At 32.9% G+C, this 72089-nt stretch overlaps 2 protein-coding genes and 1 non-coding gene across 4 annotated transcripts; 2 read left to right on the top strand and 1 right to left on the bottom strand.

The window, feature by feature from the left end:
• The first annotated feature begins 32537 nt into the window (after nt 1–32537).
• LOC112278889 (uncharacterized) lies at nt 32538–38293 on the top strand. 2 transcript variants are annotated; one of them, XM_024512759.3, is made up of 13 exons: nt 32538–32890; nt 33555–33710; nt 33981–34232; nt 34357–34476; nt 34620–34700; nt 34821–34928; nt 35209–35301; nt 35493–35546; nt 35669–35875; nt 36211–36339; nt 36699–36764; nt 37133–37438; nt 37699–38293. In XM_024512759.3, the coding sequence occupies exons 1-13, from the start codon at nt 32828–32830 to the stop codon at nt 38188–38190; spliced, it is 2127 nt and encodes a 708-aa protein (XP_024368527.1). In that variant the 5' UTR covers nt 32538–32827; the 3' UTR covers nt 38191–38293. The 2 variants fall into 2 exon arrangements, with proteins under 2 accessions (XP_024368527.1, XP_090104505.1); XM_090248379.1 differs by having other exon boundaries at nt 32541–32890; nt 37651–38293.
• A 4339-nt stretch (nt 38294–42632) lies between these two features.
• TRNAM-CAU (transfer RNA methionine (anticodon CAU)) lies at nt 42633–42704 on the bottom strand. Its single transcript has one exon. It is a non-coding gene; the product is annotated as a tRNA-Met (tRNA).
• Nucleotides 42705–51705: 9001 nt separating this feature from the next.
• Nucleotides 51706–53344, top strand: LOC112274485 (ethylene-responsive transcription factor ERF035). The gene has a single exon (XM_024504046.3). It carries the CDS (start codon nt 52486–52488, stop codon nt 53050–53052), a length of 567 nt encoding a protein of 188 aa, XP_024359814.1. The 5' UTR covers nt 51706–52485; the 3' UTR covers nt 53053–53344.
• Nucleotides 53345–72089: the final 18745 nt, after the last annotated feature.

Below are 72089 nucleotides of genomic sequence, written 5' to 3'. Positions count from 1 at the left end.
CTTTCCTGCTCGAGAACGCGCCGGGCTTCTGGCTATAGAAGGTAGTATGGAGATTCGCCGATAGTCAAGTAGTCTATCAGTTTTTGACTGCTCGAATATAAACGACTGCAACAATATACCGTAAATCTATACGGATGCTCTTCGACTCCTTGTCGAAGTCTTTTTTTGCCCCAGCCGATAGGTCTCTAGACGTTACAGAGAACCCCGAACAACCCAAACTGTTATTCTTCAATACCGCTTTGTACTTACGATCTTGTATCCACTGACTATCTTGTTAGATTAATCCAATAAATTTCATTCACTCCGCATACTCAATCCTATAAACACCCTTTTAATCCTTCAATCACAGACGTAACTCGATTTCACAAAACAGTCAAGAGTACTCAAACCCACTTCATTAAAAATCCCGATTCACCATTACAACACTGACTTCAGCAACGATTGCCTCAGTCTTCTCAAAACTCTATGAAGAAGAAAAATCCAATTCTTCGTCTTTTCTTCTCCGACCCGAAGCATGAAGCTCCTCTCCAGTCCCCTTGATCCTCAAAACCTCTAATGAAAACGAACTAGTAACCTTGCAAAAAGCTTGAAGCTAGCTCCCCGATTCCCCAGAGAAACCCCCCCCCCCTCTAAAACTATTCTGTCTCCTAACCTTATCCTCTGAATTTCTTCAATCTTCCATCATAGATCCGGAATTGGCTCCCGCGGTCAGAGCTTAGATTTGAAATTGGCTTACGTCATCAAGGCCTTCTCCTCCGTTTTTATCTTTAAGAGATCCATTTACCGCAAACAACGTTCCCTGAAACGGCACAGAGAACAAGACAGCCCGAAATAGAATCGAAACCCCGTAATCGGGACCACATTGAGTCGCCCGACCAATTCATGTCCCATATTGGGTAAGATATCCGTAATAACCTGGATTTTCCCGTAACTAGACTGCATTGGGTTGCCCCACCAATACAGGTCTCATATTGGGTAAGAAGACTCAGATTGGATTCTCGAAATTGGATCCAATTGGCTCTTCGAACCGGTCGTGTGAATTGGTCCTTCTCTTCCTGCTGACTCCCGTTATTGGAATCGAACGGAGCATTTCAGTATGCCCCGGCTGACTGTAACGGGGTGACTGAACTTGACCACTCAGTATTTGCGCTGGAGTTGGTCGATGCTCCCAATATTCGAGGTAACTGAATATTAATAAAATTCCCTTTTTTTTTTTTTTTTATTTTCACTGTATACTCGTGTTACAACACGACAACGCAGCTATTGTACCAATTGATGCTGACTTCCTCGACCAGGTACGGGCCACAACCATTGAAGATTCTCTAGCCCTTGATATCAAGCAACATGCTAGTGATGATAAATTCAAGATGGAAGGAGATCTAGTATATTTCGAAGAGCGGTTGTATATCTCAAAAGGGCCAACACGACTCCGAGTTCTTCAATCTCGTCATGACTTTCCAGCTGCGGGACATTTTGGATTCAATAAGACCTTAGAACTTATTTCCCGTGATTTCTGGTGGCTTCAAATGTGGAAGGATTTGAATGATTTTGTTGTATCTTGTGACATTTGTTCAAGATCCAAAAACCCTCGACATCGGCCTTATGGACTTCTACAGCCATTGGCTATTCCGCGCCGACCATGGTCTTCGGTTTCCATGGACTTTATTATGGATCTACCACCATCGAATTCATTTGACAGCATTTTTGTTGTCGTAGACCGGCTTACAAAGATGGCGCATTTTGTCCCTTGCAAGAAGACATCGTTAAGCAAAGACACAACAAGATTCTTTCTTGATAATGTGTATTGATATCATGGTCTACCAGATGATATCATATTGGATCAAGGAATCCTGTTTGTGTCAAAGTTTTGGAAATCTCTTTTTGAAATATTGAAGGTGGATATCAAGCTTTCTTTGGCATTTCATCCTCAAACGGACGGCCAAACAGAACAAGTGAATCAAGTTTTAGAGCAATATTTACGTTGCACCATCAACTATCAACAAGATGATTGGGTCGCATATCTACCGCTAGCCGAGTTCGCATATAACAACACCCTTTATGCGTCAACTCAACAAACGCCATTCTTTTCCAATTATGGATACCATCCGAAGCTTGACTTATAGAGTTCGTCAACGATTAACAATTCGACAGCTGAAGGATTGGTGAAAGAGCTTTCGCAGCTTCAAACTACATTGAAGCTTCAATTGCAAACTTCCCAAGAATCTTACAAGGCGTCCGCGGACAAATTTCGGAATCAGGCACCTAAATTCACGATTGGAGACAAAGTTTGGCTGCTTCGACAAAATATTAAGACCAAGCGGCCATGTGACAAATTGGACTATCGGAGATTGGGACCATTTGGTATCCAGAAGCAGATCAATCCTGTAGCGTATCGCCTGGAGTTACCAGCTACTATGAAGGTACATCCTGTCTTTCATGTTTCTTTGTTGGAGCCTTATCGAGAATCGTCTTTTCCTGGAAGAGTACAATGTCCACCACGAAGAATACGAGTTGGAAAAGGTCCTGGATTCACGGCAAAGACGGGGTAAATTAAAATACTTTGTGCATTGGAGCGGTTACGATATTAATGAACGAATATGGGAGCCGGCCAAAAATCTCGCGAATGCGCCGCAAAAGGTACAGGAGTTTCATCGGCGATATCCTGAGAAACCCAAGCCGATTCGACGATAGCTTCTTATTGAAGCTTGCTCATCCAGAAAACAGAAAAGAGGAGAGAGCACCACCAAAATCCATAGTTGATGTAATCATTCTCTCCAAGATAGCATAGAACTTTGTTAGTAGCCCAAGTTTGTTCTTATTGTTTTAGCCTTTGAATATGGATAGCCAAGATACTACACTTGTCATGTCATCTCAAGCAACTAGCTCACAAAGACGACCGCGAGATGAAGAACTGCTTGCACCACGACGACGTCGAAGGATTCCGAGCAACAGATCGCTGGTGATTGTATTTGAGGTCGAGCCTGCCTACAATGGTCAGCCAGAAGGAGTGTTTGCAGGACAATTTCACAATGAAGACACGGAGGTTCATGCTTGGTCAGAAGTTGAAGGCGTGGGCCACTACCGGTGGCTTGAAGGACCATTGAATCACTTACCTCGTGAACAACAATTGGAGTTCATAGCAGAGGTTATGTGACAGATATTCATTTTCTTGCGTTGGTATTGACTGACGATAACATTGCTTCTCGGAGACCTCGAAGCTAAAGGAGGAGGTGATGTTAGGGACATAGTCCTTAGACCTTTCTAGAGACAAGTTTCTAGAACCTTCTAGAAAGAAGTCTCTAGAAACTTCCAGAAGATTCCTTGAATATTCTCTTAGAATATTCTTTAAAGATTCCCTAAAGATTCTTTGAAGATTCCCTAAAGATTTCCTTAGAAGGCTCTAGAAGATTCTTAGAATATTCTAGTAGATTCTAGGAAGTTACTTGAGAAGCTTCCTAGCTCTTGGGTAGTTGCTCGAGAAGCTTCATAGTTCTTGGGAAGCTTCTTGATGCGCTTCCTTAGAACCATAGGCCAGTAGTATATATAGGAGTCGAGGCTGAAGAGTTCTTCAGTCTCGACAACACATCTCTTGAAGCTCTAGCTCAATTCTCTTGGCGTTGCTCTTGTACTCATCTGATAATCTAGTTCTTGTCATTTCTTCTTGAACTTCTTGTTTAGATTTCTTGTTTGTATTTTTGGTCCGTGACAGATATAAAGGATAACGTATCAATTTACATTGATTTTGGCTTTAAAAATTAAGTTTTTGAAGACTTGAGAGTTGGCGTCATTATTTGATTTGTTTTGCTCCAACCATATCATTATTCTTGATGTCTTTTATATAATCGATTGTCACATGCAATGGCTTGAGCAATATATTGTTCCAAAGATTTTGACTTTGGCATTGTTAATAAGAAATCTTTGATATTATTCTTCAACTCATATCTAAATTGATTAATAGGGGCTTTGTAATTCCAGTCTATGTCACAAGTAAGGTTTTGGAATTCAGTAGCATATATGGTAGCTGACCGTTGTCGTGTTGTAACATGACTATATGGTGAAAATATAAATGAAAAAGATATTATTAATATTTAGTCATCTTAGATGTTAGAAACAGTGTCCAATTCCAGTGCCAATATTCAGGGTCAGTTAATGTCACCCCACCGGTGTCATCGAACCAAGTACCCTACATATCAACGGGTCAAGTAAGATCATTTTTGAATCCTACATAGAACAAGCCTAGTAGGTACATACTAATGGAGACACCTAATATGCATGATGGAGGTGCAAGAATACCACTTTGTCGTTTCCGTTGCAGACAGGTTGATCATTATACTAGTGAATGTTCCAATGCCAAATCTAGTGATGGTTATGCGTTGTCGTATGGAGTGATTTGCTATCTGGGAATACATTGGGTATCTAGCTGTAGAGTGTGTAGCTTAAACCTTTATATGAATCTTGTGTTAGCCTCCCAAAACTCCTTTATTTTGCATAAAACTCAAAATATAACAAAATCCCTTCAAAACATATTTTTTCTACAAAGGATTTTTTTGTCCTGAATTTTAGAAAATCATAACTCTTGATCCAACCATTCAATTTTTTTTAAATTTATAGGATAGGTAGAATTCACCCTTAAATTTTACCACAAAAAAAGCAACCGCAAATTCAGTTCCGATCTTTTGGCATCTAAGAAACCCTAGCAGATGCTCTAAACCCTAATTTACAAGTACCCAAATACTATTTTCTTAATATCTCAAGAACCCAATATTCAAATGACATAAAACTTATTCAAAAAGTTTACTTACATAAAATTACACATTCTCTGAAATTTTGAGCCAAAACCTTGTCAAATTGCTTAAGATATAACTCAAGAGACAACCACTAGTAAATCAGATTACTTACTACCCTTAGATTGCATGCACTAAATTCAAAATCCAATAACTCCTTCATTTTAACTTGGAATCATATAAGCAGTATCTAAAAAGTGTAGCTGCAAAAGTGTTCTCTCTAGTCGCAATCACCGATCCTCAATTGCTATCTATACGCGTGCGCTATGCCAAAAAGAGTGATTGTAGCTCCCAAATCAACACCTTAACTTTGAGCGCTTATATCTCCCTCATATAAACTTCAAACCATACAAAACTTGTACCAAAATCATAGCCAAAAACCTAAACCTTCTTACCCTAGTCTTCAAAGCTTGAATGGCCTCGAGAAACTAACCCTAATCCCTAATATGGCCTCAGGCAGCTTCCTTAAAGCCCATTGGTCATGATTTTTGACCAATAGGAATAGAGATTTTCATTATTCATCTCCATTCATCTATATTGGTGCCCTAATTACTCCTTTTGCTATCAAAATCCTTCTTCAATCCTTTTTTTTATAAGTTTTACATAATTTATGCTCTAAACACTAAATAAAAGAACCAAAAGAAGTTTTCAAAGGTCAATAATATTTAACAAAGGTGATTCTAAATATTTAGAAGTTACTATCAACTAAAACCAATCTTAAAAGCCACTATGAAAAGAAAATTAAAGTTATACAAATTCTATAGTAATCTTTTTAAAAAACCTCTTCCCAAGGTAATAATCAAATTATATTCTACAACCAACTAAAATCTACTAACATGGCTCTCACCATGTTACTTAATAAATTATATATTAACTATATAATTACATTATTTTCATATGGTAGCCGAACCACAACACGACATCCATCCTTTCTAAACTTGTGTATCCTTCGATATGCACCAAGAAGAACCAAAATTGTGGTCGGCGTTATATCACCTTTCAAATATTGTTTTGTTTTATTTATTTTTTTTGATCGATATCTTCTACTTCTTCATTTGTAAAGAAATATATGTCTTCTCTAATTCCTTCACAAATTTCTTGTGGCCTTAATCAATGCCGCATATCAATTTTGTTATTGTATTTCTAACTTATTTCTTCCAAAATCTTCTGAACATATGTCTATATATATATTTGCTATTTAAGTATCTTTATCAAGCACATTTATTCTTTTTAGATCTTTTTCAGTTTTTTTCATACTTCTTTGTTCTCATTTTTATAAGCCATTAAGTTGTGTATGTACAACATATCCATTCCTATATAATTTTGTAACACCTATATGAAAGATATTATTCTCTCCATACGAGAATACTTTCTTTGATGTACCACTATATTCCAGCTGTATAGTGGTACCTTATAAAAATCTTTAAATTTATCACTAATTTTTGGTAATAAATTACTTCATAAATAATCTCAATTGTGCTCATGGTTTGCAGGTCCTATTAGAAATTGCATTGCCCTTTTTTCATCTTGACTTCTAATATAGGCACGTGCTGATTCATCATCCAAAACTTTGGTCTCCATCCTTACAGCTGTAATATATGATTGACCAAAAATCACTGGGTATGAAGTTGTGTCTTGAACAAAATTTTTTTGTTTTGTAGTGACATCTCCAACTTTTACCTTCACATTAGGGCAAGCACTATAAAGATCTCTTTGTGCATTATTTACTGTCTGAATCACCCATCCATGGTTAATATCAATGGGCCACCTTCCACATTTATAGACTTCTTTTGACATAATATTAATTTCAGATCCATAATTAATGAGAGTAATTACTGGTTCTACCAAATCTTCCATTTTTACTAAAGTCTCTATGGTGGCTCTTGCTCAATGTCTCTTGGTATAGTGTCTAGGGCCCTTATCATCATCCTTGTATTCATCCAAATCAAATTGTTCCTTTTTATTGATACAACATTCTGCCAATTCATGTTCCTCTTCTTCAGGCAAGATTGTATCCAAAGCATTAGATACAACAGATTCTCTTGTCAACTGCCTCTTTTGCTTAATAGTGTCTATGATGACTTCATGAAACTCTCTCTTTGCAATGCCTAAAATTTCTCCTAGAGTAAACTCAATTTTGGTATTCAATACTCTTTTTTCTAATACTTCTTTCAAATCTGTGGCTGCCTCAATATTTGATTGAAGCTTATAAGTAACATGTTTATTCTTTTCTTTGTCTTTATCAACTTCCATCTTTTCTTCCCATTTCTCTTTTGGCAGTGGTGCTTTTCCATGGTGCGATGTTGATGGCCTAGCCTTTGATGGTCTATTAGCCTGTAGTATAGGGATTTCTTTATTTTGTGTTGTTTCTGCATGCCTTTGAAATCTCCTCTTGTTGATTGGATCTTCAAAATTTTCTTCTATTTTATTTCTTCCCCTTTTCACCTCTATTAGAGCTTTATGTTGGAACTTTGCCAAATAAATATGTACAGATATAGTATCTACAGGATCATCCAATCTTGTGACATTTCTAATTATTTTGGCTATATTAAATAATTCCCACCTTGTTGTTTTTCTTTTATTCATGCTGATAATAGCATGATTCTACAGATTCTTTGTATTTACATGCTTGTCAAAAATATCCTCCTTTTCCCTTATAGCCTCAATGCTATAAGTAATAGCTTCTCTTGATGCCATAGCTTGTTGAGATAAATGCTCTTCCAAAACCTTCTTCATCCCTCCTTTTCCAAAATTAGTTTTGAGAAACTCACCTGTATCTTGCAGTGCAATTTTTCCATCTTTCCATAAAATTACTCCTTATCAAAGCATATTAGCAAAATCTCCACATTCCCTTCGAGGATGCTCTATACTATCATACCAAATACATCTTTATATATATCCTGGCTTTGATACAAATTTGCTCTCAGGTAATCCTTCTTTCTCCTCTAGCTTTGCCAACTTGATTTGTAAGTCTTTCATTCTCTTTACCAGCTCATCAATCACATCTTCATGTAGTGTAACTATAGACATAAGAATTGGAATAGTGCTTACAAATATATTAAGTTTTGGCATTTGACTATGATATATTGTAGATGGTAGAGGTCTAGTTTCTTGCCTTACTACCACTTTCTCTCTCCAATACTCTCTTTTAGTAAGTATGTTCACAACTTCAGAAACTTTCTTCCAATCAGTAATAAGTCCATTGTCCATTGTATTATCTTCCAATAATAATTCCAACTCTCTTTGTAAATCATTGCCAGGTAATTGAAGAAATAACTCTACCTTATCATTTTCAAGTATAAGCTTTTCCACTCGAGACAATTGAAAAAAGTGTCTTTCAAATTCTCGAAATAACTCTGTTGCAACCAACCCCTTGTTAGATTTATTGATCTATTCCATAAACGATTTTCTTGTCATCCTTTTTGTATCTTCCAAAGAATATTCTTCTTTTAGTTGAAGGATAAAATCCTTCCATTTCTCTCTATGAGTTTTAATAATTCTCTTTATATGCTCACGAAGCTCTGCTACAATTTCAAGCTTAAATGTTAGGATCATATCTTTCTTTGGCACTTTATTGAGTTTCATCTTCTGAAAATAATATTTAAGATATTTAGAAATATTTCTACTATCAAATTGATCCAATAAACCAACAACACATTGCAAGGCTTTAATAGCCATTACCTCATTGCGTTCCACTGCTTGTTGTTGTTGCATAAAATGTAGAAATGCTTGAAATATTTGAATTGTAGCACGATCAAGTTGCAACAGAGACTCCCTTGTGTAATTCCTCCTACCACTTTCTTGCCCTTCTTTCATAATAGAAAGCCAAAGTATTTCTTCAAAACTCTCTATCCCAAAAATTTTCACGTCGGGTTCATTAGATTGGTCATATGACGTGATTTACTATCTGGAAATATAATGGGTATCTAGTTGTAGAGAGTGTAGCTTAAACCTTTATATTAATCTTGTCTTAGCTTCCAAAGCTCTTTTACTTTTCATAAAACTTAAAATATAACAAAATCCCTTCAAAACATATTTTTCCTCCAAAGAGTTTTCTTGTTCCAAACTTTAGAAATTCATATCTCTTGATCTAACTATTGAGTGTGATTCAAACTAATAAGATAGGTAGAATTCACCCTTAACTTTTATCAAAAAAAAAAATGACTTACAAATTCACTTCTGATCTTTTGGCATCGAAAAAATCCTAGCAGATGATCTAAATCCTAATTTACAAGCATCTGAATACTATTTTCTTAATATCTCAAGGATCTAATATTTAAATGTCATAAAACTTATGCACAAAGTTTATTAACATGAAATTCTACATTGCTTGAAATTTTGAGCCAAAACCTTATCAAATTGCTCAAGATATAACTCAAGACACAACCACTAATAAATCGAGTTACTTACTATCCTTAGATTGCATGTGCTGACTTCAAAATCTAATAACTCATTTAATTTTACTTAAAATCCAGTAAGCAGTATCTGAAAAGTATAGCTGCAAAAGTGTTCTCTTCACTTGCAATTGCCAATCTTCAATTGCTATCCATACATGTACCAGTGGAGACACCCAATATGCATGATGGAGGTGCAAGAAGACTATTTCAGAGTTTCCGTTGTTGACATGTTGCTTATTATATCTATGAATGTTCCAATCTCAAAGCTAGTGATGATTATGTACTAGTGTAAAGGAATTGCAAGCAGTCCAGGCATACTTATTAGCAATGTAATGCTCTGTCCAATTTCAATAAATGGGATCAGCAGATCCAAAGCTAAGGAAAAATTGAGGAGATAAATGAAGGTCCTCAAGATTCTCTGATAAATTGGGTAGAATGAGTCCAAGCCGTTCTTACCAAGAGTCAACAATAGGAGAAAGGACCAATTCAATATTCGAGTGAATCTGATGTGAAGGGCCAATTTGACCCAATTATGGGGACATCCAATCGAGGTCCTAGTATGGGCCTCTTACCCAGTATGAGACCTGACTTGGTTGAGCAATCGAATGAGGTCTTGAATACGGAGGCTTCAGTTTCATTTGAAGCTGTTCCATTCTCTATGCCAGTTTGGAAGAAACATCCTTTTCATGGAAAGTTCTTCTTAAAAATAAGAATTCCAGGGAAGCGCCGTCAGCTGTTTCAATTTGGAGTCTAGGGTAGGAGAAAAGGGGACCACATAGAATTAAAAGGGAGGAGAGGATAAAGAAAGGGGTATTCGAAGATCAAGATTTTTGGAGGTCGAAGAGGTCGCTTCAAGCTCCTTTGAAAGGTGTAGAATTGGGTTCATAGGATTTAGGAAGATTTTTGGCAATCGTTGCTCAAAGTCAGTGCTTGTATTGGTGAATTGGATTTGTTTTGCAATAAAGTAATAGCTGGTAGTCTTGATTGTTTTGTGAAATTGAAAAAACTTCTGCGATTGAAATTTAGAGGTATCTAGAGAGTTGAGTATGCCGAGTGCATGCAAAAAGTTGTGTTAATCTGACGGAACAGATAGAGGATATTTGACCATTAGCGTAAAGAGGTATCGGAGGTTAGCAGATTGAGATTGTTTAGGATTTTTATAATATCTAGAGATCTATTGGCTGGAACAAGGTGATTTTTGGCGTGGTAAGTCAAGGACTTCTAGGCAGTGATCAAGATACATCAATGTGGATTAACGGTATTTTCCTGCAATCTGTAAGTTAGATTGGATTGAAACTTCGTGAGCATTTAGAAGGCTTGCAAAGATACTAATTATAGAAATTTACAACAATGGGACGATTAGATTGAGAATTATAGCTTGCTGAAGCTTGTTGTTTAGAATTAGGGTTATAAATAAAATAAAATTAAAATAAAATAAAATAAAATAATCAAATAATATAAAGTAATAAAATAAAATAAAATAGAATAAAATATAAAATAAAAATAACAAATAATAAAAGATTTTGTGTTTATAATATCTTGAAGTTATTAAAAATAGTATTTTTGAGCACTTTGTATTGAGATTAAGCTTTTACATTGAAATCCGAAATAGTTTGTATTTAGATGGTTGAAACCCACTAGCCTACTTGAATAGTTTCAAAACATTATTTTAACTTATACAGCCACATGCTCAGTCCATTCTCAAGCAAGATAGCACGTAATATGACTTAAGTAGTGAACCCGACATGAAAGCTTAAGGTAGAAGATATTGGATTTCTATTATTTTTATTTTATTTTATGAAAAACGAGAATAAAAATTTTGAAGGATCTTTGGGAGGAGCTTCAAGTGGAGCTTGTGGTGGAGTTTCTTCTAAAGGATAAGGTATGTACATGGATCCATCTATTGCTAGTATGTTTCAAGTCTTATTCTTATCTATGCAGCAATAGCAAGGCAATGATCGCAAAGTAGCTTTAGCAATCAAAGCTTTGCAAGCAGTAGTCAATAAAATTGACTTGTTTGATGGAAGGGATAATTCAAAGTATTTAAGATGTTATGTTCGGGAAATGGAATTAAATTGGATTTTTGAGAAGAAGATGGTTGAATTATTTGGACTAGCCACGATATCGGAGATAAAAAAAGCATATTATCTCAATTATAGAGCATTATGGAAATTCATGAGAGAATTTTTCACATGCATTAAAAGATAAATATTTCTTGGAAGACATTGATCGTATTACTAAGAAACTATTTCTAGAATGGATTGAGTGGCCTAATAAGAATTTACAAGCAATAGAGCTACTAAGGGAATTTGAGAGGCATTATTTACAATTATCGAAGGTAGAAAAATTGACATTAGAGCCAAACAAGGTTGAATTATTTTTTCAAGCTACTCATGGAGAACTACAAGGAAAATTGGAGTTGCTTCTTGAAGACAAAGAAAAAGATGAAGGATTGACAACAAAGTGGAAAAATGTTGAAAATGCGGTGGGTTTGCTTGCAAAAAGAGAAATGAAGAAGGATAAGAGTAATATTCCAAAAGCAGTACAAGCACCTAAAATTCCATTGCATACAATATGATCGGCAATGCCTACTGTTCAACCTTCAATATCTTTATCGAAGAAAGGAGAGATGGAGATTGAAGAAATTATACGTGGAATGTGAGATCTTCAAATCAAATTGGCAAGACTTGAACAAAATACTTCTACAAACAATTTGAAGAATGTTTCAAAACAAGGATATGTACAAAGTTGTATCTGGTGTGATGACGTTTCACATATTAGAAAGGATTGTAATGAATTTAATAATATGGTGCAACAAGGAGTTATTTACTAGAAAGTTGGAAAGTTAGCATTAAAGGATATAGAGGATCTCTTTCAAACCAATTTTGGAAAAGGAGTTATGAGAGCATTGATTCAAGATTATTTAAAAGAACATGGAATAGCAACATGAGAGAGTGCAAGTTAGGCACTAGAGTAGATGATGACTTTGGTAGAGGTATTGAAACATGTATCAAGGACATGAACTGCAAAGAAAGATAATCTCGATACACTCATGTGTCACTCGAAAATACTTAGAAATCACTCAAAGGATGATAATATATTGAACTAGAATGGCTATTGCAAAAGACTAGAAAACATGAAGACTCTTGAAACGAAAGTGGAAACAAGAAAAGGAGTTGACAAGAATAAAGCCTTCTTCACTCTTGTCTCTATATATACTATCTAACTAGGAGCTACATGGTGACGTTTTATAGGACCTTCAATATGCCTTGACTTTGTATGACACATGCCTTGACTTACAAGGTAAGTTTTTCAATGTGTGGGCCATATTGTTAGCTTGGTCTTCAAGCTAACAACATGTGTGGCACATGGCCAACTTTTTGACCACGTTTCTAATCCAAAATATTAATTAAAGATACCGATGAAGTCAAAGCAACGTCTATGAAGCTTCTAAGAAACTTCTATTTCAAATACTATAGAATTAACTTAAATTTATCTATTTTTATTTACTTCTACCTATTTATATATGTAATTACTGGCTTACAAGAGTATGTCCACGATATTACCCTTCCTTCTAGGGACGAATTCTACGAGGAATGGTCATCATATGTTGAGGAAATTTATGATGCGACAAATTGTAATCGCTACATATTTTGATCTTTGTTTTCTTGGAAGATGATTGATAGGACCTCTCAATCATCGATAGTATCCCATACATAGGCGGGAAGACCACCCAGTTATTTGTTCATTGTTGAAGCCTTCATAACTTCCTTCGAATAAAATATTTGGAACACCATCAGGAGTTGTTTCTACCTCTAGTAAAATCACCAAATATTGGGAGTCTTTTTTTAAGTCATGATACCAAACGCATTGGATCTCGCCATTTATTCAAGGAAGAACATGTCATTCTTGAAATCTTCATCTTCATTGCATCGTCTTAAAGGTTGTCACAATCATAATGTCTCATCTGGCAGGTCAACAATTGAAGGCTCTTGAGTGAAATCAGTTGGTTGTTGGTTCTCCATCTCTCGAGCATCACAGCTATAAAGAAGCTACAGACAAGGATTGAAAGTAAAATGTTATCTTGCCTAGATGTTGTTTCTTTTATAAAGAATGTTTTCATCTTGATTTTGATGGATGTCATCGATGAAAAGCCTCCACCGCTTTTGCTTCATTTGAAAGATTCTTTACTGGCTCCCATGTGCATTCACTAATATCATATCCACATCACTGGATAAGATATTCTAATTTATTTCGGCACTGCCTTGAATCTAAGACTTCTTCTACTTCAAACTCTTGATTATTATCCACTTCTATAGGAAGAGGTGGAATTTGTCATCTTTTTGGTATGTCCACTGTCTTGTATGGTTTAAGAAGAGACACATGGAATACTGGATGGATTTTCATTGACTCCAGTAGATGTAAACGATATGCAACTGGATTGATTTGAGCAAAAATAGAAAATGGTGCAAGCCTTTGATAGTCCAACTTGTCACAAGGACGAGTGGTCTTGATATTATGACAAAGTAGCCATACGTTATCACCCAAGTAGAATGCTGGTTTTTTATTTCAATATACATCCGCTGTCAGAATAGGGAGGTTTTGCCTCAAGAAAGCGTTGGGCTTCTGGCTGTCACTAATTACTCAATCAAGCTTAAAATAAAAAAACCATAATTTTATGTATATAAGTTCTCATTTTGGGACAATTACACCAAATACTTAAATCTTAAATAACCAACAACACCCAAAATATGGTAGAAGTACTCTAAAACCTTGTATATCCTTGTGTGGAAATTCTCCCGAACCTCAACACCTTATAACTCTTGATCCAACCATCCAAACAAGATCAAAATTTATATGAAGAAGTGATAAGTTGTTGTTAATTTTTACAACAAATTTCAACTACAAATTCGTCACGGATCTTGTGACATCTTCAAAACCCTAACAGTCGCTTCAAACCCTAATCTTTATATACCTACACACAATTTTCTTCATATCTCACAAACCATAAGTCCAAATGCCATGAAACTTATATAGATAGCTTTTTAACACAAATGTTTGCATTCTCTCAAAGTTTGAGCCAAAATTTCGTTCGAAAACTCAAGTTATGGCTCCTAACACTACTTTGAACAAAACCGCTCACTTATTACCTTTGATTTGAATGTGCTGAGTTTAACTCCCTATAACTCCTTTAAAAAAACTCCAAATGCAAAATTTTCTTTGCAAAAGATATATGTCTTAAAGTTGCCCTTCTAGTTGCATCTTTCAATCTCCAAAAGCTTCCGTAAGACTCCTCTTAAACTCAAAAGAGTAATAGTAGGTCTCAAATTGTACCTTAACTTCAAACGGCTATAACTTATTCATCTTAACTCCAAATCCTTTAAAATTTACACAAAAAATGTAGTCAAAATCCTAAACTTTACAACCCTTTCCTTTGATTTCCTAATGGCCTCTTTGAAGTCGCCGAAACCCTTATCAAGGTCGCGGAGAGCCTCCTAAAAGCCCATTAGGCATGGATTTCGACCAATGGGGATGAAGATCCTTTTTTCTCCCTTCATCCAACCATGCCTTGGTTTCGTCCCTCCCAATTAACCTCCTATTAGTTTAAATCTTCATCTTTAGGCCCCTATCTCCTCTCAAGGCTTCATACTTAACACTAAGGTTCTATAACTTTTATATACTATAATCATACTAAGTAAGGAAAACAAAGTAAAGTTTTTTCATACCAACTCTTTTTAATTTAATCTATTATCCACTCTAACATACATTTAGATTTATTAACATTTAATGTGTTCTAACTAATTTTTACATACCATAAGCATTTATACTATGACACCGCATTTATCTTTTGTCGTTCTTGAACTTCTTATAATTGTGCCTTCATTGTTGTATATAACTCTGATAACCGATTTGCCATATCTTCTACCAATGGATTATCAATTTTTGAGAAATCAAACCTGTCAAGTGGTGGATGATAACCATAATTGGCAAAGAAAGGTATTTGTTGCGTAGAAGAATGCACCGTATAATTATAAGCAAACTCTGCCATTGGCATAAGAGTTGTCAAATCATCTTGTTGATAGTTGATAATACATCTTAAATATTACTCCAAGACTTGGTTTATTTACTCTATCTGTCCGTCACTTTGAGGATGAAAAGTTGAAGATAGTTTTATATCCACTTTTAAAATCTTAAAAAGGGTTCTCCAAAATCTTGATACAAATTGAGTTCTCCTATCCGATATAATATCCTTTGGTAACCCATGATAGCGATAGATATTGTCAATAAAAAGCTTAGCTGTTTCTTCACCGGTGATGGATTTTATACATGGCACAAAATGTGCCATCTTTGTGAAGCGATCTACTATCACAAATATAGAGACATAAGAACATGAGCTTGGAAGATCTATGATGAAGTCTATAGAAACAGAAGACCATGGTTGTTCTGGAATGGATAATGGGTGAAGAAGTCCAAAAGGTCGATGACGAGGAGTTTTTGATCTTGAACAAATATCACATGATTGTACAAAATCTTTGACTGCCTTCCACATTTGAGGCCACCAAAAATCCCTAGATATCAGTTCCAAAGTCTTATTGTATCCAAAATATCCTACTACTCGAAAGTCGTGACATGCTTGAACAACACGTAAACGTGCTTTTTCTTCTGGAACATATAGGCATCCTTTGAAATAGAGTAGGTTGTTCTTGAACTCGAATTTAGAGGGATCATAAGATTTAGAAGAATTATTCTTGATATCATGAACAAGAAGGTCTGAAGACATACTTAACTGGACTTGCTTGAGAAAAGTTAAATCAATAGTCAATGTTGATTTTATTGCTCGAAGATGAAATTGCTCTGGCTTCAAGAGAACCATTCTTTGTTGCTCAAAAGCTGCATCTGCTTCTTTTAGTATAAGATAAAAACGTCTAGACAAGGCATCAAACAAACCTTATTATTTTCTTGATCGATAAGTAATAATGAATTCGAATCTTGATAAAGACATGCTCCAACGAGCTTGACAACGATTTAATATATGTGTTGACACGAAATACTCGAGGTTCTTATGATTCGTATACACGGTGATTGGACTTGAGGTGCCTCCTAGATAATGATGCCATTCTTGAAATGAATCCACAATTACAAGAAGTTCTTTATTGTGGATTTCATTGTTAATCTTAGATGTTGAAAATTTCTTGGAATGGAAAGCTACTGGATGGAGCTTGTCATCTGGTCCCATTTGTGACAAAACGGCACTCAAGGCAAAGTCTAATGTATCTATTTCTATAAAAAAATACCTTGGAGAAGTTGATGCAATACAAAATTGGTGGAGAAGTAAATTTCTTCTTTAAAGCATCAAATGCTACTTCAGCTTCTTTATTCCACTCAAATTTGTCTTTATAAGTCAAATTTAAATTTATGTAAGTGGAGCTACAACTTGAGAAAAGTTCTTGATGAAGATTTGATAGTAATTTGCAAAGCCCAAAAAACATTACACATCTCATATTATTTTTGGAATCTTCCAATCTATGATAGTGTGGACCTTCTTATGATGCATCATCAGGCCTTCGTTGGAAATGATGTATCCTAAAAAGTCAACTTGAGTAGTATGGAATAAACACTTTTTTAACTTGGCATATAATCCTGCATCCTTTAGTTTTTGTAACACATGACGAACAGGGAGTTCATATTCTTCTATGTTCTTAGAATAGATTAGAATGTCGTTTAAATAACAAACGACAAAATCATCTAAAAACTCACAAAAAACATCATTCATAAGATGTTGAAAAGCAGCTAGTGCATTTGTGAGTCCAAAAGGCATGACATTATATTCAAAATGTCCATACCTAGTTCAAAAAGTAGTCTTCCATTCATCTCTTTCTTTGATGTGGACCAAGTTGTATGCTCTTCATAGATCTATTTTTGTGTAGATCCTTACTTGATTGAATTGATCAAGAAGTCCTGAAATCAAAGGTAAAGGATACTTGTTTTTAATGGTGATCTTGTTAAGCCTGCGATAGTCTATGCACATCCGTAGAGATCTATCTTTTTTCTTCACAAATAAGATCAGCGCTCGTGCTAGAGATTTTGAATGGCGTATGAAGTTTTTAGTCAAATTTTCTTCAATATATTCTTTTAGTACAGCCAACTCGTTTTGTGATAAGCTATAGATTGGTCCAAATGGCGGTTGAGCTCCTTCTTGAAGATCAATTGAATAATCATAAGGTCGATGTTCTGGAAGAATATCTGCATTCTTATTCTCAAAAATGTCTTAGAATTCTTGATATTGATTAGGAATATTATTTGATGTCTTTTTATTATCTAAAGTAGGCATGGCATATATAGCAAAAGATGACCCCTCTTTAGTTGTATGCATGAAAGCTCTTGCCCTTACTAGTAAAAGCTTAGATGCACTATATTTATGTATTTCTTCTTGATTAATAAAATTTCGAAATAAACTACTAAAAAAGTTAAGGTTATAGGAAATCCAATCTATATGAAGGTTATACTTTTCTAATCAGGATAGTCCTAAAATGATTGGATTCAAAGGAAATCATATCACATTAAATATTACTACACTATTATGATCTTTAATTACTACATCTAAAGGAATAGTCTTATGGGTAACATCACCAAAAGACAAAGAACGACCATCTATGACTTCCACATGTACGGATTTGATTTTCTTGACTAACGATATTTCTTATTTTTTGACAAAATCTTCGTCTATGAAATAAGCTGAGGTTCCTGAATCTAATAATGGAAAGACTTTATGATTTTTAGGTCTTAAATACACATCTATTGTAAAACAAGGTGAGGGATCTGAGAAGAGAATATGACCTTAACTAGGTGTTGCACATGGTTCTAGCCGCATGATCCCTATTGTAGCTGGAGGAACTCGTTTTTCGACACATTGTCTTCTTTTACAATTGTACTCCTCATTTTGTGATTGCGTTGCTTCCTTGGATAATGTTGAGCAGTATGTTTAGCTTCTCCGCAATATAGACATAAGCCCTCTTGATGCCGTCGAGTCTTTTCTTGCTTTGTGAGGGCTTTAAAATGTACCATATCAATTTGCATTGGCTCTGGCATTGATTGAAAGGTTTCCAAAAACTTAGAAGGTGTTGCCATGACTTGACTTGTTCTTCTCCAACTATATCTTTGTTCTTGATGTCTTTCAAATAATCGATTATCACATGCAATAGCTTGAGCAATGAATTGTTCTAAAGAATTTATTTTTGGCATTGTCAATAACAAATCTTTGACATTATCTTTCAATCCATAGCAAAATTGATTAATAAGGGCTTTATCTTTCCAGTCTACATCACAAGTAAGTCTTTGGAATTCAGCGGCATACGTGGTGGTTGAATGTGATTTTTATCATAGTGATACATGCATGGTCTCTACTACCCTTTTTCGATCACTTTCTCCAAATATAGCCATAAATACTTCTAAGAATGAGTTCAAATCATAGAGTAGTCATGAATCTTTTTCTATCGAAGGTACGAACCAAGAGACAACACTTCCAGATAGAAGTGCGCATATGAATCCAACTTGAGTAAATCCATTAGGATATTGGAAAGGATGCAACCTTAAGTAGAATTTAACTTATTTATAAAAACCCTCAAAATCTTCATCTTATTCTGTCAAATTTTTCAAGCATACTAATCCTTGCCTCACTCGAGCTTGTAGGATGAAAACTCCCGAAATTTGATTGCGAAGCTAATCGACTTGTTTCCTTCAACTGCACAACTTCTTGGCATAGACTCTGAACTTCTTTCATAGTAGTAAGAATAGTGCTTCCATGGTTGGTGTTGATGATGCGTGAAATTTCGGTCCTAAGAGTATTGACAAGCTCATGAAGATCTGTAATAGTTGCAAATCTATTTTCACTTCCACTAAGTGTAGCATCCATAATTTTTCTTCCATAGACAACTCAAACAAATTCAAAAGTTAATTAAGAAGAGGATCATCTGTAACCTCTAAAAAAAATTCCACAAAGAGAGGTAATCCACTCTCTTTAAGGAAAAACTCAGTGTTAGAAAACAAGATTTTTTATTTAAAGGTGGATAGTCCACAACCTTCAAAATACAATAATAGAAGTTGGATAATCTACTCACTTCTAGAACAAGAGAGAAACAATATGTTAGCATTCTTGTTAAACTATCAAGGACATGAAATCGTAAGAAAGATAATCTCAATACACTCTTGTATCACTCAAAAATACTTAGAAATCACTCAAAGGATGATAATATATTGAACTAGAATGGCTATTGTAAAAGACTAGAAAACATGAAGACTCTTGAAACTAAACTGGAAACAAGAAAAGGAGTTGACAAGAGTAAAGCCTTCTTCACTCTTGTCTCTATATATACTATCTAACTAGAGGCTACGTGGCGACGTTCTACAGGAGCTCTAATATGCCTTGACTTTGTATGACACATGCCTTGACTTACAAGGTAAGTTTTTCAATGTGTGGGCCACATTATTAGCTTGGTCTTCAAGCTAACAACATGTGTGGCACATGGCCAACTTGTTGACCACGTTTCTAATCCAAAAAGTCAATTAAAAACACCTATAAAGTCAAAGCAACATCTATGAAGCTTTTAAAAAGCTTCCATTTCAAATACTATAGAATTAACTTAAATTTATCTATTTTTATTTACTTCTACCTATTTATATATGTAATTACTAGCTTACGTGTGTATATCCATGATAACTAGTGAATTTTGGGCTTCTGCCATTTCTACAATACAAAAGGGGAAAATACCTTGAGAAGCGTTATTAAGGACTGCAGCTACAATACGAGGTGCAACAGGTGAGGAAGATCCTGTTGAGTCTCTTTTAATTCATGCATATATTGCTAAGAGCCAACATAAAGCTTTGATGGAAGAAAAGAGACGAGGAAATTTTAGAAATACAAGAGAAGGAAATTCTTCTAAGAGGCAGACTTGAAGAAATGAGGCTAGTAAGGAAGTTTCACAAGAATTACCTATAAAGGATACTTCAACATCACTAGAAGAAAAAACAAAAGAGACAAAAGATAAGAATAAATTAATTGCTTATAAGCTACTTTCTAATATTGAAGCAGCAACAAATTTAAAAGGGGTGCTAGAAGAATGAATATTAAATGCTAAGGTGGAATTCACATTGAAAGAGATTTGGGGAATTGCAAAAAAAGAATTTCATGATGTTATCATTCACACCATTAAGCAAAAGAGGTAATTAATGGATGAAGTTGGAATGAGTCATCGTATTGATGCATGATTATATAAAGATGAAGAAAAGGTTGATAATAGTTACAAGCAATCAATAAATGAAAAGAATGGATATAATCAACGAGTACGTTTCAAAGATTATAGTGATAAGGAAATAGAAGCTTCAAGCCATTATACTCCGAAACATTGGACAAGAGCAACTACTAAAGTATTAGTGAAAGTAGGAGATATAGAAGAACCAATTGTTGCTTTAGTTGACCATGGTTCTAAAATAAATCTTATGTCTAAAGATCTTTATAAGAAGCAAAAATGGTCAATTGATATGGAATATGGATGGGCTATACAAGTAGCTAATAATACGTGATGCAAATTATATGGAGCTTGTTCAGATGTTAAAATTTGGATTGGAGATGTTGTGATAGAACAATATTTCTTTGTTCAAGATACAATGTCTTATCCATTGATTTTAGGACAACCTTACATTACGGCAACACGGATGGAAACAAAAGTACTTGACGATGGTTCTGCTTATGTAAGAGTATGTAGTAAAGATGGAAGGAAAGCTGTACAATTTTTGACAATACATCTTAATCATGAATGGAATCGAAATAGGTTGAGGGAGAAACCATTGCCAAGGGTTGTTGAGGGATTTAAGGATTTTGGAGAAGTATCACTATAAAGCGGGATTATGGAGGTACAAAAGAGGAGGTACTCTTGTGAGATGAAGGTGCCTTTGATGCGAGTTTTATTGGTATTTTTGATAATGGAAATATTATGTATGAGAAAGTTGATGATTTTAAAAGAAAAGAAAGAAAAAGATTAAATAGTATTGATAAGGAATTATGATAGTTAGGGACAATAGAAGATGATAAGAAGATTATAGGTGTTTATGAAGAAAATGGATTAGAAGATTCTTTAATATTAATTGCATCTATTAGGTTAGGGAATAATGATAAGATTGTGGAAATTCATTCGAAGGAGGTTTATTCTATATTTGAATCTTTTCAAGCACCAAAAGTTATTGTAGAGACAAAATATAAAATAGTAGATAAAAAGGTAAAACTTGTTGTCAAACCTTTACTGGAAGATTCTAAAGAACAAATGGAAGAAGCATCAAAAGAAGAGAGTTTAAGAGATCCAAAGAAGATTGGACATCAATTTACAAAGGAGACTTTTGAAGAATTGAAGATTGGATGTGATGGTTCTTTATTTCCAACAGATATTGAATATTTTAAAAAAATGCTTGTAAAATGAGGTAAATCATTTGCCTTTGGGTCTCGTGAAATAGGATGTTTAGATCCTAATGTTATTGCTCCTATGGTTATCTTTATAATACCTCATGTGCCTTGAAACTTAAGGCCAATTCCCGTATCAAGGGCACATTTACCTAAATTGGTGGAATTATTGAAAAAAAAGATGCAAATGAAAATTTTGGAGCCTTCTTTTGCTCCATATTCTAGTCGTTGGTTTACAATGCCTAAGAACAATGGATCGTTACGTTTTATTCAAGATATGCAGCCAATGAATGCAGTAACTATAAGAAATGCAAGTATAATACCTTTAGTAGATGAGTTTACAGAAGCGTTTGCAGGAAGGGCAATTTATTCAATGGGTTATTTATATTTGGGTTATGATCAATTTCAACTTGCACATGGGAGTAGAGTTCTAACAGTAATGAAAATGCTACTTAGATTACTTAAAATGTGTACTCTTGCTTAGGGTGCTACTAACCCAGTTGTACATATGATGAATGGGATGAACAAGGTATTAAGAGACTTCATTCCTGAATAAACTATGCCCTTTTTAGATGATGTTCCTATCAAAGGATGTAAAAAAGGAGAAAAAGATGAAACTTTAGATAAGAAGGGATGTCGCAAATATATTGTTGATCATATACAAGATTGTGAAAAGATTTTAACTCGACTTAAAGAGGTTCAGCTTACACTTTCAGGAACAAAATCTACATTTGGAGTGCAGAAAGTTCTTATTGTTGGGCATTTGTATGGGTTTTATGAGAGAAAGGTGGATCCAAGCAAAATTGATACAATTGGAAGAATGAAAGATTCATGTGACTCTTTAATGGGAGTACGCAAGTTTTTAGGAGCTTGTGTATTTTATCGTATATGGATTCTTCATTATGCTCATATAGCAAATCTATTGTATCAATTATTACGTAAGAATTATCGATTTAAATGGAGAAGAAAGCATACTGAAGCAGTGCAGAAGCTAAAGGTATTATTGGTGGCACCTCCAATTTTAAGAAAAACTGATTATGATTGTAATAGATAAGTAATTCTTACTGTGGATACCAGTCCTATTGCTATTGGATGGGCTATGGGTCAAGATGATTCAAGTAGAAATAGATTTACAACTAGATTTGAAACCAAAGTTTTAAGTACTCGTCAACGTGCATATTCACAAATCAAAAGAGAACTTTGAGAAGTTGTTTTGGCTATGAAAGCTGAAAGAGATTATTTGATTGGTGTAGCAATAGTAATTGAAACGGATTACTTACCATTGCTTGGAATGATTACTAATTGTTCAACGTTGGGCATTGTAATGTTAAGATGGATTGCTTATATTAAGTCATTAAATTCAGAATTTAAGCATGTTGCTGGAAAAGATAATTTAGTAGCAGACATGCTATCTAGAGCAAGATATGAAAGAGAAGACGAAATGGTTGAAGACATTGATGATGTTGGGTCAAAATTCTATTCAGTATCAAATCTTAACAAAGAAGACAAGCTATTTCTTAAAGAAAATTATGAAGGATAATTATCAGATATTAGTTAGTACTTGAATACCTAGACTAAGCAAAAAAATTGGTCTACAAAAAAATTTAAACCAATAAGAAAAAAAACATATGGATTTTTGCTTCTAGAAGGATTCTTATGGAAGAGACCAAAGAAAGGAATTGGAATGGCTCAAAGAGTGATAGGCAATAAGAAAGAAAAATAAAAATTATTAAAGGGATTTCATGATAGTTTATGGGTAGGACATAGAGGAATTTGAGCTACTTTTGCTAAATTTAAGGAATGATATTGGTTGAAAAATATATATCGAGATGTGCTCTTATTTGTAGAATCATGTAAAATTTGTCAAGCGTATTCTAATATACGACAATGAGATCGTCTTCATCCTACATATCCTCTAGCTATTCATTTTAAATGGGTTGTTGATTTGATTATTATGCCAATCGGGTTATAGCAAATGAAATATTTGGTCTTAGCTCGCAAAAATTTATCAAATCAAGTAGAAAGAAGAGCATTGAGAACAAAAACTATAGAAAGAATTGGTAGATTTTTGCTTGAAGATGTTATTTGCCTCTATGGATATGTAGGAAAAATCACTACAGATTGTAGAGAATTAAATACATAAGAAGCTCGTGAATTCTTTGAAAGATGTGGAATTAAACTATCACAGAGTACTGCTTATAATCTTAAAGGAAATACAAAAAGTGAGCGTGGTCATCCACCGATTGTGAAAGCATTAGTTAAAGCTTGTAATGGGAAGGTTAGAGAATGGCCATGACTTTTGCCATTTACATTATGGGCTGATCGAAGAACTTATAGCTCAATAATGGGATATATTCCTATTGAGCTTATGATAGGTCAAAAACCAATTATGCCAATTGAAGAAAAAGTACCTACTTGGAGTGTGCTACCATCGAAAGATGGATTGACAAGAGAAGAACTTCTAACTATTAGAATTCAACAATTAGAGCAAAAATCAGAAGATGTGCAAATTGCATTAGAAAGGTTAAAAAGAGCGAGGTTACAAAACAAGACACAATTTGATAAGCAGCATCGATTGGGGCCTAAAGCAATTGAAGAAGGTGATTGGGTTTTGGTCTATGATAGTAGCTTGGATAATCAACATAGTGCTTTAAGGAAGTTTTCTAAACAATGGTTTGGACCGTATATGGTAACAACTGTTCATAATAATACAACTTACTCATTGCAGGAGTTAGATGGAACAAGGTTAAAAATATCAATTGTAAAGAAGCGAGTAAAAATATTTAAACAAAAATACACAAAAATAAATATAGAAGACCCTGGTAAAGATATAAATATTCCTCAACAAGAATATGAATTTGATATAGATAGCAAAAATGATGAAGAAGATTTGGAAGAAGACTTGGAAAACGTATTATGAATCAAACAACAATTGGGTTATTTGGTGCATACTAGAGGATGCACAAGTTCAGAAAGGATGGATGTCGTGTTGTAACAGGACTACATGGTGAAAATATAAATAAAAAAGATATTATTAATATTTAGTCATCTTGGATGTTAAAAATAAAAGCCAATTCCAGTGCCAATATTTAGGGTTAGTTAATGTCACTCCACCGGTGTCATCGAATCAAGTATCCTCCGTACCAATAGGACAACTAAGATCATTTTTCAACCCTACACAAAACAAGCGTAGTAGGTATGTACCGGAGGAGACACCCAATATGCATGATGGGGGTACAAGAAGACCACTTCGGAGTTTTTGTTGTAGACATGTTGCTTATTATGCCTATGAATGTTCCAATCCCAAAGCCAATGATGATTACGCGCTAGTGTGAAGAAATAGCAAGCAGTCAAGGCATACTTATTAGCAATGTAATGCTCTGTCCAATTTCAATAAATGGGATCAGCAGATCCAAAGCCAAGGAAAAAATTGAGGAGATAAATCAAGGTCCTCAAGATTCTTCGATAAATTGGGTAGAATGAGTCTAAGCCATTCTTACCAAGAGTCGACAATAGGAGAAAGGACCAATTCAATATTCGAGTGAATCTGATGTGAAGGGCCAATTTGACCCAATTATGGGGACATCCAATCTAGGTCCTAATATGGGCCTCTTACCCAGTATGAGACCTGACTTGGTTGGGCAATCAAATGAGGTCATGAATATGGAGGCTTCGGTTTCATTTCAAGCTGTTCCATTCTCTATGCCATTTTGGAGGAAACATCCTTTTTGAGGAAAGTTCCTCTTAAAAATAAGAATTCCACGGAAGCGCCATCAGCTGTTTCAATTTGGAGTCCAGGGCAGGAGAAAAGGGGACCACTTAGAGTTAAAAGGGAAGAGAGGATAAAGAAAGGGACATTCGAAGATCAAGATTTTTGGAGGTCGGAGAGCTCGCTTCAAGCTCCTTTGAAAGGTGTAGAATTGGGTTTATAGGATTTAGGAGGACTTTTGGCAATCGTTGCTCAAAGTCAGTGCTTGTATTGGTGAATTGGGTTTGTTTTGCAATAAAGTAATAGCTGGTACTCTTGATTATTTTGTAAAATTGGAGAAACTACTGCGATTGAAATTTAGAGGTATCTAGAGAGTTGAGTATGCCGAGTGCATACAAAAAGTTGTGTTAATCTAACGAAACAGATAGAGGATATTTGACTGTTAGTGTAAAGAGGTATCGGAGATTAGCAGATTGGGATTGTTTAGGGTTTTTATAATATCTAGAGATCTATTGGCTGGAACAAGGTGATTTTTGGCGTGATAAGTTGAAGACTTCTAGGCAGTGGTCAAGATATATCAATGTGGATTAACGGCATTTTTCTGCAATCTGTAAGTTAGATTGGATTGAAACTTCGTGAGCATTTAGAAGGCTTGCAAAGATACTAGTGGTAGAAATTTACAACAATGGGACGATTAGATTGAGAATTACAGCTTGCTAAAGCTTGTTGTCTAGAATTAGGGTTAAAAATAAAATAAAATAAAATAAAATAAAATAAAAATAAAATAAAAATAAAATAAAAATAAAAATAAAATAAAAAATAAAATAAAAAATAAAAACTAATAAATAACAAAAGACTTTGTGCTTATAATATCTTGAAATTATTAAAAATAATGTTTCTAAGCATTTTATATTGGGATTAAGCTTTTACATTGAAATCCAAAATAATTTGTATTTAGATGGTTGAAACCCACTAGCCTACCTGGATACTTACAAAACATTATTTTATCTTATACAGCTAGACGCCGAGTACATTCTCAAGCAAGATAGCACGTAATACGATATTGTGATCTTTACAGTAAAGATAAGAACTTAGTCTCTACTACTCTTTTTGGATTACTTTCTCCAAATGTGGCCATAAACACTTCTGAGAATGAATTCAAATTATGAAGAAGTTATGAATTTTTTTCTATTAAAGGTACAAACTAAGAGAGATCACTTCTTAATAGAAGTGCATCTATGAATCTCACTTGAGTAAATCCGTTAGGATATTGAAAAGGATGGAATCTTAGATTGAGCTTGACTTGTTACAAGAATCCTTGAAATTTTAATCTTGTTCCATCAAACTTCTCAAATATACTAATTCTTGTCCGTGTCAATCTCATAGAAGTAAAACTTTGTAGATTTGGTTGTGAGTTCAATCTACTTGCTTCCTTCAACTACAAAATTTTTTATAGCAGACTCTGAACTTCTTCTATAGGCATAGGCATAGTACTTCCATGATTCATGTTGAAAATTCGTGAGATTTTTACTCTTAAAGTATTTACAAGGTTATGAAGATTTATAATAGTTACAAATCTATTCTCACTTCCGTTAAGAGTAGCATCCATAATTTTTTCTTTTAAAAATGACTCAAACAAATTCAAAAAATTAAATTAGAGGAAGATAATGTGCAACTTCTAATAAAAATTTCCACAAAGAAGAATAATCTACTCTCTATAAGAAAAAAATTAGTGTTAGAAAATAAGATTTTTTTTGTTTAAAGGTAGATAGTCTGCAACCTTCAAAATACAATAATAGAAGTGGGATAATTCACTCACTTCTAAAACAAGATAGGAATAATATATTAGCACTCTTTTGAAACTACAAAGGATATGAATCTTGAAGGAAAAAAATCCTCAATAAACTCTTAAATCACTGAAAAAAACTAGAATGTCACTCAAAAGGTGATATAATATTAAACTAGAATGACTATTGCCAAAAAATAGAAAGACTAAAAAGTCTTGAAACTAGACTAAGGACTAGAAAGGTATTGACAAGAGTGAAGAAGTCTTCACTCTTGCCTCTATATATACTCTTAATTAGGAGCTACATAGTGATGTCTAATAGAACCTCCAAAATGTGTTGACTTTGCAAGACATGTATCTTAACTTGTAAGTCAAGTTTTCTATATATGCACCATATAGTTAACTTGTTTTACAAGCTATCAACATGTGGTTAACTTGTTAACCAAGTTTTTAACCTATCAATCTACTACAAATACATGTAACGTCAATCAACATTTATGAAGCTTTTAGGAGGCTCTTGTAAAAGGTCTTATGAAATAAACCTACTTTTATCTAATTTTACTTATTCCTATCTTATCATATAGGTATTTATTAGACTACTTATATATATTTGTGATATGTGTCAACATAAAAAATTTGAGGTTCTTGTGATTTATATATACAATAACTCAACTAAAAGTACTTTTTAGATAGAAGATGTTATTCTTGAAATGAATCTTTAATTAAAAGAATCTCTTTGTTGTAGATTTCATAATTAATCTTAGCTGCTCAAAATTTCTTAGAATTAAAAATAACTAGGTAGAGCTTATCATCTACTTTCATTTGCAATAAAAAAATACCTATAGAAAAATTTGATATGTTTGTTTCTATAAAGAATTGCTTAGATAAATCAACAAAATATAAAATTGGTACAAAAATAAAATTTATTTTCTAGACTTCAAAAGATGTTTTTATTTCTTTACTTCACTCTAGTTTGTCTTTATATGTTAGATGTGTAAGAAGAGCCACATTTTAAAAAAAGTTCTTGATGAAGATACTATAGTAATTGATAAATCTTAAAAAAAAAAAAATACATGTCTTTTATTATTTTAACACACACTAGATTGTATGTTCCTCAAACATCTATTTTTATATGGATCTTTGCTTAATTGATTTAGTCAAAAGATCTTAAAATCAAAGGTAGGAAATAATTATTCTTGATAGTGATCTTTTTAAGTCTTAGATAGTCTATGCATAGCACAGAGATCCAACTATTTTCTTCACAAATAAGATAAGAGCTCTTATTGGAGATTTTGAGTGGATATGAAGTTCTTAGTGTAATTCTTGTCAATATTATCTTTTCATAGAGTTAATTTATTTTACAATAATTTGTAGATGAATCTGAGTGGTGGTTGAGCTCTTTCTTATAAATCAATTGTAAAATTAAAAAAGGATGATGTTTTAAAAGAATATCTATATTATTTTTTTCAAAAATATCTTCAAATTCTTAATATTGGCTAAGAACACCACTTAACATCTTTCTACCATAAGAAATGGATGTGGCATATATAGCAAAAGATGGTCCTTCTTTTGCAGCATGCATAAAAGCTCTTACATCTACCAATAAAGATTTGTATGTACTAGATTTATATATTTCTACTTTACTTATGAGATTTTTTGATTAAATTACCAAAAAAATTAAGATTACAAGAAATCTAATCTATTTTGAGATTATATTTTTTTAACCATGATAATTCTTAAATAACTAGATTGCAAAAAATTCTTATCACATTAAATATTACTTTGTTAGTGTAATTCTTTAATTGTTACATCTAATAGAAAAATCTCATGGATAGTATTTCTATAAGACAAAAAACAACCATCTACGACCTTTACATATACGAATTTTGTTTTCTTGACTAAAAATATTTCTTATTTTTTATAAAGTCTTTGTCTATAAAATAGGCTAAGGCTCTCAAATCTAATATTGTAAAAACTTTGTAATTTTTAGGTTCTAAACACACATCTATTGTAAAACAAGGTGAAAGATCTCAAAAGAGAATGAGACCTTTATTAGATATTGTACATGATTCTAGTCGTATAATTTCTATTGTAACTGAAGAAACTCATTTTTTGACACATTGTCTTCTTTGGCAATTAAACTCCTTATTTTGTACATTTTTTCCTTCTTTAGAAAATTTTGAGTAATAAACTTAGCTTTTCTATAATATAAGCATAAATCCTCTTGACAACATTGAATCTTTTTTTGCTTCGTGAGGGATTTAAAACGTACTATATCAATTTGTATTGATTTCGGCTTTGATGAATAAATTTTTAAAAATTTGGAAACTACCATCATTACTTGATTTTTTCTTCTCTAGCCAAGTCTTTGTTCTTGATGCCTTTTAAATAATCAATTATAGCATGTAATAGCTTAAGTAATAAATTATTCTAAAGATTCTATCTTTGATATTCTCAATAACAAATCTTTAATATTATCCTTTAATATATATCAAAATTGATTGAAAATGACTTTTTCATTTTAATCTATGTTATAAGTAAGGTTTTGGAATTCAACAACATATATAGAAGCTAATTGCTATCCTTGTTGTAAAAATAAGAGCTTGGTCTTTGCTACTCTTTTTTGGTCACTTTCTTCAAATGTAGCCATAAATACTTCTAAGAATGAATTCAAATCATAAAAGAATTGCAAATCTTTTTCTATTACAGATGCAAATGAAGATAAAGCACTTTCTAATATAAGTGCAGCTATGAATTTAACTTCAATAAATCCATGAAGATATTAGAAGAAATGCAATCTTAAATAGAACATGACTTGTTGCAAAATTCTTCAAAATTTTGATCTTATTCCATCAAACTTATCTAACATATTAATCTCTATCTCCATTGTACTTGTAGAAGCAAAACTTCCTACATTTGGTTGTAAAGTCTATTTACTTACTTCATTCAATTATACAACTTTTTAACATAGGTTGTGAACTTCTTCCATAAGTATAACATTAGTATTTCTATAATTCATACTAATGATGCATGAAATTTCTACTCTAAGAGTGTTATTAAATTTGTAAAGATTAAAAATAGTTACAAATCTATTCTCACTTTTACCAAGTATAGCATCTATGATTTTTATTTCCATTTCAAACAACTTAATAAATCTACAAGTCAAATTAGAAGAAGATAATTTACAATCTCTGATATTAAATGAAAATTTTTACAAAGAGAGATAATCTGCTCTTTTTAAGAAAAGCATTTGGTGTTAAAAAACTAAATAGTTTGTTTAAAGGTGGATAATTTTCAACCTTCAAAATATAAAAATAGAGGTGGGATGATCCACTTATTACTAAAACAAGACCAAAATAAAAAGTTAGAACTTTTGTCAAACTGTCAAGGAAATGAACTTCAAAGAATTAAAATGTCAATATATTCTTTTGACACTTGAAAAGACTAAAACATTAGTTAAAGATGATATAGTACTAAATTAAAAAGGCTATTGCCAAATAAAAGAAGTTTAAAAAGTCTTGAAACAAGACTAAAGACCAAAAAAGAATTGACAAGAGTGAAGAAGGCTAGTGAATGAACCATTTATTTTAATTCAAAATTTGTACACCTCTTAACAATTAAGTTGAAAAGAAGTACAAATGTTTTGAAGAAGATCGAACTTACCAAAAAGAAGATCCTAATATTTTAATCCTAATATTTTAATCCTAATATTTTAATCCTAATATTTTCTCGGATATTGGCCGGCCTTCTTCTCCAATCTAAATGTTGAAATTCTAGCACCAATATCTCCTTATCAAACTGTTCAAATTTTTCATATACATAGGAAAATAAATCTACTGTCCACATACATAATTTTTACTCTAATCCAACTAATAGATTGCAAGAAATCTTAAAAACCCTCACTCAACCTAAAACTCTACTTTTTCAGATCCAACCCACTTAAACCTCAATAATCCTTGATCCAATCTTTTGATCAAGATCAAACTTACAGCATATATTGAACATATATAAACCCACAAACTTTCAAAATTTCACTTATGGATCTATTGCCAAACTTACGATATTCTCCAAAAGATATCTCCCTTTTTATTTCACAAATCCAAAGTCACCCAAAACAAACCCTAACTTTGCAAAGCTCTTACAAAGTCAATACAAATCCAAATCACCTCAAAACAGTGCTCAAAGAAACCTCATCAAGTTAGTTCTCAAATTCTATTGTTTGATCTCCAAAAGAACCCCAGAATCGTCATCTGAGCTCAGTTTTGTGCCTTGGGATATGATTTCGACCTTGGTCCATAACCGGCCTTCTTTGGGTATTAATATCTAGTTTTTCTAGATAATTTTTGCTAGAAACTACTCTTAACTTCTTTCCAAAGGTGCCTATATTGTTTATTTTTCTAATCTACCTTATTTTGCTTTATTTGTGGTCCTACAAAGTGAGTAGAAATCTATTTTGCAAAAAGGCACTATTAGCACCATTAATTTTTCTACCCCTTGACTATTATTTATTTTTCCAAGATAATTTGTTACGATATATTTGAAATAAGATCTTCAAAAATATGATATTTTCTTCATCCTTTTACCTATTAGTCATTTTATATCACGACAGCATCTGTGAAGCTTTTTTAAAAAATATTATGAAATAAATCTACTTTACCTACTTCTACTTAATCATATATATAAATATTAGGATAAATATGTATGCTTGTGACATTTTCTAAGTATGATTGAAAAATAATAATTTTAATTATGATATAATACAACCATGAAATGAATATGATTAATGAAAATTAATAAAATCACAATAGTATTATTTTAAAATAAAATAAAATGATCAAGTCTTCATTTTGGTTAGCCACAATCAATTAATAAGATATTTATACTTAAATGACAAATATTTAATTTTCAAACATTCCTACATAGTTCACAATCCAAATTGTTAATTTTTATAATAACTCAAATTTGGTATTACTTACCATCATTGAATTGTTCTTAGCACATGTAAATAATGACACCTAAAAAATTCTTAAACTTAAATTTGGTATAAGAATTTTGTATTATGTTGTCAATACAATATATGTTAGTATTAACAACTATAACAAAAAAAAACGTTATAAAAATCATATACATACACATTCAAGCCATTAGCTAGACATACTAACATTCACACTTGAAAAATCACATGATCTTCTATAATAGAATATTAAATAAATTATGAAAAAATCGTTAACCTCCCACAAAACCATTTGTCGCTTGAGCAAGTGCCCAAGTGAGAGCAATTCCTCTGGTGGTAGTGGGTGCCTCCATTCTGTGTGATGGATGCCAACCACGGTTTCAGGAGTCGTCGCCTGAAGCCGCGGACGACGACTTCTTCGTTCTCCAATGTCGTCTTTCGACCAAGAGCACTGTGAGCTGCATCTTCACTAGAAACCCATCATCGGCTGGCATGATTAGCTCATAACAGATTGTGGATTCTTCAAGCAATACAGAAACGGAAGAATTGCGCCTTGGGTTCTCGTCGTGGTTCAGTCTATGGTCTCTGGCCTTGGTGAAAAACTCAGCTTTGATGCTCACCCAGCAGAGACAGTGTAGGGTTCTGTAGTTTGAGGGTCATGTGGTGGTTAGTTTGGCTTTCAGAGTGATCGGCGATGCGGTAGAGGGATTGATGGGAAGAGTGGAGCGGGCGTGATTGCTGCCATCATGAGGAAACGCGACTTGGGAATTCTGTTGCTATCGGCGTTGTCCATTTTTTTTTCGCTCCAGGTGAGCAGCTTGGCCAATTATTTGCAATTGGAATCGTCAAACTTATGACCGAATTTGCAATCCTGAAGCTTTAAATTCTTTGAGCAGCAACTAATCCTGCTACGAAAATCTTGTCAGGGTTGCCCTTAGTTAACTCAATGTACGTCTTCAATGCATTAAGAGTGGTGATGATGTTAGCGAAGATGCTTGTCACTGCAATTGATGCTTGACTGCTCATAGAAAGGAATTCTGTGAGCAATTTTGCGTATTAGGGTTCCAGGTTGTGATGCGTCCTTAGTCAAATCAAGTCGTGCAGAGGGTTTTGAGTGTAGAGGATATAATTGAGAACACCGAGCTATGGGTTGTTCTCGCCCTTCATGATCCGAGGCATGACCTAATCGGTGGGATCGAGGTGTGTAAGCTTGGGTTCAAAACACCTGGGTTTGTATCTCTCGTGCTCGTGATTGAGTTTGAGTGCGATTCATGTTGTTAACTTGTGTCCTCGTCAGAAGCGTAATTCCTGCTGCATTTTTGTAGCCGGTGAATTGATCACTTTTGTGCCATATTCATCGACGGTATCTGAGCTTTCGATTAAGTCATAAGAAATGGCCTAGCTGTTCAGGATCGCGAGCATCTGGTGTTGTGGACCTTTCAATGCATTGACAAGAATGTGGTGTGTTAACAGAACGAAGGAAGCCTCTCGTTTCGACCAGCGTGGGTGCTTCACAAGGATAGTTCACCTATAAAGCACGAAGCGGAGCGTCTACCACCACCAGTTGTTGCCGATTTGAATGGAGATGGCCACGTGGAGGTCGTTGTGGCCTGGGAAGACAAACTCCAGGTAGTGTCAACTTCCAAGGCACGCGGTCGAGTTTTTGAGTTGGACTGGTTGGCAATGCACTGTTTTAGTGGGTAGTAAATTTGTGTCTTGGAGAGCATTGATCGACGCCCTGTTGACAATGAGGGTTTTTTCGGGTAGGATCATCACACATTGAACGTGTGTGTGATTCTTGCGTGTTTCCTTTGTTTGCACATATTTTAGCACAGGTTAGCAAAGCTTCTGAGAGAGTGTTGGAAGGCTTTGCTGGAACATTGATTTTGTCTTGAACAGGTCATCGACCCACGTGTGTCATTTGCTGAGAATGGATTTTCTGAAGCACGGGTGTTGGCGGAGGTTTCTCTCTTGCCGGATAGAGTGCGAGTGAGAGCTGGAAGGAGACCAGTTGCTCTAGCTGCAGGCGAGGTGAAACGCTACTACAGAGCACAGGACTTGAATAAGAAAGTGATTGTGGTCGTGACAGCTGGCTGGAACATCATGTGCTTTGACCACAATCTGAAGAAGCTTTGGGAAGATGATGTTCAGGTGCGTAGTTGTTGGCACTGGGCCCCTCTTCACCTGTAGTCAAGCAGGTTTTTTGTTCGCATCATATTCGTTTGATGTTGACCAAATGAGTTACTATTCAAATGTGGATTGACTTGGATGACAGGATGACTTTCCACACGGTTCTCACCACAAAGAAGTGGCTATCTCCATTAGCAACTACACCTTGAAGCATGGAGATACTGGACTGATCATTGTGGGCGGGAGTATGGAGGTTCAACCCCAAGTATGACTGGAGCTTGAACCTGTCACGGTTTGCGTCCATGTTATAGTGGAGGTGGTACCCTGTGGAGGGTTGAGCTGTGACAGGGTGATGAGAGTATGTGGCACTGAGGTCTGGAGTATTGAATTATAAGTTGTGTTGTCCAGGTACACTTGGATCCTTTCGAAGAGGAACTGATGGCTGAGCAAGTGATTGAGAGTCACCGACGTTCAGCTGGTGCCAAAGAGGTAGCGTGCTCGACTGAGTGACAGCAGTTGGTAAAGCATAGATGCCTACAACGTGCGATTGAGGTTTGCAGCGAAGTGCTACTAGTGGTTAGTCACCTCATTGGTCATGATATCTTGCAGGAGGAAGAGGATGTGACAAAGAAGATGGGTGGTGGAAAGGAGCGACATTTTTCATACTACGCATATGCTGGTATGACTGGCACGCGTCGGTGGGTTCACAGAAGTGAGGTAAGGGCGAGCTTACAGCTGCATGATGAGAGGCGTGCAATGACACATCAAATAGTTCAAGGCCAGTATAAAGAATGCACTTTAGGGAGCCAGGGCTGCATTGGCTTCTTGGTAGATCACAGTTAACGCTGAGGTTTAATCATTTTTGCTTGGTGTGTGGGGTTTACACTGATTTTGCAATGATAGATGAGAGCAAGCTTTCTAGCGACGTTGCAAGCAAACGGGTATATGTGAGAGATTGAAGTGGAATTTGTTTTGGAGCTCATGTTTATCTTATTAGGACTTTCGACGTACTACCGATGCTGGCGCGTTGCAACCACAACACAATTACAGGTTGGATGCCAGCTCGCTTGCTACTCGGCATCTTGGAGAGGTATGCCCCGTCACTGTATCTCACTAGAGTAGCACGTTTGATTTGATTGAAACGCATGAGATTGGTGCGGCTCTCAGATGGGCATGGAGAAACTGGGTAGTTGTGTGGCTGATGAGGTATAAAGCATCATTGAAACACAAGGATGGTGCAAGGGACACGTTGTTGAGGACGGGTTATGGTTTCTGTGGCAGGTTGAATGCAGGGAGTTCCGGGAGTCAGTTTTAGGCGTAATGCCGCATCGATGGGTGAGTTTCCTCTCTAGCATCTCTTCTCTGATTGTCTTTTCTTGTTATGTATGGTTGCACTGTAGAAGGGGTGCGTGGAATGCAGCGGGTTTCTGATTCTGTTTGGTAATGGCATAATTCAGGAGCACAGAGAGGACACAAGGTTCGAGCTGGCACATTTTCGGAAACATCGCCGAAAGTTGGTGAAGAAAGTTCCGGGCAAGGACAATAGCATCCCATCTGAGAAACCTGCGGACCGAAATACTCCTGGCATGGATGCGCGTGGTAATCCTATTGCCAAAGTTGTGGGCAAGGCTGCGGACCTGGCAGTTGGTGCGAAAGTTAGGAAGGTGAAAACGAACTCCCTGTCCCTGATTAGCGCCAAATTCCTTATCCGTAGTAGACGTTGGGGTTGTTGAGTGCATGAAACACAGTACACTGCATGCAGGTTACCAGGGCTCTTCATAGCGCTGAGGAATATTATGCTGGTGTCAGGTTGTGGTTGCTTCTTATACACGAGTCCATGTGATGTGTACGCCTGGTTCTGTGAGCGTATCATGTGAGGGGACTATAGCATCAGCATCAGTATTGGTTTGTTGGTTTTTCTCGCGCATGATATGTTAGCCTTTATGTCTGAAAGATTACAGCAAGTTGCGGTTCAGTGATACAGTGAGTGGTTGTGCAGCAACAATTTCAATACGTTCCGGTGATAACGAATCACACGTCACATTGGTGGGTTCCCAACGTCGTTGTGGCACACCTGAAGGAAGGGATTGAGGCCGTACACTTGGCTACAGGCCGCACGGTGTGCAAGGTAATTACTGCACACGTTGATTAAGTAAGGTGCTGCACAGATGGACTGGAATCATTTGGCTGGAATTCATGAGAGGCTGAGACTTTTTCAGAGTCGCTCAGAACTGGAAATGGAGACTTTAGAGGTGTAAGTTGGGTGCTTGCCATTGAGAGGACAGTTGAGAAGGTGGATGACGTGATGGGATGATTTTCACCTACTCGATGTGGGCGAAAAATGAGTGGTATGTCGGGTTGTGATCTGAGGATGAGTGACGTAGTCACTGTTGTGTATGAACGTGGATGTGGAGATTGCAACTCACTTGTTTTTATGGTGCCGGATGTTATGCTGACATGCATCACATCATTGGTGAGTGTTTGCAGCTGTTTCTCCCCGAAGGAGGCCTTCATGCAGATGTCAACGGCGATGGGGTTCTGGATCATGTTCAGGTGAATTGCAATTGATTGGAGATAGCGGCCGATGCAATTATCGAATATGTAATTGATGTAGTCAATGACAATCTTAGGCGGTCGTGGTCTGTGTGTTTGGTGTCAGCATAGCCGATGATATGGTGCCTATAGTCTAGTCATACACTGTCATCTCGACACTTGTTTGGCTTGATTGTGAATCGTATTGCTATTAGCGCGCAGATGCACCAGTTCACGTGCACGTAGTTGAGTACTGGCTTGTAGTGCAGTGAAGGAAGGCGATTTGCAGCACAAATGGATGTTTGGAAGTTGTAATAGATGTATTTTGAAGTAGTAGATAGGATGAGGGCCTTCTATGAGACCTGAAATGAACGCTGTTCGATGTGCAGGCTGTTGGAGGTCACGGATCAGCACGTATAGTGCCAACTGGAATGACGGAAGCTCTGAAGCCATGCTGGGCGGTTGCTACTTCAGGTGTACCTGTTAGGGCGCAACTATTTAACGGCACAGTGTGCCGGCACTCACCTTTCCAAATGTTCCCTCACAACGAGTTTTCTGGCGATTTCGGACGCCGGCCACATCCAGGAGATGCACTTGTACAAGTGGTTGCTCCTATCATTCTGCCACACCCAGATGGTCAGCGCCACCGCAAGGGGAGCCATGGCGACGTTGTCTTTTTGAATAGCCGCGGAGAGGTGAAGTCTTTGTATTGTAACACCTGAATACTGTTTTCTACTCGTCTCTCAGCTTCGATAGTTGGTACTCTGTCGGTGCTTGAAACTTTACGAAGTAGGGTAGCTTGTATATGAACATCATTTGACTGGAACTGCAATTCACAAGCACTTGTAGCAGTTGTATTAAATCTTAGGTGGTTGCATGGTGTTCCTCACCCTCTTTACGTGTGAAGGTCTCTGTTATTCTTACTGGGTTGGGATCCACCACACCACGGCTGTAGGTGACCTCTTTCTCTGTGTTGGGCCCGAGACGTGGCCAGGAGGCTCAGCACCGTTGGCAGGTCACGACTACCGCGTACTGGACGACGTCACCTGATTTGCAAGGAGTGGGAACAGCGAGGATCATTCCGACGTTGATAGCATTGCCTCTAAGGAAGAATGGGGAGGCCGACGCAATTCTCGCAGTTGGGGAGGCCGAGGCTGTGGTGCTGTCACCAAAAGGCAGCTACGTGACACAGGTGTTCCTTCCAACACCCGGGTCAGCACCCATGATATACGATGATTTTTCAGGTGACAAGTTGAACGACCTCATCCTTGTAAGCGAAGATGGCATTTATGGTTTTGTACAAACTAGGCAACCGGGAGCTATCCTATTTGTTTCCTTGGTGGGTGTACTGATATTGGTGATGGGTGTAATCTTCGTCACTCAGCACTGGGGCACTGGTAAAGGGAAGTCCAGAGCAGCAGAGAGACGTAGTTCTACCGGCATTTAGGCCATATAGTGTGCAGACATTTACTGGACGACAAAGTAATGTTTGTAGCTTGATCCTCAAGCTGAAATAGAGGGGCTCTTTGGCCTGGATTTATTTGGATTAATGCCTGTGCGTTTCACTCTGCATGTGAGGATGGGGGTGAGTTTTGAGGTGGCAATGCGCTATGGTTATTAGATGTAGAATCGTGGGTCTATGTGTTCTGTGAGAGAAACTGTTGAGGCATTGATATTCGAGGAGCAGTAGAGCACGACTTGTGCGATGGAGTGCGTTGACGAGTTCTTCGTCAACGTGGGCCAAGTTGATCGCTGAGGTTGTGGCGGTAGCAATCTGTCAACGCAACACTGGTAGTAACAGCTCAGTTAACGATGCTCCACCTGCAAGGTATGTCAAGGCAAATGGACTCCGCCCACGGTACTTGGCTAGTGGAGTAGGCCAAGCGCGAGCTTCAGTGAAAGGAATTGAAAGTACGAAGAGCCTTTTCATTGCAAAATGCGAGCACCTTGAACAACATCCATAGTTCTCACGTAAGGCTAATCTTTGGTTGAGGTACATGGTCGTTCAGAAGCCCGTCAGGTCTTTCGAAGACCAAGCGACGAGGAAATAATCGAAAGTTTCTCACGGTCAATGGAACGACGGCATGGATGCGTGCATGTACGCACATCATTGGGCTGCATAAGAGCAATCCAAGACCCAATATTGGATATAGGATCCCAGTCATACGTTACAGTTTGTACTTTTCTTTTCTCTCCTTTTCTTCAATGGGTCAAGATGGGAATGCTTAAGGGCATCAAGGGAAAGACCTGAAAGAGGAAAGAAAAGGAGAAAAGCTACTTTTCATAGAAAATCACTTTGCCAAACACCTTAGGTTGATCAAACGGGACATGTGGTCTACATGTGAAGCCATGTGCACTGAACCCATTCTGCTGCTTTGATGATATTGGAGTATCTGCTCATCCTGTCACTGGATCAAAAGCTGTGGATGTATGGAAATTGAATGAGGGTAATGTTTTCCACTGCAAGACAACAGAAACAGATATGTGCACAAAATGCTCAATATGAATCAAGTTCCACAAACTGTAAATTTTCATACAAACTAAAAAAGATCTCATGCTTATTGTAAGACATATTACAACAAATTGCTTGTTTAAAATCCATTCAGCAACTTAATAAACTCATTGTTGGTGGGCACCATTCATCATATCTTATTCTTTTGAAGATTAGTAAAACTGAAACATGTTATATATAAACATGAAAAGATACATAATGCCTACAACCATGGAAGGAACAAACCAGTTGAAATGTGTATATTTAGGAATACATGGAATATAAAGTATGGTTCCTTCAATTCTACAGAAAAGCAAGTAATAATAACAACAAAAGCCATTACAAAATATGTGAGACATTTCCAAGGTTATCCACATTAAGGGGATACAAACATGGCCTTTTTGGGTGATATTTCATTGTGATTAGATCTCAAAGTATGAAGTGATATTCCAAATATCACATGATACTTTACCAAATCATTGACCTCATGAGGTGGATGATTTTGAAATCCAAATATCAAAAGAGGGATACATGAAATATCAAAAATTGTATTGCTTGCTTTTACTCTCTTCCTTCTTTAACTTCATACCACACCAATTTTTGACTTTTTTAAATCACCAAAATATTAAGTGATACTTCAAAAACTTGAAAATGGTAATAAAATTTGAAAGGTGATCTTTTGGATTTGATATTTCAAGTGATCTTGGAAATATCATTTCTAAACATCAAGGACATAAATTTCAAAGAATTGAAAGATTAATGCACTCTTGTGTCATTCAAAAAGATTAGAAAATTAGTCTAAGATGGTATAATATTAAACTAAAATGGCTATTGTTAAAGACAAGAAGACTAGAAAGTTTTGAAACAAGACTAAAGACTAAAATGATGTTGGTGAGAGTGAAGAAGGCTTCATTCTTGCCTCCATATATACTATCTAATTAGGAGTTATATAGCGACATTCTATAAGACCTTTGACATGTGTCCAACTTACAAGACACATGTCTAACTTACAAGTCAAGTTTTTTTATACGTACGCCACATAATTAGCTTGTTGCACAAGCTACTAGCATGTGCGGCATGTGGCTAACTTGTTGGCCAAGTTTCTAACCTATTAATCAACTACAAACACGTCTAAAATCAAATATGCATTTATGAGGCTTTTAAGAAGCTTTGCCATTAAATAATATCAAATCCACCTATATTTATCTTCTATCTAATACTTCTGATTTAGATAAATATATATGTCCATGATACTAAATCCCAACTATTTGGTTTTGCAAAAGTATCATATCTAGATCCACTTATTACAAAAATAAATTGTGTTGATGTGGTAGAATTGGAACCAAAAGAACCACATTACAATGGTTTTGACTTTGTTTGCCTCAATAATGTAAAGTTGTATAATCCAAATACTTTTTGTTGATCTTCATAATTATTTTTAATATTATTTTCAATGCTTTTGTAGCAATTACAGAAAAGAAAAAAAAAAAAAAAAAAAAAAATGATGATAACACAAAGACACATATGGCCATTTGCATAAGTATGTAGATACAAACAATCACATACATAGTGATCTATTGCACATTCCAAATTATTCCTACTAGTATATATAAACAGAAATATATTTACAATAGATCAATAAATCATCACACTTTGCCAAATTTAAAGATAACTTTGTACTCATCACCTCATTCATGTAGAGTATTGGTTTATTACATTCAAATCTAGAAATTTACAAAAAAAACAAAAACAAAACAAAAACGACTTCTTTGCATAAGTTTCCCAAAATGATCTACATGAAACATCATACCAAGAGAACTTTAAAACTATGCTCACGTTAATTAAAAAAAGATAGATTGATTTCATGTGTATCAAAAAGGATAGGAAAATTGAAAAATTGAAAATTAGAAAAGGGATTAACAGGTGAACAAGGGTGGCAGTGTTTATGATTCTAAGACCAGATCCCAGGTTCGGCATTCAACGGGATCCACGTGGGGAACCCAACTCGTGTGCACTGTTCATTCCCAGCGAGGGAGGGAGGGAGGGAGGGCGAGAGTGAGAGAGCGAATCCGCTTTTTCGAACAACGGAATTCCAGAATGCTAAACAAGAGATGGACGACAAGACTTGACAAGACCCAAAGAAGGTGAAGAACATGTCTGAGAGTTCCGAGACACGAAGAAGCACACGGGACTGGGAAAACTGTGCAGCAGCAGCAGCGTGGGTGAAAGCACATCGCCAGAACTACCGGAGCATAATTATCAATATCTGATGCAAACAGCCCCAGTTAACCTCCCCCTGACTCGCCTGTCATTCTAAACCCACGTCCGGAATGGACAGTATTTTAAAAATGGTGCCTACAAGCTGTACTGTAGAAAATTCAATTACCAGCACTCATCAGAGTGGCGCAGCGGAAGCGTGGTGGGCCCATAACCCACAGGTCCGAGTATCGAAACCTCGCTCTGATACTCAGAGACATGAGCTACTTAAGCGCCAAAATCGCTTTTGCCACCTTCACCCCCCAGAACTAAACCTCAGGCTTATCCTTGTTTTGCTACATCATGCTTGGCATCTTTAGTTTTTCATTTAGAAGACTCAAATAACCACACCTTTTAGACCTGATAAATGAGAAGTCTCCAGCTGTGTTGAAATGAAAAACTAAAGAATGACGTTCCAGGCGAAAACTTCAAAATGAAACCAAAAAAAAGCATTCAGGAGCATTGCGAGAATTCATTGTATGTGTGAAGAAAGGTCGATTTAAAACACACTGATTATAAAGAATCATCCGTTGCAATTTAAAGAAGCCAAACACTTAGATTGAGTAAAAAGACTTTCGGTGATCAATAGACAACATAATAAACGATGAGAATGTCAAAGATCAAGAATGGTCAAAGATCAAGAATGTCAAAGATCAACAATGATTATCTCGAACATAATCATCCAAAAAAACCATCTCTCAAGTACCAAGAGAATACTATAGAATACCTTAATGTGGTGTAGTCTAAAAATGTAAAAATACTAAAAAATCTCATACTAAATAAAAACAACATTTAATTAACATATTAAATATATCCCATTTTTTAAAGAAAGATAAAAAATATTTTAAAAAATAAAAAATAAAAAATAAATGATACAAGTTAATGTAATAGTTTGTGGGTATAGAACATAAATGCAACTTGTAGGTTCTACATACATACATATATAATTACAAATATATATATATATACATACATACATACATGCATACATACATAAGATCACAAGTGTATTATATAAATGAAGTATTTGGAATGAGTACGACTATTTGGGGCAAAATAAGCCTCCGAGCAATTGAGGTTTAGTTCTGGGGGGTGAAGGTGGCAAAAGCGATTTTGGCGCTTAAGTAGCTCATGTCTCTGAGTATCAGAGCGAGGTTTCGATCCTCGGACCTGTGGGTTATGGGCCCACCACGCTTCCGCTGCGCCACTCTGATGAGTGCTGGTAATTGAATTTTCTACAGTACAGCTTGTAGGCACCATTTTTAAAATACTGTCCATTCCGGACGTGGGTTTAGAATGACAGGCGAGTCAGGGGGAGGTTAACTGGGGCTGTTTGCATCAGATATTGATAATTATGCTCCGGTAGTTCTGGCGATGTGCTTTCACCCACGCTGCTGCTGCTGCACAGTTTTCCCAGTCCCGTGTGCTTCTTCGTGTCTCGGAACTCTCAGACATGTTCTTCACCTTCTTTGGGTCTTGTCAAGTCTTGTCGTCCATCTCTTGTTTAGCATTCTGGAATTCCGTTGTTCGAAAAAGCGGATTCGCTCTCTCACTCTCGCCCTCCCTCCCTCCCTCCCTCGCTGGGAATGAACAGTGCACACGAGTTGGGTTCCCCACGTGGATCCCGTTGAATGCCGAACCTGGGATCTGGTCTTAGAATCATAAACACTGCCACCCTTGTTCACCTGTTAATCCCTTTTCTAATTTTCAATTTTTCAATTTTCCTATCCTTTTTGATACACATGAAATCAATCTATCTTTTTTTAATTAACGTGAGCATAGTTTTAAAGTTCTCTTGGTATGATGTTTCATGTAGATCATTTTGGGAAACTTATGCAAAGAAGTCGTTTTTGTTTTGTTTTTGTTTTTTTTGTAAATTTCTAGATTTGAATGTAATAAACCAATACTCTACATGAATGAGGTGATGAGTACAAAGTTATCTTTAAATTTGGCAAAGTGTGATGATTTATTGATCTATTGTAAATATATTTCTGTTTATATATACTAGTAGGAATAATTTGGAATGTGCAATAGATCACTATGTATGTGATTGTTTGTATCTACATACTTATGCAAATGGCCATATGTGTCTTTGTGTTATCATCATTTTTTTTTTTTTTTTTTTTTTTCTTTTCTGTAATTGCTACAAAAGCATTGAAAATAATATTAAAAATAATTATGAAGATCAACAAAAAGTATTTGGATTATACAACTTTACATTATTGAGGCAAACAAAGTCAAAACCATTGTAATGTGGTTCTTTTGGTTCCAATTCTACCACATCAACACAATTTATTTTTGTAATAAGTGGATCTAGATATGATACTTTTGCAAAACCAAATAGTTGGGATTTAGTATCATGGACATATATATTTATCTAAATCAGAAGTATTAGATAGAAGATAAATATAGGTGGATTTGATATTATTTAATGGCAAAGCTTCTTAAAAGCCTCATAAATGCATATTTGATTTTAGACGTGTTTGTAGTTGATTAATAGGTTAGAAACTTGGCCAACAAGTTAGCCACATGCCGCACATGCTAGTAGCTTGTGCAACAAGCTAATTATGTGGCGTACGTATAAAAAAACTTGACTTGTAAGTTAGACATGTGTCTTGTAAGTTGGACACATGTCAAAGGTCTTATAGAATGTCGCTATATAACTCCTAATTAGATAGTATATATGGAGGCAAGAATGAAGCCTTCTTCACTCTCACCAACATCATTTTAGTCTTTAGTCTTGTTTCAAAACTTTCTAGTCTTCTTGTCTTTAACAATAGCCATTTTAGTTTAATATTATACCATCTTAGACTAATTTTCTAATCTTTTTGAATGACACAAGAGTGCATTAATCTTTCAATTCTTTGAAATTTATGTCCTTGATGTTTAGAAATGATATTTCCAAGATCACTTGAAATATCAAATCCAAAAGATCACCTTTCAAATTTTATTACCATTTTCAAGTTTTTGAAGTATCACTTAATATTTTGGTGATTTAAAAAAGTCAAAAATTGGTGTGGTATGAAGTTAAAGAAGGAAGAGAGTAAAAGCAAGCAATACAATTTTTGATATTTCATGTATCCCTCTTTTGATATTTGGATTTCAAAATCATCCACCTCATGAGGTCAATGATTTGGTAAAGTATCATGTGATATTTGGAATATCACTTCATACTTTGAGATCTAATCACAATGAAATATCACCCAAAAAGGCCATGTTTGTATCCCCTTAATGTGGATAACCTTGGAAATGTCTCACATATTTTGTAATGGCTTTTGTTGTTATTATTACTTGCTTTTCTGTAGAATTGAAGGAACCATACTTTATATTCCATGTATTCCTAAATATACACATTTCAACTGGTTTGTTCCTTCCATGGTTGTAGGCATTATGTATCTTTTCATGTTTATATATAACATGTTTCAGTTTTACTAATCTTCAAAAGAATAAGATATGATGAATGGTGCCCACCAACAATGAGTTTATTAAGTTGCTGAATGGATTTTAAACAAGCAATTTGTTGTAATATGTCTTACAATAAGCATGAGATCTTTTTTAGTTTGTATGAAAATTTACAGTTTGTGGAACTTGATTCATATTGAGCATTTTGTGCACATATCTGTTTCTGTTGTCTTGCAGTGGAAAACATTACCCTCATTCAATTTCCATACATCCACAGCTTTTGATCCAGTGACAGGATGAGCAGATACTCCAATATCATCAAAGCAGCAGAATGGGTTCAGTGCACATGGCTTCACATGTAGACCACATGTCCCGTTTGATCAACCTAAGGTGTTTGGCAAAGTGATTTTCTATGAAAAGTAGCTTTTCTCCTTTTCTTTCCTCTTTCAGGTCTTTCCCTTGATGCCCTTAAGCATTCCCATCTTGACCCATTGAAGAAAAGGAGAGAAAAGAAAAGTACAAACTGTAACGTATGACTGGGATCCTATATCCAATATTGGGTCTTGGATTGCTCTTATGCAGCCCAATGATGTGCGTACATGCACGCATCCATGCCGTCGTTCCATTGACCGTGAGAAACTTTCGATTATTTCCTCGTCGCTTGGTCTTCGAAAGACCTGACGGGCTTCTGAACGACCATGTACCTCAACCAAAGATTAGCCTTACGTGAGAACTATGGATGTTGTTCAAGGTGCTCGCATTTTGCAATGAAAAGGCTCTTCGTACTTTCAATTCCTTTCACTGAAGCTCGCGCTTGGCCTACTCCACTAGCCAAGTACCGTGGGCGGAGTCCATTTGCCTTGACATAATGTTGATACAGAGTGATTGAGTTGAAGATTTCTATTGAGTAGGGGTTTAATTTTCACTAATTGCATCAGTTTTTCATGTTTATAAGTTTGATTTGTTAATGTTAATGTGTCTCATGTATCCTTGATACATTTACACAAATTTTACATTGATGTTGCAAAAATGTAATTGAGGCTTTTTCTTTTTCTTTTTTCTTTTTAAACAAACAAAATGATTTTTCATGAAATTAAAACTAGTAATTCACTGAATGTCTGAGAACATTTTTGAGAATATCATATGTGTTATAATATGCAATATTATGGAATATAGTCTCTCTGTGTAATATGCAGGTGATATCATTGTACATTTTGAATAAATATCAGTTGACTATAATTTATCCATTTTATACACCATTTAATTTATACACTTTTTTTCATGTGTTTATATTTATTTAATCTTTAGATGCACTCCTTGAAACATCTTCACAAGCTGGGTATTAAGAAAATGAAGGAAAAATAAAAAATAAAAAAATAAAAAATCCGGATTTTCAGAATGCGATTATATTTAAAAAAAATTGTAGATATCAGCACAGTGGTGAGACAACGTAAAAATTCATTTTTTATTTCATGATAATGTTGCAACATACTTTGATGTCATTAAATTTTTTATTTAATTAATGTGAATAATCTTTGACAGGATCTTAATTGGTTCCATGGACTTAAAATTTGATTAAAAATAATATGTTTCTATTATTAACATGCCTTTATTAAATTAGCTGTGACCAGAAGATGTTACCAACTCACATATGTGTTACATAAAACATTGCAGACAAATAATAAAAAAGAAAACACAACAACTCACATGGGCACAGCACATTGTGACACCAGGGCTCATGTCAGCCCAGTTAAGACCATTTTGCAACCATGTCAAAGAGTGATGAGAAGCTGATGGTGGAGTATTCCAAACAGAACTGGATATCTCACTCAGACTGTGCGCTGGAGGTGGCAAACTGCTCACACAATTGGATCAGATCACCATCCTGAGTTTTTCCTCATACGGGCACCTGAGCAGCACTTCCTGTTCACATACAAATGCAACACCTAGAGACAGAGACAAACCAAAATCCAAGTGTGGGCTAGAAAAAATATGCAAAAAGTGAAGGACAGTATTCCCTTTTAGATCTTGTGTTGACTCTCATCAATCCTCCCTTCCACACAAGTACTGAAATATATCATCCATGTGTTTGAGTTGGAGGTTATAAGGGCATTCAAGTTGGCCCCCTATTTACTGCCTTGGCTTTTCTAGCTTCACACCTCCATTTCATTGTCATTGTCAAAATGCAAAAGGGGGTGCCTAACATGCTTAGAGAGTGCCTGGGTTGACCTCCATGCATTCATTTGAGCAGGTGCTCTGGGGCTGCAGCTGAACTTGTTCTCAGAACATTCCACAGAATATTTAAATATTGTTTTATAATAGGTTATAGAGTCCAAGAATGTTGTAAGAAATAGTTTCAAGCCTTATTTAATTTAAAAAACTAGAATATTAGATGTATGAAAAAAGTAATAAAAAGAAGGGACCACAACAAAATGGACAAGGCACAACTAGAGCATAATAACTAGTCAATATAAGAGATCCAATTGTTATGGAAGAATGTTTTTAGTTAATGACTCATGGATGTGATTGTAGAGAAAATTATCCAAAGAAGAACAGAAATTACTTAGATAGCTTAGTACAAACCAGATTTAAAGATCTAGCTTTAGATACAATTTTAAACCAAACTTACCTCCAAACTATATATATATATATATCAGTATTATATAAAAATAGGCCAAATATAAGAAAAGTAATTCAAGGCAAAGCCACATGGACAGCTTTTTTAAAATATGTAATAGATGCTCAAAGTGAATCTCAAAATGCCACTTCTTTGTTACCATAAGAATATGCTCTATAATATAATCTCTTAGCCATATTACCATGTGGTACCTCCTTTAGCAGCTATCTCTGGACAATCTATAGAAATGTCGGTCCTATTTAAAAAAGATTAAAAGTAAATATAATGTTAAAGCACAATTAATTAAAGTAAAAACATTATTTTTAAAAATATTTTGGTGGAAAATTACCAAAAATAACTTAGACAAGAAAAGGCACAATTACAAAACTATATGAACAGCAATTAAAAGGCCAAAAAAACTAGAACTAAAATAAGTTATAGGAAAGTGGAAAATAAGTGCACAATTTTTTTTGTCTATGGGAGTTAGAAACAAAAGTCACCATAGAAGTCTAAATGTGCTTCAAGTTTTTTTATTTTTTGTTTTATTTTTTATTTTTTATTTTATTTAAGTTGAATTTGTCTAAAGCACATGATAAGATCTTGTGGTCTTTCTTATTTTTAGTCACAAAGAAGCTTAGTTTCTATCCTGTATTCACCTCTATGGTTAAAATGGACTTTCCAGATGTAAATGCAAATATTATAGTTAATGGATTTCAATCTAAGTGCTTCTTTGAATAAACATGGATATATCAAAGTTGTCCATTGGTGCCTTAATTTTTTTCTTATTGTAGAAGAAATATCAGATTTGAATTTTAAATTAATAATAATTAAAGTACTAATCAAAATCATTAAATTAATATTAAAAAAATATGACAAATAATATGTTGATATATCATGAATACCATCCTATTTTCATAATTTTTTTTAATTATTAGTAAATTTACTTAGTTAAATTATAGATTTAAGTAAAAGTAAGTTAAATTATTAATAACTTATTAAAAAAACTTCTTAAAATCTTTGCAAATGCAGATTTGACTTTTTATAGATTTGTAGGTAATTAATAGGTTAGAAACTTAGACAATAAGTTAGCTGCATGTTGCACATGTGGGCAACTTATATCACAAGTTGCCCATGGAGCGCAAACATTAGAAAAGTATCTTACAAGTAAGACTTATGTCTTGCAAGTTGAACACATACTATGTGGCCTTTAGGACTTTGACATGCAATTCTTTAGTAAATAGTGTACATATAGAGACAAGAGTGAGGTCTTCCTTACTCTTATCAATTCCTTCTTTGCTTCTATTCTACTTTCAATAATCTCTTGTCTACTTTCAATAATCTATTGTCTTTGGTTATAGACATTTTAAATTTGTCTAAAATATTTATACTTTTTCATTTTCTTCTTTTTATCTCTCTTTGATATACAACTCTCTTGTTTATTTATAATTGCATTTTAATTTTTAATACTTCTTATAAACAAAAATAGAAACAAATAAATAAATAAATAAATAAATAATTTAAAAAAAATCGGATTTTTTGAAGTTTTAATATCAAATAAAAAAATTAATTATATATTAGTAATAATTTAATAATCCAAAATCATAATAGACTAATGTTTTTAGGTGAGAATGGATAAAAATAAAAAGATATAAAAATTATTAGGTATTTTTTAGTTTATTATTAGATATTTAAATTATTTTTTTAATATAAAAATAAAACTAAATTATTGATATGTAATTAAGTTAAAGATAGCTAAAATTATAAATATATTAAATAATATTTTTTTTATTATTTTTAAGCAATGAAGGTAGGTTTTATGAAAGCTCTTTGAAAAATAAGATCTTTTAGACAAAATTATTTCTAAAGAAAGATTTAATCCTAAATACCTTTGAAGATAGAATATAAAAATTGATGTAAGCTATCAAAAGATGGAAGTTTGTACATGGTTAATCTAAAAGAAGCTTTAGTAATACTTATAGTTAAATTAATTATCAATGCTTTACAACATAGTGAAGTTGAGATAAAACATTTCTTCAAATATAAAATGATAAGGTTTGTTCCACATCAAGAAAAAAAAAATAGTAGCAAGATTTTTTCTTGATTTCATTTATATATATATATATATTGATCTAAAAATAGGATTATAATTAGAAAAAACTTAACTTACTATGGTTTAATATTACTATATTCATCCTCTAAAGAAATTTTATTTTCTATGGCATAATTCTTTATGGTAGGATCCAAAACATCCTTTCATTAGAACTTCTATTAATTCTGATAGAACAATTCGATTGCACATGAATGATATTCAATAAATTTGTAATATTTCTGACAAGATAATCACTTTTTGAGGTCGACAAGGAATTTTGGGAACGCCTTATTATTACTTTACTTCGTGCATGGACTAATATTTTCAACAAAGGACCTTTTAGTACCTATAGAGGATAAATAGATCAGTCTAGATGACACAATAGAAGACATACGACCAAAGGTGTTTGTCCAGTTCAATGAGTCTAATTTAATCCCAATTTTAAATGTATCATTACATAATCAGAGCTCAGTATCAAATAGGTCTTTAATCACAAGTGTTACATTTGAATGAAGAAGCACTCAACAAGTTAAATAAAAACATCAACTTTAGGCTTTCGAAGGTAATCTCAAGCTATTTAAGCAACTTTCTTTTTAGTCCAATCCAAATGGTTTATCCTCATTTGATCTCTTCTGAAGGTGTTATATGTGTAGCACATTTGAACCCAACAAAATGCAAAAGCTTTTAGAGAAGAAGTAGGAATATGATTCAAATTAGAAAAACAACACAAATGAATACGGAAATATTTTTTGAAAAACAAATAAAATAAGAATGAAGAAACAACTACACTTCAATGCCAATGTTCTAATTAAAAAGAGTAGAACATGGATGGCAAGAAATATACTAGATCAAAGGGATGATAATGTAATCAAATACAGCAATAGAGTTACTCTAAGTGGCACTACTATCCATAGCACACTTGATCCAAATTCTTAGCAAGGTAAACAAATGTAGTACATCATAGTACTCTATAGTTTACTTGTGAAATTCAGTGCAAGACAATAGGATCATATATTGTATAATAATAATATCAATATAAATTGTGGAGTGACTCCATGCATGCCAAAAAGAAAAGTAAAGTAAGTGATATATGCATGTTAATGTAAAGCCAAAGTGAAGAGCTAAATCCAAGTTGAGGAGCTTGGAGAAGAAGCCAGAGAGAGAGAGAGAGGGTGGAGGAGAGTGAGCTGACGGTCACCTTGTGCAGGACGCCAGCGGTGCAACACCTCCTCGCCACATCAGCCAGCCAGTGCTCTGCTGGACACCGGTTCCAAGCTGGAATGCCAGGTGGACGTGAAAACGTGGGAATCCGGGGAATCTCAACGAAATTCCCGGTTATTTTAAGAATTTCTGTGTGCCAGTCTCTCGGTGCCTCTTTTCACTTCAGTGTGCCATTTGGCAGCTCCACAGCGGAGTGGCGGCCTGTATCGGTAACTGAGCAACTGTTGCCATAGCAAGAAAAACAAAAGTCAGATTTTATTTTTTCGTTTTTATATTTCGATTTCATTATTTCGTTTTTGTTTATCTTTTCCCTCTTTCTGAGTTCGGTGCCTAACAGAATTAACTATAATCATCGAAGTTCTACATTTTGGGAAGAGAATGCGGCTCTTTTTGGTCGGATGATTGACTGGAAATGTATTGACTAGATGGATTTTTCACGATGAAAAACAAAAGGATGAGGTAAAAATTTTAATAAAAATCTTAGAAATCAGGATTGATGTCTTCGAGGAATCATTCAGATTCTGGAGATTGAAGAAGCTACTTTATCTTTCCGATGCATCTTAGTTAAAATTAGTAGTGTTTAAGAGATTGGTATGGAGGAAGAAGGTTAGTTTTTTTGAGTTGTATATGGTGGAGGTGAGCCATCGGTGCAGGTCAAAGAATTCAGCCACCACCTGGAGCCCCACAAACTCAGTTGCACAGTGGTCGAGGAAATAGTGTGTGTCGGAATCAGCGAATGAGAAAGAGTATAATATTAAGCCCTCTCAATGGACTCAGAGGCTTGAGGGTCAAGGCTCTTCGACGGTGTAATGCCTCTCCGGTGTTGATCAACCTGCAGACACCGCGAGGAGGATACATCTACATCAACTCGTTACCTATGAGCAAGACTCATGTGAGTTGTTGGAATTTTTTTTGTTTTAATTCTAACAGCTGCACTGCCGCCCCCCACCGAACGGGAAAGGATGTGGCCCGTGTCTGTGATATTTGTGGATCTGCTACTTGTTTGAAATTTCTCGGAAGTCTTATTCGTGTTCGGTGATCGATTGAAATAAATTGAAATATAGATGGATTGGAAAGAAGTCAAACGGGTCTTTTCCGAGAAAATCGAGTATATAAGCTCTTAGAGGATGTTTGAAGTTCCAAATCATCAGGTCATTCCACCAGAGCTATTTTTTCCTAGCATGTCAGCTCATCTTGAATTGTTTCTCTCTTTGCAATCGGAGCCCTTTTTCGTAGGCAATCTCATTTGCGCCTTCCATAAATTTGAAGTGTTGGAATTGAGCTGGCTGAATCAATCATGCAGCCTTTGGAGGTAGCATGACGGACCAAACTAGGATTGATCAGGCTTGAATCGTCAGCAGTGCGCAGTTCGCTCTGAGTCGTAGGGCTCGCTTTCGCAATTTGGATTGTTTGGTCAACTAATCAACCTTAATGTTGCCCCCTTTAAACGTTTTTTTTCGAACGAAGGAGTAGTTTTAGACAATCGTTTACAATTCCGCAATTCGCACCTGCCTATATATTCTCTCAAAGTGTGACTGATGATGTGATTGGCTTAAGCTCACGAGTATCATTGATTTAATAAAAGCTACTAACGTGCCTGACGGGAAGCCGCGTCCTCAGAAGTCCCAGGGGGTAGGTACATTATTACTCAGATAGTTACAGAGGGATGAGTTCTTCTCAGCACCAGTACCGGGGTGTGCGGGTTAGGAGATGGGGCAAGTGGGTTTCGGAAATCAGAGAGCCTCAGACCAAGAAACGTATCTGGCTGGGCTCCTACCGATCTGCAGAGGAGGCTGCGCATGCTTATGATGCAGCACTGCTGTGTTTGCGAGGCCCTATAGCCAATCTGAACTTCCCCAATCAGAGACCGGCGCTCCCTTCTGGCTCTCCAGGCCATTACAGCACCCGGGAGGTTCAAGCAGCTGCTGCAGGGGCGGCGGCTGCGTCTGTTGGTAGGCGGTTTTCGTTCAGTGAGTTCATGTCGCCCACCAGATCCTCCGACAGCAGCGATAATGAAGTGAAAGACATCACTTATCCTCCCGGATCACATGGAACGTCGTCATCGCAGTATGTGTCCTGGAATGATACAGAATTCGCTGAGGATCAATTTGATGTTGAACGGGATCTGTATAATGCTCTGCTGATACCTCCGCCTTATTATAACGACACTAGGGATGATAGTGATAATGACGACAACCCCCTTGACGGTGGCTTCTCTCTGTGGAACAATTGAATCGAATGCAATCTCCTAGTTCGATGGCAACTGAATTCTCAGTCAAACTGTGGCTTTAGATGCTCATTTTTGACCGTGGCTTGTTTCGATAATGAGATCAATACTCTCAATGATCTCGTGGTTATTAGATTAGAGAAGAGCTTATTAGTATTGTCATACAAAAGAACCTTGTCTGAAGTTCCGAGGAACTTCACTCCCTGCGCTGCTTGTAGCACACAACACGGCAAAGATGAGTCGGAGTAATCTATGCATTGTATCATTTCACTTTGAATTACTTAGTTAGGACTTTCGACATCTGAGTGCTTTATATCAGAATTCATCCTCTGAATGCATTAAGATTATCAGAGTTTGAATTAGTTATCTTCCATTCCATACCGTCACAGTGCACTGTACGTTATTTCAACACAATGTTACACCAATAATGTGACTGGCTCCTGCTGATTTAAAGATTCTATCTCGATTGCAAATATTTATTCACTGTATTATATTTTTTTGACAACGCAAAAAAGGGTGACCTTCGATCGCAGCTGCAACATGCTCAGCCTGCCATTGCCAATCTTATTGGACTTGATGCGGAAGGAATTTACGCCTCTTTCCAGCACAGGGGTGTCACAAAATTCGTCAGCATACAATAGTGAAGAATGTAGACCGGTATCGCCATATGTTGCGGCTAAGTACATCTTCCTCACCTGACTATTGACTTGTCGAGCATCCTCTCTGAACACGTTCACATCGGGAGTCTCGTATCAAACAAATTTGGAGAAAGTGCAGCAGAAAATTTGAATGTACTTGCCACGGCCAGGACACATTCGGCTAAGAATGTAGCAAACAAGGAACTGTTGAAAACTCGTGTGCAAATCTTACCAAAATCTCCAATCTCCTGAATTATTTTGATCCTATCCGTTATGAAACATTTTCTTTTCATTTCGTTTTCCTTCTTTGGCACTTTCCATCCACATCATTATACACATCTGTTCACACGTTCCCTTCTTAACGAGGTAGAACCAGTCTTCAGACCACAGATGAGAAAGCACATTCGATGCACAGAAGGAAGTATTTCGATGGGGTGTCCACACTTAGAAGATGTGAACGCGGATACTGTTTCCTGTTCTGTATGCTTAAGGGACCCACCAATTATTCCTCCCTTCAAGCTCAAGTTGCAGTTGTGGTTTAATGTTTTTTTCCTCCCATCTTCGTCAGCATTGCCTCGTCGCTCGGATTATTTCTTTCAGGGGCTACAACGGCATCTTTAAGATTGTCATTGATTCAATATTATCTATTTAAACAAGTCATATGCAACACGACCAATGAGTTACCCGCCACCAGTGGGGAAATTCATAAAGTACTAAAGACCTTTTGCTGACACAAGCTAGTTAAGAACAAGGTCCAGAGGAGTACAAGAATGAACATTACATGCTGTATTAGAACTACATGTGAACAGTAGTAAAAGCATTGTGTAACTTTGTTTGTAATTCATAATAAACAATGGTGTGAATACAGAGTTCAAGTTGCTGAGGGAGGTGTGACTAGAAGGGTTGCAACTCCTTGTCAAGGTGTGACCTTGTCAATAAGGGGATTCAGACTTAAATTTTTTGTGTGATATTTCATCCATGATGATATCTCAAAGTATCACATGATATTTCAAAATATCACTTGATACTTCAAAATCACCTACTTTGCAAGGTGGGTGATTTTCAAATCCAAATATCAAAAGAGGGGCTAGTGAAATATCAAAAACTTCCTTGCTTGCCTTAACTATTTTTCTTCTATTTTAATTGACTTGACTTTTCCAAATCACCAAAATATCAAATGATATTTCAAAAACTTGAAGGAGACGATAAAGTTTGAACAATAATATTTGAAGAGGTGATATTTCAAGTGATATGTGATATATTTGGATTCCCAAAAACCAAAAACTTGTGATATTTGTTTATTCAAAGACATTAAGTTTGAATCCCTTTAATATGCCTTTTTAATCAAAATGTGGTGAAGGTGGCATTTCTCCTTTAAGCAAGTCAAGCATCAAAAGATGTTGAACAAGCTTTGGTCCTAAAATTGGTTTGGTGAAGAGATCTACATATATTTCAATAGTAGAGTAGCAATGGAATTGAACCTTTTGCAAAGTTGCCAGTTGTAGATAAAATAGTAATAAATTATAATGTACTTAGTTTGCAAGTAAAATTTGGTGTTATCAATAAGAGTAAGAATAGATTGGTTGTTACTATATATGAACATTGGTTGTGTTAGAGTTTGGTCTAGTATAAATCAAAGAACAAATATTATAGGCATACTACCTTAAAAATTACAGTAGCCATCTTGATGTATTTAATCTCAATACTTAAGGGGGTTGTAGACCATTGGTAAAAAAAATCCCAATTGATTACAGCCTAAGATAAAATAAAATATTAATCTAAGGTTGAGCATCTCTCACCAATTTCGTTGATTCAATCAACATTATTAAAGTCATATAATAAGCACAATATAGAATAAGTGCAGTAGTATTTTAAATAAAAACCAAAGAAACTTGTAAAATTATCAAAAAGCATGCTTACATGCTCAAATATGGATTAAGCTTAGGTTATGTATGTATTATATAAACGTATTTATAAAAAAAAATAGGTCAGACCTAGAGTAGATATCTGCTCAATTTAAAAGTCCATTACATTGGTGTATAGAAAGGCCACACTTGTCATGAGATTCTCTATGATTTGAAGGCAATCAACAATAAAGAAACATATTTTAAGATCAATGGAGGTGTCACTTGGAATTATCACTTAGAAGTATCATAGATGCATATTTGACATAATACATGTTTATAGTTGATTATTAGATTAGAAACTTGGCAAACAAATTAGCTATGTGTCACATGTGTGAGTAGCTTGTGATACAAACTAACAATGTAGTGTACATGTAAGAAAGTTGTCTTACAAAATATAACAATAGTAGTTAAGATATATGACTTATAAATTAGATATGTGTTGGAGGTCCTGTAAGATATTGCCATATAGCTCATAGTTGGATAGTATATATGGAGGCAAGAGTGAAGCCTTCTTTACTCCTATCAATGCCTTTTTAGTCCTTAGTCTTATTTCAAGACTTTTTAGTCTTCTTGTCTTTGGCAATAGCCATTTTAGTTCAATATATTACCATCTTTGACTAATTTTTTAGACTTTTTGAATGATATAAGAATGTATTGAGATTTTTTTCTTTGAAGTTCATGTCCTTGATAATTTCATAAGAGTGCTAACTTATTGTTCTTGTTTTATATTAGAAGTGAGTAGATTATATAACTTCTATTGTTGTATTTTAAAAGTTATCAACTATCTATCTTTAAATTTATTTTTAGTTTTTTAATATTATTTTTTTAAAAAAAAGAAAGTAGACTATCTCTCTTTGAGAAAAATTTCATTTTATATTAGATGTTGCAGATAATTCTCTCCTAATTTGACTTTACATTTTTTTGAATTTTTTACAGAAGTAAAAATAATAGATGCTACTCTTGATAGAAGTAAGAATAAATTTGCAACTACTATAGGTCTTTACAAGCTTGTGAATATTTTGAGGGTGAAAATCATACATATTACTAATATCAAACATAGAAGTAGTATTCTAATGCCTATGGAAGAGATCAATAATGAAGTTCAAAATCTATTTCGAGAAATTAAATAATTGAGTGAAGCAAGTAAATAAAACTCACAATTAAATCCAATTTTTTTTAGTATTCCTAATATAAGAGAAAAAAATAATTATGCTAAAAAATTTCAATAAAAAAGATCAAAATTTCTAGGATTTTTATAATAAATAAAGCTCTATCTAAGATTGCATCTTTCTCAATATCTTATTGGATTTATTCAAGTTGGACTCATAGGTGTACTTTTCTTTGAAAGCGTTGTCTTTTAGTTTATACCCTTGATACAAAAAGATTTGAGTCTTTTTTATGATTTAAATTTATTTTTAGAAGTATTTACAAAGACTTTTAGAAAAAGTGATTGAAAAAAAGTAGCAAAGACCAAACTTATATTTTTACAATAAAAATCATATTTAGCTATTATATATGCTACAAAATTCTAAAATCTTACTTTTGATATAAATTAGAATGAAAAAGCCTTTATCAACCAATTTTGATATGGATTAATAGATAATGTCAAAGATTTATTATTGAAAATACAAAGAGTAAGCTCATTAAAATAATTTATTGCTCAAGCTATTACATGCAATAATTGACTCTTTTAAAGATGCTATAAATAAATATTTGGTTGGAGACGTATAAATCAAGCCATGAAAACAACCTCTAAGTTTACAAAAGCTTATTTATGAAGACCAAAAGTTAAGCAAATTGATGCAATGCATTTCAAGCTTCTTATTGAGTAAAACAAACGTGATGCCATTAAGAAGGTTTATGCTTATATTATGGAGAACCTAAGTACACTACTCAATATTATTCAAAAAAACAACACAACCACAAAATAAAGAATACAGTTATCAAAGAAGAAGATTTATCAAAAAATAAGTTTTTTTAACTACAAAAGGGATGATGTGGTTGAAAACTTATGTAATACGTAATAAAGGTCTTTTTTTGTCATAAAATCCTTTATCTTGTTTTACAATAGAAGTTTTTTTTAGATCCAAAAATTAAAAAAATATTACCTTGTTAGATTTAGGAGCCTTAACTTTTTTATAAATAAGATTTTTTTCAAAAAATAAGAAATATCTTTAGTGAAGATAATCATACTTCTATACATAGAAGTCATAGATGGTTATTTTTTATCTTTTGAAGATGTTATCTATTAAATAATTCCTTTAGATGTAACAACTAAAGATCATAATAGCTTAGTAATATTTAATGTCATTAGATCTTTCTCTTTAAGTTAATTATTTTAAGATTATTGTAATTAAAAAAGTATAATCTTTAAATAGATTAGATTTTTTATGACTTTGATTTTTTTTATAATTTAACATAAGATTTTATTATTCAAGTAAAAATCCATAAGTCTAATACAACCAAACCTTTTATTAGTAGGTGCAAGAACTTTCATGCATGCTATAAAAGAAGGGTCAATTTTTGCTATATAAGCTTTCTCTATTTTTGATGGAAAAATGATTTTAAGTGGTATTTTAAGCCAATATTAAGATTATTAAGACACTTTTTGAAAAAAAAATTCAATATTATTTTAAAATAATATTTCTATGACTATTCTATTGATCTTTAAGAATGAGCTCAATTACCATGCAGATCAATTTATAGCCTATCACAAAATGAGTTGGCTAGATTCAAGGAATATATTAACAAGAAATTTGCTAAGAACTTCATTCACCATTCTAAATCTCTTACAAGAGCTTCTATCTTATTTTTTTAAAAAAAGATAGATTTTTGTAGATATGTGTTGACTATCAATGATTCAATAAAATCACTATCAAGAATAGGTATCTCATACCATTGATTTTAAGACTTCTTAATCAATTCAATTAAGAAATTATTTATATAAAAATAATCATATAAAGAATATATAATCTAATATACATAAAAAAATGAAATAAATAAAAAATTAAATTTTGAACCAAATATAGGTATTTCAAATATAATATTATACCTTTTGGTGTTATAAATATATATATATATATATATATCAATATATTTTTAACATCTAATAAATGATGTCTATTGGAAATTTTTTTATGATTTTGTCTTCTATTATTTAGAAAATATTTTAATTTATTCTAATAATATAAAAAATATAAACTTCATGTTTTTTGAATGTTATAAAAATTAAAAAATAAAATATTATACACCAAGATGAAAAAGTATGTATTTTACACAACTCAAGTTGACTTTTTAAAATACATCATTTTAAGTAATGGCCTTATAATGGATTCTAAGAAGGTCCAAACTATTATAAATTAAAAAATTTCAAAAATAGTTAAAGATATGAAATATTTTTGTAGAATTTATCAATTATTATTAAATAATTATTAAAATATTTTTTCAAGTTACAACTTATGTTATATGTTTGACATATAAAGACAAACTTGAGTAGAATAAAAAAACTAAGGTATTTTTTGAAGCTTTCAAGATAATATTTATTTTTAAACTAATTATTTATTATATTGAATTTTTTAAGGCATTCTTTACGAAAAAAATTCATCAAATTTTGCTATGTGTGTGATGTTGTCACAAATGAAAACAGATGATAAGCTCTACTCAATAGCTTTTCATACTAGAAATTTTTTAGTATCAAAGATTTATTACAAGATCTATAATAAAGAATTTTTTTATAATTTTGGATTCAATTCAAGAATGACATCATTATCTAGAAGGTGATTCTACTCTAATTACCATATATACAATGTTATGTTGTAACACAACTATAAGATGAAAGTATAATCAAAAATAAATTTCTAATGAATATTTAATCATCTTGGTTTAATAATAATTTAAGACATTTAAATGTGGCTTTTATAAAAGCCTCTTAGTTTAATTTCTTATCTTAATAGCTAATAGATTAAAGGTTGATTAGTAATTTTACTTTTTAGGCTGTAGAAATTTTTTTACTCTTTTAAAAATGCCATAATTTAATAAAAATATGATAAAAGAGGTAAATAATTAATATGGTTGATACCAAGATTAAGTTGAGGATAAGATGAAGGTAAAAAATTTCTGAGATATGTTGGATTAATATTTAAGGATTGATATTTAAGGATTGACCATTTGTAAGATAGGATTGAAATCAGACCTCTAGCTATTAAATAGCTACTCAAGATGAAATATGGAAGCATTTGGAAATCAATAATTAGGATTGGAGAGCTAGCTTCAAGCTTGTTGAAAAGACATAAGGCTTATTTTTATATGATTTGAAATAACTTTGAAATTGTTCTTCAAAATTAAGGTTTGTATTGGTGACTTTAGATTTATACAATATAATTAGGACTAGCACTCTTAGCTAGTTTGTACAATTGATGTTACATCTATAGTTCAAAATTTGATAGTACTTGGTTGATTAGGTGTGCTCAGTGTGAATAAAATTTTGGATTAGTTTAATAGTGTGGTGTACAAATATCTAGTTTTTGATACAAGAAGGTATGAAAAATTGGTAATTTGAGGTTGAATAGGATTTTTGTGATATCTAATGATCTATTAGTTGAAATAAGGTGAAATTTGGTACAATATTATAACACTTGAATATCAAGCTATATACAAATTTAGAGCTAAAGTTAACAATTGAGGAAAAAAAAAATTACTATTGAGACATCTGCATCAATTTTTGAGTTGGTAGCTGAGTGACATTAGTGTGGTTTTTTGGACGTTTTTTTTACAATTTTTAAATTAGATTGGACTGAATTTTGTTTCATCATATAGAAGATTCATATTGGCATATATATACAAAATTTTGTATTAATTGGATACTTAAATTAGGAGTTACAACTTATTGAAGCTCATTAATTAGGATTAAGGCTTGCAAAAAGAAATCAAAATCGCCTAATTATGAAAGTAATAAGGCAATTGAAATTTGTTTACAATTAAAGTTATTAAGAATAATATTTTTGAATACTTTGTATTGGCTTTGAGTACTTTTGAATTAAAATTCAAATTATATTCTTCTTATATAGATGAAACCTATTAGGATTTTTTGAATACTTATAAAATACAACTTTATCTTCCATAATCAAATATTTGGTGCATTTTCAAACAAGACGATACATAATAAAATAATAGATCATAAGAACCTCAAGTATTTCATATAGGGACATGTTTTCAATTATTGATAAACTCATTGGAATATGTCTTTAATTATATTTGATTTTAAGATTAGTTAGTAATCTCAAAAATAATAATATTTGTCAAACGCTCTTTTTGAATATTTTTATCTTATATCCAAAGAAAGAGATGCAACTTTTGATTAATAAAGAATAATTTTCTTAAAAACAAAGTATTTTTATCTTCAAGCAATAAAATCAACATAAATTGTTGATTCAATCTTATTCAAGTTCAATCAAGTATGTCCTCTAATTATCTTATTCATGATATTAAGAATAATTCTTTGAAGTCTCAAGAAAATTTTAGGTTCAAATTCAAAAATAATCTATTCTATTTTAAGAGACATGTGTATGTTCTAGAAGGCAAAGCATGATTATTTGTTCTTCTAATTTGTCACAACTTTTTAACAATCAAATTCTTTGGACATAAGAAGATTTGGAGTAGAATTTGAGGTGTATCATCAATTATCAATAAGATGATTAGGCAATTCTTTTACTACTAGTAGAGTTTACTTATAATAACATGATACATTCTTCTATACAAAAAATATCTTTCTTTACTAATTATGATTATCATCTATAACTTGATACTTTTGACTTTTCAAAAGTTAATAATTCTATAGTGAAAGATTTGACAAATTATTTATCTAAGCTACATACAACAATAAAAGCACAACTAAAAGAAGTTTGAGTTGAGAATGACAAAAGACCAACGTAGATGCTAGCACAAGGAGTCACTTCAATTCCATGTTGGCAACAATGTATGGTTACATTATCATAATTTTAAGATTAGCCGCACTTGTGATAAGTTGGATTATTATAGACTTAAACTATTTCTTATTTTTAAACAAATCAATTTAATTATTTATTGATTATATTTATATAGAAGAAACTTATGTAGATTTACTAGGTAGATTGAAACATGTTTTGCATACCCAGTTGATCATTTTATTAAAGAATTATAATTAAATTATAAGAATTACATTGAATTTTAGAATTCATAAAAATTCATCAAAGTCACTAAAAAGATAAAATTGTCTAGATGCACATGTTCAAAGTTGCTTAAAGAGGGTGATATTTTGATAAAAATATCTTAAAGTGAAATAGAATTGGTAAAAATTTAGGAAGATTGACGGAAGTGGTACAGTATAAGTACGAATTAAATCAACTATGGACATAGCTTATAGTGCCGAGCCAATCATTTATAAGAACTTGGCTATATTATAGAGAATTTTTTATTTCATTTTTTTAAGGCACAAAACTCAAGTCGAAGGTTGTAGCAAAGGAACAAAAGAAATAAAACACCTATCAGTACTGCAATCATACCTTTTGCTTACTAAGCCACTAATTGATCATATTGAAAGAAGAGAAGAACTAGCTACTTATTAATTTAAGCAATGCAACATTGCTACTTTGCAAGAATAAAAAAAAAAGATGAATAATTAGCAAGTTACTTTCAAGCAAAGAGAGAGGCCATCTAATAACTATTAATAAATAATAATTGTAGCCAAAGAAAGCAATGCTAGCTTTGTAAATGTCTAATTGATATATTAAAAGAAAAAGAAAAATTGCCATATAATACTAACTATTGCACACCATATTTTTATTAGAAACCACAACAACACAATTTGTTGAAATTACAAATCAAAGGGCCCTTGAATGATATTCTTCCAATCCACTACTCTAAAAGTGCTTGCAACATCCCCACAACTATAAGCCAAGCACCACACACCTTGACCATAGTAAACACCTAAATTCCAAAACTTCTACCATCAACCTAAAATTAAAGAAAGAGAGAGAATAAAGAGGCCGAGACATACTTTGTTTGACCTTAGTAGCCTCTTTTTAAAGAATTGGAATCTCACCTTTATTTTGAAAATTCTAGAAAGTAAGGTATTTATTTATTTATTTATTTTTTATTTATTTATTTTTTCTTTAAATTGATTTAGATCATAGATTCTTCTTGGCTTCTAATTTAATTAAATAATTTATGACAATAAAAATATTATTTAAATATTCTAATTTATATTAGCTAATTTAAAGAAAAAATATTTTTTAAAAAAATTCTTGTCAAAAGTTTTTTAGAGTCTCTTTTTACAATTTTTATTCTATTTTTTTTCTATTTATTTCAAAATTCAAACACTAATTCATTAGATTGGTGATTTTAAGCTTTTTATGTATATTTTTTATACTAAATATATAAGTGAATCAATTGTGTGACTCATAGATTTGATAATGTCTTATTGAAAAGCTTCTTAGAAGCTTGATAGATGCAAATTTGACTTTATTAGTATTTGTAGGTAATTGATAGATTAAAAACTTAGTCAACAAGTTGGTCACAAGGTGCACATATAAGAAACTTGTCTTATAAGTTAGACACATGTTGGAGGTTCTACAAAACATTGCTACATAGCTCTTAGTTAGATAGTATTCATGAAAATAAGTGTAAAGCCTTCTTTATTCTTATTAATGCTTTTCTTGTCATTAGTCTTATTTCAAGAATCTATAGTTTTTTTTCTTTAGCAATATTCATTCTAATTGAATATTATATCATATTTATATGATTATCTACTTTGCTCTAATGATATAAGAATATATTGGTATTTTGGTTGTTTGTCATTTATGTCTTTGATAGAAGTTGGATAAATATTATATGACTTATAGAACTTTTTAATGTAATTTTTTAATTAGATAATATATATAAAGATAAGAATTAAAACTTTTTCATTATTTTTAACTCTTTTTTTGCTTCTAATCTAATTTCAAGATTTTATAGCTTTTTTGCCTTTTGCAATTGCTATTCCAATTTATTTTTAAATATACATATTTTTTTATTTTATTTATGTCATATATCTTTGGAACAAATATCACCTTTTAAATTATATTCTTTTTGTTCTTATTATTGATAGTAATAGAACTTAAGTACTTATAATAAAATCATAAAATAATTTTAAAATAAAAAAATGTATGTCAAAGATGATCTACAAATTTTTGTATTTTTTTTTGTATAAGAAACACTAGATATTAAAATGAATTAAAATACTCTATTAATAGGATCAAAGAGACATATTTTTATTAGAAATAAACATTATATTTTGTATGATTCTACAAATATTTTTTAGACTTTTAGCACATATAAGTACAAAATAAGATTTCAATAAAGTCTTATCAAGAATTCAATTATTATAGTAGTACAACCTCTAACAAAAATTACATTGTAGAATAATGAAAGGTGAAATAAAAATCCAAAGATTAAATTTGCTATCAATTATATTTTAAGATCAAAGAACTTTAAAGACAAATATAGATTATTTTTCCAATTTGAAATATAAATGACTATTAGTTATAAAAGAAGTTTCAAGATTAAGCATTAAGAGTGTATATATATATATATATATATTATAAGAAATAAATACTAGCAATTAGAATTTTTATTTAGATTATAATATCTATTAAAAAAATAAGTTTATTGTATAAAATAAAAATTAAAGTTATATAAAAAATTATGAAATATCTTATAATAATTTTTATTTTGTTTTAATCACCTACAGAATAATATTATTAGATTTATTTTAATAATGATTATTCTTTAATCTTTGAAAAATGTACATTATATTTGAATTTCTAAAATATTTGAGTTTTGAAATATTTATGAATATTTGATTAGAATATTCTAAAATTATAACATACTAAAGATTTTAAAAAATTAGAATATATATTTTTTATTTTAGAATAAAAGCCAAAAAATTCTTAAAATTGCATAATTTTTTTTTTAAAATTCTTAAAAATAAAATTTATGAATTTTCAATAATTAAATTAAAAATAATTTAAAATTAAAATCTGATTTTTTATGAAATTAGAAATTTGATAATATTTGAAAGATTTCGAATTTAGTGTACTTTTTGCTAAAATGAATTGAATTTAATTATATAAAAAGGATAGATTAAAATCTAAAGATTAATATACATAATATATAAAAACTTTAAGAAAAAAATACTTAAAAGTAAACTATAAGGCTTATACTATATGCTTATTAAAGTGGAGTAAGAGTCAATTTATTAAGACTTTTGTTAGTTATAATTTCATCCATCAAATATATATGACATCAAAAAAAGTTTCAATTATACAAATATAAGATCTTATAATAAAAATTTATTTAAAATTTAAGACTTAATTACAAATATTCTACTAATTTTTTAATATTAATTAACTTTGAATTTTTTACAAAGAACAAATATCTTTTGTAAATTAATCTTAAAGTTATGCTATATAGTCAATTATCTATATAAACATATTCTAAAAATATTATATTTATTATAAAAAATAAATCTATAAATATGAATATATAATAATAATAATAATAATCTATATATTGAGAATGCTCAAGGAGAGAAGTCGTGGCTCTCATTTAGTGCATTATTTGGTCTTTGTTTTCATCAAAAAAATTTACCTTTTGTAGAGTTTATAATTTGTTTTACAAAGTTCATAGGCCATTTTATAGGATTTTTTATAGATCATTTTATAATTCACAAATTATAAATAGCTCATAGAACAAAACGTGATTCCATCATAGACATTAGCCATTGTTGCTTTTTTTTGCAAGCTCTACTTAATACTAGAATTATCTTCATCCATTTTTTCAAAGCTCAATTGCATTACAAAGTAAGTATCTTTGCTTTGTTTGATTCCTAAAAACTACCAACTATAAAGTTTTATCAATCAACATCTTCATTCCATTTTTAACATCCATTCATGTGTGCTGATCTAGATTTTTGAAAAAATTTACCAATGATGTGATAGAGTGTGATTCCATCATGATATAAATCCAAAAGGTATGATTTCAACAACAATCTTTAAAATGCTAAGCTTGCTATTTTTCTTCTTTAAAAGAGTAGCTTTAAAATTCAAGCATCTTTAGGATGTTGATAAAGTGTGCGATTTCATATTGAGTATCCATAGTTGAATCTATCTTAATTCAACCTCTTCAAACTTTCCAACTCTGAAGTAATATCTTTGCAAGTACATTGGTAGCTAAGTCACTTATTATTACAAACATTTAGTTATGCTCATTTATTACTTCAAATGCAAATTCTATGAAGCCTAATATATTTAATATTTTTTTAATGTGATCAACATTATGATTAATAATATGATCAATATTGTGATCAAGAAGTATATTCTAATTTATTTATAAAAAAAATTAATTACATAATTTGATATTATTATATCACAATTGTGAAATTTCAAACTTTTTAATTATGAAGCAATATCTTCACAAAATCATCAATAGTTGATTTATTTAATACTATCATTTATTATATCAATACTCTATTCTATTTATTTTTTTAATAGCTAGCTACTACTATTTTTTTTGACTATTGCACAATGTAGTAATAGAGTACCAAAAGCACCACAATATTAAATATATTGCAGCATATTTGCCAAAAGTTTTTATTTTTTATACTATTGGTATTTATGCATTATGTTTGAATACTACAAAATTAAAAATTCTAAGAGTTGAGAAGTTTTTGCAATAAAGTTATGAGCAAGGATTGAGTAGATAATTAACAAAATCCACCATTTTTGTAAATTTTGTACATATTCCCTCTTTGTCAAATAAACAAGCACTAAATCAAGGTTTGGATTTGAAGCTAACAATCTACATCTCTACTTTTTAATTAATCTAACTAAAATCTTCCTTGACTTTTTGAAGGATTCAAGGTATATATTGAGCTTGTGAATTGAAGTCCTTTCATATTTGAATTTTAATAGTTTTTTCATATATTGTAGTTTGGACTTTCAAAAGTATTTGTTAAAGCATAAATTTTATAAATATGGCCAATTCAAATAGATCAAGAGCTAAATTATAATTATTTTTATGCAAGATGTTAAATAAAAGATTTTAAATAATTGATTGCAATAAGGATTTTAAAAGAATAATATTTTTTGTTGATCCTTTGATATTTTGTAGTTTTATAAAATATTTTTATATTTTTATATTTATAATTTTATAGTTTTAAAATTTTAAAGTTTTATAAGAGATAGAATTTTATATATCATATTATGATTTTATATTATCATTTTATCATGTTATAGTTTATAATTTATATTTATAGTTTTATCTTTAAAATTAAATTTTTTATAGTTTTTTATATTTTTTATATTTTTAAAATTATATTTATTATATTAAATTTCATTATATACAAAATTTTTAAGGAATAAAATTTTATTGCAATTTTAAAAGTATTATCACCTATAACAAGAACTACTATAAAAAAATTAGTTGTAAGAATTTTATTTCCTATTTTTATGTGAAATTTTATATTAAATTTTATATGTGTATATATACATATATAAATATATTTTTTAATATTTTTACATACTAATTATTTTATTTATTAAAATTGATTTATAAAATATAATATTTTAGAAAAATTAAGATTTTTATTGTAACAAATCATTGTAAAAATATGTATACTCATGATTAATAGGAATCCATAGATGTAAAATATTTTTATTAAAGCGCTATGATATTATAATTTGATTAATTAAGTTATATGCACTTATTTTTATTTTACAAATACTATGTAATATTACTAAAATACTTAAATAATAATATTTTATTGAAGATATAATTTTAACACTTACAAGCTTACTCCAATTGTTTAGTGGAACTAGTGCTATTATGAATGTTCCAATTTTAAAGATAAATAAAAAAAAAATTGATCAACAAGAGAGAATTTGAAATAGTTACAAGTGCTAAAGCCACACATAATTTACAAAGGATGAATGTTTGGTGTCTTCATTGTAACATATTGCATTGGTTTGATGAAAATTTAGCTTGGTTGCGAAGGGAGTTGCCATTATTTTGACAATATTATCGTTAAGGAAAATTTTTCTACCATCTTTACTTTCTTTGTATTTACTTTTGAGATGCATATTCAAAAACCACGATACAAGAGCAAGGGAGTTCTAAGAAAATATTTTTTAGTACAATATTATATATGTATTTATGTCTTTAGGTACAAATATTGATTGATATATGCTTTATGAAAATATTCCATATGTGTTTAGAAAAAATAGAAAATTGAACCATTTAACAATAGTGTTGTTATCAAAAGAAGGTATAGACCTAATTTATACATATTTCTATATTCACAATGCATCTTTTGCATAAGATAGAAGAATGAAACGTAATCATGATTTATCGAGCTAGCACATATAGAAAATTAGAGAAGTTTTGAAGGAAAATAACTTATTTATTGGATTATATAGATAAGCACATAAAATATCATCTCAGGCATAGAATGAAGGAGCAATGGAAGTAGATCTTATTATTTTTGGAAAGAGAGATGCAATACTAGTTTGGAATTTTTTATTCCACTTCTTGTATTTTCATCTTTTTGTATTGATATTTGGAAGAAAACTAGATCTAGTTGTGAAATTTCCAATAAGCTATAGTATACAAGAAATGAAGCTTTGAGGAAGAAAATCTAAGCAAATTTGTAAGAAAAGATTGCTAGAATTTTTGGGCAGCAAATTTCAAGAGTGGTTTGAGGTTTTTTATGCCATTTATTAGATTTTTTTTTATTTTTTTTTTATTTTTTTTATTCTCAATGAGCTAAATTTTGCTTAAATTGAATTAATAATAAGTGAATTATAGATATTTTAGTGAAAAGGGATTTGAATTTGAGATTAGAATTAGGGATTGGATGCATCCTAGTATAAAAATGAAATCAATCTATAAATAATACCTAAACTTTGGTTTGTCTTTTATATTTGATTTCATTTGAAATAAGATTATGTCTTCTTGTAACTTACTTGTGATAAAGGATGCTGCGTTCTCTTGATGAGGTTCACCTTCTTGAAATTTTTTTGGTACTTCTATTGAGAGCATCTTCAGAGCAATTGAGAATACAAGTAGATTACAATAGAGTTATGGAATTAAGATACAAGCTTGGAGCATGAAGATAAGTTTAAGAGCTAAAAAGAGAGAAGTAAGAGATTTTTTATATTCAAAGATGATGGGTGATTTTAGAAGGGCTAGTTTAAGTGGCATTAGAAGAACAAGTACCAATAATTAGCTCTTGGCTTTGAGTATGTTTATAGAGAGACAACAAAAGATACAATCAAATAAAAAAGAGATGACTAAGGCATTGCAAGGCATGGTCAACAAGCATGAAAAGTTTTTATAAGAAGAATATCACTAAATTTTTTTAAGTATATATCAAAGAGATGGAAGTACATCAAATCCCAAAGTCTTTTTATATGGCTAGTTTTGAAATAGTATGCATTATTAAAATTAAAAAGAGAGTGAAGGATTTGCATGGAGATAATTTAGAAGCCTGAAGTTACTTTGAGGGGATGTTAAGAGATGAATTTTTTAATGAGGAATTGAATAGAGTCATAAAGAAGTTGTTTTGGAATGGATTGAAGAACAACTGGGGAGGTCTATGGCCCCCAACGACTTGTTTAAGGAATTTGAGAAAAAATTCTCTCAACTTTCATCTTCAAAGAGATTTTTATTAGATGTAAAGAAATCGAGCTCTTCTTACAAGAAATAGATGAAGTACTAGGAGATATATTTTTTTTCCTTTTAGATAATAAGTCCACTAAGAGAGGTTTAACTAATAATTAAAGGAGAGTAGAGGATGCAGTACTATTAGTGAGCAAGCAACAACAGATAAAGGCAAGAAGAAGAGTTTTAAGGCATGAAGTTCTACCACCTATGATACAATCACTCCATCAAGTCCAATAACATCTATTCTAATGTAAGAAACATGTAAGACTCTTTTCAAAGACACCCTTAGGGAGTTGGTTAAATGCATGAGAGAATTAAAAGTGGAGATGAGTGAGTTAAAAAAGAGCCAAAGGACTACTTTTTTATGTGCATCAAATGGATCAAAGGAGTTTGTTAAGAGGTGCATGTATTATGATAGTAACGACTTAAAAGAAAAAATTGTTCCAATTATGATGAAGACTTGAAAAAGTGAGTTATTTTCTTCAAAGAAGATAAAATTAGGCTCACTACTATAGAAAAATCTTTGGAATTCAATTTTGGAAGAAGAAGTATCAAGAAGCTTATAAAGGACTTTATTGAGAGAGCAAGTGAATTGGATGTGAAAGAGGCCGAGTCTTATTTCATTGTGGTCAAAAAAAAAGGTAAGATGGCTATTTTGAGACTACCAAAAGAAGCTTTGATTAGATATATAGAAGCTACTAAAAGTACAATAAGTTGAGATGACCAAGTTGATGCTATAAGCATTAAAGCCTTTTTAAATAGTAATAAAGATTTAGAGGACCAAGGTGCCATTGTAAAAGAAATGAGGACTAAATCCTTCTAAGAAGATGTGGCAAAACTGTTCAACAAGAAGATATGGCTAACCTATAATAAGAAGATGCCATTAAGGATTAAAGAGTCTACTCAAAGAAGATAAGAGCTTTCTTTCTCAAAAGCTCAAGCAATGCTTTTCTGTCAACTAAAAAGTGGAGTTAGAATTTAAGAAAATAGAACAAAAGACAAAAAAAAGGAAGGTTCAAACAAACCTAAAAATAAAGGTCCTTCTTATAAGCTTCAATTGGACATTGAAACCTCTATTGATATTATGATTGCCATTTTACTTATTCTATAATTCCTTCCAGAATAAACTTGTATAAGGAAATTCAAACACAAGGAAAGACTAAGCGCATGAGTTTCACTTGTTAGGGTCACACAATTAACTGTATTCTGAACTACTAAAATATTAAGAAATACTACAATGCTTCCTTCCAATAAGAATACTCCTTCATCAACTGATAACCACAATGTGCAACCCTGCACTCTCAAAAGACTGCTCAAAACTCAATAAATTCCATCCAACACTAGGAATAACAAACTTCACTCCAATCAATCTGAATTCACAGAATTCCTATAATCACAGACTTCTTCTGCCAAAACACACATACACAACTCTCAATAAACAACAATCATAATCTTCCATCTATAATCAATCTTCTAATAACTTTTTATATAATTCAATCACTCAATACTCCAATTATATAATCAATAACTCATAAATCAATCTTTGATTTATTCCACAAACTCACTTCTCAGTATTCAAAAACTATCCATTACTCTTCAACAACAAAGAAAACAAAAAAAACAAAGAAGAAGCACCAAGCTTAACTCTGGTTCATGACTATCATAGTCTGGCCTCCCAACAAACTTTTACAACTCTTATATAATTGCTATTGATTTCCAGATTCTAATCGTAATCCTATAATAACCGCTTTTAATAACTGAATCAATCATCCGTCTTCCTAAACTGCCTATTCTATGGACTATTAATCTATTTTATCAATATCTTACTAAAACAAACTAATATCTATTCTACATAGCTCCACTCCTATCTGTGCAGTGTCCTCGCAAACATACAATGGATACCTATCTAAAAACTACTTAACAAAACTCTATAAAATTATTAGTTCCTCTGGCCCACCAAATTAATCATTTGCTGCATTATCGAATGTAGGTTTCTATCGTTTCTGGTTCTAAATTCAAATTTTCCTCCTCCTCCAATCCATCCATCGGCTCCTTCCTCAATTGGTTTGATAGATCTTCATTATACTCACCCAATTCACGGACTTAAGCCTCCACTTTCAAGATCTAGGCATCACGGAGTTCCAATTGATGCTACTGCTGACTCATCCATTCTAGAACATCTTCAATTGACACTTGAGACTGGCTTTTCACTGTTAACTCTTCCATCAATTTTGTCACCTCAGCTTGTAAAACTTTGATTTCGGACCTCAACTTCTTCGTTTTACATCTGGATTGATCACTCAATGCTTCTTTTTCTTTCATCAATAACTCTGCCTTGTCTCTTTCTGCCTGCAACTGGCATTTGCATTTCTCCTATTCCAAATCCCATGTCTTGCGATTCTAGATCAATTCATCCCATTGTCCTTCCACAATCCATAAGATGTGTTCTTTTTCTTTCATCTAAGACTCATATTGGTGAATCCATTTCTGCTCCAATACCAGCTTAGATTCCCTAATTTTATTTATTGTCCGTTCTTGCTCTTCAATTCTTTAGTTTTGCTCTGATATCACCTTCTTACTGTCTTCTAAATCCCGTTTGCTACATCCAATGCTCGCACCATACAATGTATTTGTGAAATGTGCTTCAATAAAGCATTCTTAAGAGGTATTCTTTTGGACAATCGACCTTGTGGAAATGCCAACTGATTAATATCCATTAAAATTGGGGTTTCATTCTCTTCTTCTACCGCTAAACGAATTGGAA

Source organism: Physcomitrium patens, chromosome 2 (genome assembly GCF_059467195.1).
Source record: "Physcomitrium patens ecotype Gransden chromosome 2, ASM5946719v1, whole genome shotgun sequence".
Lineage (NCBI taxonomy): Eukaryota > Viridiplantae > Streptophyta > Bryopsida > Funariales > Funariaceae > Physcomitrium > Physcomitrium patens.
The sequence above is the reverse complement of the archived record's forward strand: the minus strand, read 5'-3'. Positions and strand labels throughout refer to the sequence as shown.

Bases quoted from the DNA above. Each gene is read 5' to 3' on its own strand.
- LOC112278889 (XM_024512759.3), top strand. From the start codon at position 32,828: ATGAGGAAACGCGACTTGGGAATTCTGTTGCTATCGGCGTTGTCCATT. The intron at 32,891-33,554 runs GTGAGCAGCTTG...GTGTGTTAACAG, and splicing joins CCATTTTTTTTTCGCTCCAG to AACGAAGGAAGCCTCTCGTT. The intron at 33,711-33,980 runs GTAGTGTCAACT...TGTCTTGAACAG, and splicing joins CCTGGGAAGACAAACTCCAG to GTCATCGACCCACGTGTGTC.
- LOC112274485 (XM_024504046.3), top strand. From the start codon at position 52,486: ATGAGTTCTTCTCAGCACCAGTACCGGGGTGTGCGGGTTAGGAGATGG.